Here is a 72,089-nt window from a genome sequence, read left to right as displayed (position 1 = left end):
TTGTCATAGATTTTTGTTGTATTTTGTTGCATTTTTCATCTTCTCCAATGATGGTAGTTTTAACGGTGTTGGCTACTTTACACATGCATGCCGATGTGCTAAAAATGTTGCTTACTGTCACAGCCATGCAACTGCCTTTTCCCAGTTACATGTACATCAATACAGGAGCTCAATGGATGTATCTGCACGACTGGATATACTTGGTTCCAATATTAATATTTATTGACAAAAGTAGCCTGGTGTTAAAACAAGCCTCAGGGGAATTTGCCTGGACTTAAGTCGAGGGCATGCTGCCTCAAAGTTTTTATTCAGATGATGTGCAGCAGATGCTTGTCCTTGAAGAAAAGGCATAAAAGTCTGCTGGAGTCAAAGAGTGAGTGAGTGACAAACAGAAAAGAGAGTGAGAAAGAAAGAGAGCAATGGAAGGAGGAATGAGAGTGACTAAAATGAAGCAAAGCCTGGGATCCTTCATAGGGTGAATGATGTACAAAAGTGATTCCACACAGTAGAGCAGACAATCCCCTCTTCAGGAAATGGAGATCAAAGCAGAATTAAGTAGTCAGAGATGTTCCATGCAAATTTGCACTGGCCTCCAGCAGTATATCTCACCGTGTTGATTTGGGCGTCAAGCTTAAGAGTGTCAGATGCTTGGGCAGTGGAGTTCCACAGAGTTGCTTAGCAGATGAGAAAATGGGAATATCTTTGTTTAACAGTGGTGCAAATTGTAGCTCTTTAATCCAGGAGGAGTCTATGTGTTTTTGATGTTGGAATCAGAGCTGAGGCATTTAACAATATGCTTTCCAAATTGTCCCAAGGAAAAATGAGCAGTATAATCTCCTTCAGGTTTTTTCCTTGATAATATTTTGTTTGGAATTCGGTAGTTCTCGTAGTTCCATTTCCTGTTACTTCATTAACGTGTTAGTGAATAAACAATTGTCATTCCAAACCTGATATGACTTATTTTCTTCCATGGAGTACAGAAGTAGAAATTTTGAAGTATGTTCAAAATGCTCTTTCCCCTATAATTAAAGTGATTGTTGACTGTCACTCCCTGACATTCAGCATAACACCTCTTTTTAAGTTCCACAAAAGAAAGAAGTCCAAAATAAATGTATGATCTTTAAACAATCTGGGATACTACCTGAACTTTTAAAATTCATTTTGTTTATTTAATTGCATTTTATGATTCCACAGACTTAATTAACTTATCCTGTACTGTTTTTTGTAATAAAGGTGCCAAAGTTTTTCTCACGGTCAGTTCAACAAGGCTTAGAACGGGCACACAAGCAATGCAATATGACATGCCATGCAATGTAATGTTAGATAATTAGGTATAATTTTGACAAAATCTTGCCAGCTGTCTTAAGTCCACAAAAAACTGTATGTGTGCAGATTGCAAGATGCTAAAATATGGGACAAATATCTCTTTCTAGAGTTGGGGTACTCAAGTTTGGACTTGGACTCGAGTCTGAGTCACAAGTCCAAATTTAATGGACTTGGACTTGTCATGGACTCGGATGCATTTTTACTCGGACTTGACTCGTACTCGAGCCTTTGGGACTCTGTCAAGCTGAGTCCATGTCCATGACATTTGTGATGCAATGAAAAAAATAATAAATAAATAACAAAACAGAAATTAATGAACACATCTCTGTCTGCATGCAGCTGTTTTAGCCCCTGAAGTCGTAGACGTAGCCAGAGTTGTTTAAGCAAACACACGCACACACACATAGGCACATGCACAGGCACACTCATCAGTCAACCAATATGCTTGAATGTTACTACAGAAACTACTGTATAACATTGACTACTAAGGTGGCTGGCTTGACAAAAACATAAAGATGGGTATTTATCCAATGTAACAGTAACTAAACAAGGCAGTTTCACATGACACGGGACCTGACAACTGGTAAAATTGCATGTGGCATTTGTGCAGCCGAGATGGTGCTCGCATTGCGGTTTCATTGTGGTTAAAAACTTAAAATCAAGAACTTCATTGAGTCAAGTCACCCACATCATGTCTCTCACAGTTTACTAAAAACAGCATATGGAAATAAAAATACATAAAAATAGTATTAATATTGGATATTAAGTCTTTTTAGGCATAATGTATCTACACATGTAGGCTTCTGTAGTCTCTACAGACATAGAGAATCGAGACGTGAAAGTACGCATCCTTCAGGTCTACCGCCGCGAACCAATCTTGATGCCAGAATGCATTTTTGCGTTAGCATCTTGAACGGGAGTCTGTGTAAAGCCCGGTTCAGTACTCGCAGGTCCAAGATTGGCCGCAACCCACCGCCTTTTTTCGGTATGATGAAGTAGGGGCTGTAAAACCCCTTCTTCATCTTGGCCGGAGGGACAGGTTCTATTGCACCCTTCCGTAGGAGGGTGGCGATCTCCATGCGCAAGGTAGCAGTGTTTTCGTCCTTCACCAAGGTGAAGTGGATACCGCTGAACTTGGGCGGATGCCTGGCGAACTGAATCGCGTAGCTGAGTCGGACGGTCCGGACCAGCCATCGCGACGGATTGGAAAGCGCAAGCCACGCATCCAAGTTCCTCGCGAGGGGGACCAAAGGGACAACGTCGTCGGACGTACCGGCAGGTGGGGCCTCGTGGCAGGGCGGAGCTCGAGGTGCCACACCATATTGTGGCCGTGCTGAGTCTAGGGACATTGAAGCACTTACCTGGCTCCTTGTGACCACCCCGGAACAGCCTGGGACGGGAAGGAAGAGGCCTTTTCCGTGAAACCCATGGAAACTGTCTTGTCATGTGTGCCACAGCTGGGCGCACAGGGGCGAGGAGACCGCCGCTGGAGCGGCAATCCTGCAAGGGAAAAAAAGGTGGACGGTGGTCGTGATGACGACCGTGCACACTGGGTATGTGACCCAGGCAATGAGGAAACCGCTCTTTTGCTGAACTGTTGGGCAGCCACTTGGGCATGCGGCAAAATTAAATGAAAAGACAACAAAAGATTCTCCACCTGGCCCTCCACCGGGGGATGGAGTGGTTTTACTACCAGCTCCAGTGCAGTGGGTTCCGTCGACCCTGGGTCACCCATCTCAGGGGCGCTTTGACGACCTTCGTGGTTTCTTGGCGGCTGGCCGTGAGACGGGTGGCGTCAGCTTCCTGCGGTGGGCTCCATGCCGGGGCCGGGCCGAAGGGGCGGGCTGCGGTGGAGCCAGTGCAGTCACTGCAGGGGGACGCCCTTGGCGATGAGCAGATGGGGTGCGGGATCTTGAGCCGCGCCGGGGCAGGATATGCCGGATAGCCTCCGTCTGCTGCTTCACCGTCGAGAACTGCTGGGCAAAGTCGTCGACGGTGTTGCCAAATAGGCCAGTCTGGGAGATGGGGGCAGCAAGGAACCGTGTCTTGTTGGCCTCACCCATCTTGACCAGGTTGAGCAAAAGGTGGTGCTCCTGGACCACTAATGTGGACATCGTCCGCCCAAGAGTCTGCGCTGTGACCTTTGTCGCTCGGAGAGCAAGGTCGGTCTCCGAGCACAGTTCCTGCATCAGATCTGGGGCGGAACTACCCTTGTGCATTTCTTTCAGCGCCTTGGCTTGGTGGACCTGCAGGAGAGCCATGGCGTGCAGGGCAAAGGGGGCTTGTCCAGCGGCGCTGTAGGCTTTGGCCATCAGGGATGATGTGAACCTACAGGGCTTGGACGGGAGCTTTGGGTGTCCATGCCAGGTGGCGGCGCTCTGTGGGCATAGGTGCACCGCGAGCGCCTTATCCACCAGGGGAATTGCCGTATAGCCCCTGGCCGCCCCGCCATCGAGGGTAGTGAGGGCGGGGGAACTGAGAAATCGGGACCGGGCAGTAAAAGGTGCCTCCCATGATTTTGTCAGCTCCTCGTGCACTTCCGTGAAGAAAGGCAACGGAGCGGGGCGTGGCTGCTTTGAGCGTGACTTTCTGAAGTTGCCTGTGTGGCATGCGGTCTCTGCTGCCATTTTGAGTGGCCAAGGCCCTACAACAATTATGCCAATTTATTGGCTGATGGCGCTTAGCGACGCCACCAGGGAGCTATGTCATGAGCTTCCATAAAGGTGCTCACTTCGCGCCATCGCGTCAGATTTTCTGCAGGAAGGCAGGAGCCTGTAGCTACTAGAGAGGATGGCAAGCTTACGCAGCATCTCATTCCCTCTCAGGGAACCAGGGTTATGCTTCACATAACTGAGACGTTCCCTCTCTAGGGACTCGAGCTGCATAATCGCTATGCGGAGCGATGTACATTCACGCTATGCAAACAGAAGCTGCCAACAGTCTATGCCCATGTGGCAAGCATACAGTGGTGCACAAGCAAGCTAAAGTGTCTGAATAAGACAGAGGGAATTATGAGCATACTCCTGTTCCAACAGAGAGAATCTGGGAAGTAGGAGTCAAACTCTCATCCAGATTATAAAATCTCACAAATGTATGTGGAGAGGACCACCCTGCCACCATACAAATGTCTTCCAATGATACACCTCTGGCCAAAGCCCATGAGGATGCAATGCTCCTCGTAGAATGGGCTCGAATACCTGAAGGCACTTCATAAGCACTCAAAATTGCATCAACAAGCCAATGAAACAGTCTTTGCTTGGACACTGAAACACCTCTGTTGTGGCCACCAAAGCACACAAACTGCTTCGACTTGTGCCACCAGCTAGAACGGTCAACATAAACTCGCAGTGTCCTAACTGGGCAAAGCATATGTAACCTTTTATGCTCTTCTGACTCAAATGGGGGAGGACAGAAAGCCTGAAAATTAATAGTCTGTGAGCGAAAGGATGTAGACACGACCTTGGGAAAATAGCCCAAGCAGGTCTTAAAATCCATGCATAAGGGATTGACCAACAGGGCATGCAAATCACCAGCCCTTTTAAAGGTTGCCAGTGCCACCAGCAGGGCTGTTCTGAGAGTCATAAACTTATCAGCAACTGTTGCCAGGGGCTCAAACAGGGCTCCCGAGAGCACCCTAAAAACAACAGATAAATCCCCTAAGGGAACTCGGACAGGACGAAAAGGTCTAATTCTTCATAAGCCGCGCATAAAACAAGAGACAAGAGAATGTCCACCGACAGAGATTCCATTAATAAGCACTTGTTCAGCCGCTATAGCGGCAACACAGGCTTTAAGTGTTGCCGGGGCAACCCCAGCCCTAAAACGCTCTTGCAAAATGTCCAGCACTGTACCAACAGGGCAGCGAACTGGATCTTTGTCTCGTGTTGTACACTAAGAAGCAAAAAATATGGCACTTGAACGTATAAATCTTCCTGGTTGATGGAGCTCTAGAATTCAGAATGGTATCAACTACCGCACGGGATAAACGATCATTCAAAAGAGTGCCCTGTTAAGGGGCCATACTGGCCAATACGGTGCCACTAACAGAAGCTGAACCCGATCCTCCCGAACCCTCTGCAGAACTGCATGCAGCAGACTGGTCAGTTGAAATGCGTAAAGACGCACTGTCAGCCACTGATGCACCAGTGCATCGATGCCCAGCGATGCAGGGGGCTATGGGGAAAAACCAGAGGGGACACTGTGATGTCTCGCTCTAAGCAAACAGATCCACTTCCGCTCTGACAAATCTTCTTCAAATATGTTCCACAGTCTGAGGATGTAATGTCCATTCTCCGGGCATCAAACCCCGTCAGGACAGGAGATCCGCCCCCCAAATTCAACCGACCCAGAACATATATGGCTCGTAGAGGCAGCACATTGTCCCATATCCACAGAAGAATGTGCCATGCCAGCCTCAGCAAGGCATGAGAGCTCCTCCTCCCTGGCAATTGATGTAGGACACCATTGTCCTGTTGTCCGACTGGATAAGGACATGGCTGCTCTGAATCTCCGGGAGGAAAAAATTTAACCCCAGCAGCACCGTGAACATCTCCAGATAGTTTATGTGCCAATATTGCCGCTGGCCCGTCCAAACCCCGTAGACTGGATGCCCCTTGTACACAGTGCCCCAACCTGTGGAGGAGGCGTCTGTCGTTATAACTTTGCGGCGACACACCTGTCCCAGTGGAACGCCTGACATCAGAAGGCGAGTCCGTTTCCATGGTAACAGTGTTGGATAGCAACCACACGTTACTTTGAAGGGAGGGAACGCATGCATCAGTGGTTGAAGTCCCTTCGTGGAGTTCATCCAGCACTGAAAAGGTCTCGCATGCAACATGCCCAGGGGAATGACAGCAGAAGCCGTGATCATGAACCCCAAAAGCATGTGAAATGTTCTCGCAAGGAGAACGTGTCCCACTTTGAACACCGCTAGATACCGACGAAATGATAGAACGCGAGCTGGAGATGGCCACGCATACATCTTCCGTGAATCTAGCTCCACCCCCTAGAAACAGAGTCTGTTGCCTTGGCAACAGGACACTCTTGTCTAGGTTTACACATAGCCCTAGATTGCTCAGATGGCTGAGAATGACCTCTTGATTTTGGGCAGCCAGAGTCTCCGAGTGGGCAAGTACCAACCAATCGTTGAGATAATTCAAAATGCGGATGCCCTGAAACCTCAAGGGCAACAAAACAGCATCCATGCATTTTGCAAAAGGAAGGACGCAAAATTGACATGCTTTGCCCCCGAAAGCAAATCTGAGAAAGCACCTGTGCTTTGGTGCAATCTGAATATAGAAATAAGCATCCTTAAAATCTATTGTCACAAACCAGTCTCCTGGCTGCACTTGTTACATTATTTGCTTTTGCGTTATCATTCTGAATTTACATTTCTTTAGCTTGGATTTCAAGCATCTCAAACCCAGAATAGGATGCAAGCCACCGTGCTTTGTCGTCCGAAGTCCCCGGTTCGAAATGCCCTTCAGCTGCTGCCAAGCTGACAGACGGGCAGACAGAGGGATTGATGCATAGGCTTTGTCTGCAGCATGACTTGTAACCGCTAGATGGCGTGCTTGACTTATTTTTGTCGGCTGCCCCTGAACCAGCAGCACAGAGGAGGGAATCTTCGCTCGTTAATACCGAGGCTGGTTGAGAAGAATTTGATCATGTTTTGCCTTTATTGTATTCAGGCATGTAAAATGAACGCCCTGAAATGCCTTTGCAGCAGGGACACTGATAGAATAAACCTTTCCCTGGTATATTGAATGGGGAAAAATGTATGCACATTGGGTAAATGTGCATATCAAATTCTGTTACGCATGTCTCAAAACCCTTGGTCATGGAGACAGAGGCCGAATTAGATCAGGCAATTATAAAAGCTGGCCACTCTGAATGTATATACAGCATAGGACACCAAATAAATAATCTTCCCTAGCATAGAAATGGGGAAGAAAATAATCATGTGGGGGATTCAGAAAACAAGCAGGCTTGCACAACGGCCCCAGCATTCTGTATGGGGGGACAACGTGTGGTGCTTATGCTCACTGTGTATTTTGTGTACATCAAATTCTGTTATGCATGTCTCAAAACCTTTGGTCATGGAGACAGAGGCCGAATTAAATCAGGCAATTATAAGGGCCGAGCACTCAATGTATTTACAGCAGAGGATGCCAGATAAACCATCTTCCCTAGCATAGAAATGGGGAAGAATGCAAACATGAGGGGAATTGAGAAACAAGCAGGCTCGCACAACAGCCCATGCATTTTTTGGGGGGGGGGCAACGTGTGGTGCTTATGTTCACTGTGTGCCTTTGCGTACACTTGTGCCTTGATGAACATCGAACTCTGTTACGCATATCTTGAGACCCTTGGTCATGAAGACAGAGGCTGAATTCGGGAGGCAGTTTTTTCGCTCCCCGGCAAGCTGCGGGGGAAAACTGCATATTCTGGTTGTCTGATGCTCGAAGCACGTACAATGGTGAACTCATTCCGATATTGACCGAAGGGCAGATAGGAGAGAAACGGATACATTTATACAGTCCAATTTCACTCACTGAATGGGGGCTTAACCCTTCAAGCCTGAAGGCTCATGTGTAGATCTATTTTTATCATACATTGAGTTATATTACACGTGCCCGGAGACTCTTAGTCATGGAGGCAGAGGCAAAACTCAAGATGAAAATATTCAATGCTCGCTCACCAGCATAATTTACAGGGGAAACTGAGCTAAATTAGTTTACTTAAAAAAACGGGTTAGACACTAAACCGGTCCCAGCATTTAATAGGGGAACAATATGTAGTACCCGGATAGCGCGAAACATCCTTGCGGAACAAAAGCATCACCTTGACCAACTCGTTCCCCAGTGCGAGCTGCGGGGGGTAAAAAGAGGGAAATTCCAAACAGAGCCAATATTAGTTCAAAGTATTCCTTTACACGATGTGCTTGGTTGGACTGCAAAACCATCATGTGTAGATCCAACAGCTGACGAAAAGGGTGACATCCATGCCACCACCAAAGAATTGAGCAGAGATAGGAATGTGCATCTCTTGTCTCGCCAGAACACCCTCATGGTCCACGAATGGGTGAAAGATAAAGAAAACAAGTTAAAATACCTCACATCTCCTGATAGAATCCCGAAAGGCGTATGGCACCGACGAAGCACTCCGCGTGTTGGTTGGCCATCACTCCGCTGGGGAATATTATCTTATTCCAGCCCCCTCGCTCTGTGGCTGGGTTCACCGGTCCCTGCATGATCCCCTCTACCATGAGCAGTACACTTTGAATGGGGAGGGGAGAGACAGAAAGGCAGAGGCCACTCCTCCATTGCCTTATTCATGTGCATTCTCCCAGAACGACACAGAAAAAGACAGTAAGGACAAATTTATTCCTTACCTTCCGACGACAAAGTCTCTATTCAGCATTTTATTAATAGTAATGGCTCAAGACGCGCCTGGTAACTCTTTCGCAGCTTTGATCATCAGAAAATGGTCACCGAGCTAGGCCTCAGATTATGTCCGATGAGACTCATGCTTTCGCTCAGGAGGAGTGCGATAATTATGAAGAAGAAACTGCTGTCCATTCGCACTCCAACTTCTCAGACACAGACCTGAAAAACCAAAAATGGCTCCCGCACATGGAGCCCCGAATTTGGAGGTTGTGGAACTGGAACAGGTGGGGATAACTTCTCATGGTGAGAAATTGCGAGCCTTGAAAAGCGCTGCAGTCCCCTTCAGACCCTTGTAACGTTTACTAAGAAGGTTCTACATTAATTTGTTCTGAAATTTATGCTGTATAATGACATCCTTACCGTGTTCTCCACACAAAAGGGATGACAAAGAAACCTCACTTCGAAGTGAGTCATTGGAACAAACACGGGCTTAGACAAAATCGTGCACTGAAGAACAGAAAATCTGACACGATGGTGTGAAGCGAGCGCCTTATGGAGCTCGTGATGTAGCTCCCTGGTGGCGTCGCTATGCGACCCTCATGAGGGAACCATACAAATAAAACACAAATTCTTCCTTTAAGATATTAATAATTAAGGTTATGAGACTCGATATTCACAAGTCCTCTTTGTCGAGTCAGGTCTTAAGTCATTTTAGGTAGAGTAAGCATGGATACGAGTCTGAAGTTTATTAAAATGCGACTCGAGTCTGAGTCTCGAGCTCGAGTCCCCATCTCTGGTCTAAAATTATATTTTTACTCCACTGATGGTTAGGTTAAGGGTTGAGGTTGGTGTTAGGGCATATGGTTAATAAAATATGCATTCCTGTTGACCGTATTAATTATTTACAACTAAAAATATAACTCTCTTTACAACTCGCTTTTGGCGCCACTCTGTGGACATTTCACCCGAAAATGGAGCTCACATGTGCCCATACATTCATTCATCATACATTCATTCATACATCACCCATACATTCATGCCCAAGCATTCCAGTTTCAGCCACTTGGGTAGTCTACAGTCGCCAAATTCACAGTGGGATCAGTCTAGAACTTTGCATTAAAAGGAATATTCTAGGCTCAATACAAATTAAGCTCAATTGACAGCTTTTGTGACATAATGTTGACTACCACAAAAAAATACATATATATATGAAAATATAGATATATTTCATATATTTCAACTCGTCCCTCCTTTTCTTTAAAAAAAAAGAGCAGAAATCAAGGTTATGGCTGAGGCACTTACAATGGAAGTAAATGGGGCCACATTTTGAAGAGATAACAGGTACAAATGTGTAGCTTATAACTTTATACCAGCACTTACATTAATTCTTCTGTTTAAAATTGTGTGTTATTTGAGCCGTAAAGTCATTTACATCATTTTAGGGTTTTCTGTGTTACATTGTCATGGCAACAAAGTTGTAAAATTGCATATATAACTTTACACAGAAAAGGTTATTATGTGATTGTATTTCTAAAATCATATTAACATGCATATTGCTTACATCATGTGGCTACACTTTTGAAACAGTGACCATTTTTAAATTTACAGATTGGCTCCATTCACTTCTATTGTAAGTGCCTTACTGTAACCCAGATTTTTACTTATTTTTAAAGAAAAGTAGAGATGAGTCAAAATTATTTTTTGTTATAATCAACGTTATGCCACAATTGTCATTTGAGCTTAACTTTTATTAAACCCGGAATATTCCTTTAATGCGTGAACAACAACCCAATGTTTGGCTAGAGAGAATGTGAATTTGGTAACAGCATATACTAAAGAGTGATTCAATTGCAGACAACAAAATAGATCACTTTTCCTACGTACTCTCTTCGCTCAGGCTGCTTCCTAATTCGTTTTGGCTGTACAGTGACAAACCAGGACATCAGTTAAGACGGGGGAGGAATGGAGCAGGGCAGGCTTACAGCATAGATAGCAGCAGACAGCGACAGAGACTACAGCAAACTGTGACAGCATGTAGATAGAGAGGCACAATATTGGGAGAAAGATAAAGAGATACATAGATGGATGGAGAAAGCAAGGGAGAGAGAGAGAGAGCAGGAGGCAACAAACAGAAAAGCAGTACAGAAATGCACAGGCACTGCTGAAGGAAGGGGTGAAGAGTCCACTGTAACAATAATTCATTATTTGTCTTGTTTTACAAATACTGCTCCTCGAGACATTCAATTTATTGTGGTGCATAGGAGCGTCGTCTCTGTGAGAGGAGGTGTCAGCACCATGGAGTGCTCCACCGTCTCCCTGCATGACAGCACTCCAGATGCTGAGAGGGGGCTGACAGTGAGGGGCACTCACACAGATGCAGGTGGACACACATACACACACACATATGCATACTCACACATACAGATACTGAAGGATAAGGCACCAACCTGTGTCCAACAGGGGACCCCCTTCCTTCTCAACCCCCCCCCCCCCGCCCCAGTTAAGCCAGAATAGGAATTCATTAAAATATAAATCCTCCTGAACTGCACCCATAATCCAACAGCTTAATGACAGAGCATGAAATCTGCAGTTTAGGTTGACAAAAGTTACAAGTTGGGGGAGGGCCGGCAAGGCCTGCAGTGGATTACGGCAAGCAGACCTTAATGCTGGAATAATTTGATGTAGCTGCCAATTTGCTGTGCACGCACTCACCGGCACAAATCCGACATTGCTGCACACTTCTGAAGAAGTTTTATGGGTAAAGAGAGCTCCTCAAGAATGTGGCCAGCAGACCTGATTCTTCAAACATGCGCTATACACTTCATCAAGTTGCGACACACACACCAATCTCCTCAAAGTGATCACAATATATGCGTTTGAGTATGTGTGAATATCTGTAAAATTATTTATATTCATTTAAATACAATTTTAAAAACCTCTTAGAATGGATAAATTCCAACCTGGACCATGTCTCTATACCTACAGTGTTGCAAAATGATTTTTGTGTGGCTTGTTGTATGTATTGTGACAGTTTCCTGGTAAAATGAACATTAGAAGCGCTACAACAATGACTTTTATTCCCTTTCACGCAAATCAGGCGTAAAATGGCAGATCATACATAAACATTTATTTTCGCACACAATGCTATCTAATAACATTTAAACAATTTTACTACAGTGCATAACTTGTACATTTTAATGTTTGCATTATTTAACCAACTGCATTTACAGTATAATTAATTCGTGATTTATTTGCGCAGTCGCTCAACTGATAAAAGCGTTGCTCTTGAAACGCGAGTCCTGAAGAGCATGGGAGTCATGACGTGTGCCAAAGTCACTTTTAACCCCACACAGTGGATGTTTTACCTTAGAACTGACAAGATACATATAATGATAATTTTCCTGAGATCAGGCTGATAATTTAATTTATATGGTGTCATCAAATTAGAGTAGTAAGGGCCTGTCTTAACATCGACCACCATTCACCTCCACACAAACAGCATTCTGTCAAAAGGCTGAAGATGGGAAGGGGGTCCAGCAACAAAGGGGTTTTGCTCTTTAGCTACAATTGTAGGACATTTCCAAATTATCACTCAAAATGGCAGAGGGAATCAGTGCAGGTGACCCCAGAAACAATCAACCTCATTCAAGCCCTACACATAGCCCACCATCTCCCGCCTCCACCCACAATTAATCCCAGCAAACATGTTTTATTGAATCTTTTCAAGAAAATCCTTTGCTTGGGCTTTTGTTAGTTCATTTCTTGTCAACATTCATTAAAATATGCTTTTAATTATTGCACTGCCATCTCAGAAGATATGAAAAAAAAAAAAGAAAAAAAAAAAGGGGGAAACAAAAAGGAGGGGTGGAAAAAAGTTGCGGCAAGCGATCCCACCATCTTCTATTTTAATCAACTGTACGCTGCACCCCCCATCCCCCCCAACACACACACACACACACACACACACACCTCCCAGACTCCATAATAATATGCTGTTTGGGATTCAATAGGCAGGCTCCACATCAATCATTTGCCGGACCTTTTTTTCCCCCGCTGTAATAAATATGCAAATGAGGAGAAGCCAGTCACTGGTAATTTCAAGCTCAGCTCACTAATGTTAAAAAAGGACACAAATTTATTAATTGCCATCGGCCAAAGGAATCTTATTTCTGTGGGCATTGATTAGAAAAAGGCATGAGTGATTATTGGGAATGCTGTGGGCGCCATGCCGTGCCACAAGGGGGGACGCTTCAGAGAAATAAAGAACAGATTATCACATCCACCACCACAATAGAAACCCTGACATTACGCTCCTCGGCATGAGACGGAAGGCCTGCATGAATGCTACAGTTGCGGTCGAGATTTAATTGTAAACTAGTCTTGTGATAAATGACATAAAGATGTGGAAATACATGTGCTGTGCCCATTGCTGTGCCAATTTTAAAAAAGCACTGGGCTCACTGAATCCGCAACTGGTTCAACAAATGTTAGATTATGCCTTCTGGAAGCCAAATATTCTCCTATGGATGCCAGCCATTGCAAAATATTGCTTGTTATTTCTAAATGTGATGAGAACATGTGAAGTTTACATGGCTAGATCTGAATCATAGTCACAGAGAGGAGCTGAAATATTAATTAGGACACACAAAGTTAATGTACATTATGAATTATAATATTTTTTTTATATAGTTTTATTTATTTATCACACATTTGCACATATACAGTGAAATTATTTTTTTCACATATCCCAGCTAAGCTGGGGTCACAGTGCAGGGTCAGCCATGATACAGCACCCCTGGAGCAGACAGGGTCAAGGGCCCAACAATGGCATCTTGGCAGTGCTGGGGCTTGAACCAACCTTCTGATCAGTAACCCAGAGCCTTAACCGCTGAGCTACCACTGTCCCATAATGGAGTACTTGCTCATAATGGAGTAGTTGCAGTAGTTAATATAAAAATATAAATTTTTGTCTAAGAAACCCCTATGACTTTGTGTCTTATGTGGAACACAAGAGGAGATATTTTAATGAATATTGCAGTCTGTCTTTTCAGTAAAACGGCAGTGGATATTGCCAAACTTTAAAGCTTCAATAAGGACCCAACATTATCATAAAAGTAGTCCATGTGCCTGCTGTGTCATATTCCAGTTATTTTTAAGGCAAACGATAGGTTTTGTTGAGAAAACAAGAAGAAAGAAATTGAAGTAATTTTTCAGCTAAATTTGACATCCGTTGCACATTTGTGAGTGCTGTGATAAATTAATTCACAGTGGTTTTTGTGTTCACGCAAGAACTTGCATTGTTTTGAGATTAAAACAACGCTAGTTTTATAACGTGAACATGCACCATTGTGAAAGAGTTTTTCATATGTACTCATAAACGTGCAACCAACATCAATATTTTCACTGAAAAGGACTTACATTACATGTTGTTTCTCACCAAAGCCTGTCATATGGAATATGATGCACATATCGCATGGATTACTTTTATGAAACCTCTGATATGACATAGGAAACAAAATAGTGTAGGATAATGTTAAATTTAAAACTCTCCTGTCTGAAATTTTCTTACATGTTCAATGTGAGGCCATCTGAAAAGACTGCTTCCAGCATGTTTATCAGGATACTGCATTACACAGTGCCTGTCCTACCCCATTTGGCACACTAGGCAAGACCCTCCAGTATTTTTATAATTGTGGCGAGTAGGGCTGAAACGTTTAGTCGACGTTATCCACAACATCGACAATAAAAAATTGTCGACAAACATTTTCGTTGTCGAATAGTTGTTTGATCTAATTTAACGATACATGAGATCAGATATGAAACTAATAATGGCGCGCGAGAGGAACACTGCATCTCGTGCATGATTGAGGAGACAAAACACAGCTTACAGTCCAGACAGACTTTCCAAACAGCTTCAGGTGATGTAGATAGCAAAGTATGAGGAAATTATACAAAAATAACAAAATACAGAAGCACTCTCATTGTGGAATAAGCCGAGCCAGAGCTGCCATTCTGCTTAAGCAAATCTTGCATTTTAGAGTGTCTTTAAAGGAAACACCCTGCCGTTATATCTTTAATGCATCCTTTATTAAAGGTGCAGTATGTAAGATTCAGAAACCCTTGTTATTAATGACACCTGTGGCCATTAAGTGAACTGCATCCAGCTACCTGTTGCTCGTGCTCGTGCTCACAGTCTATAGGGACGCGAGCGAGCGAGCATCGGCCAAAACAATGACGTAACCTACAAAGAGACCGAACATGATCCACTGTCATCATGACACTTTGTTTTACTACAAACTTTGAGACTAAACTAAAACTACTTATCAGCTAACATAGCATACTGATACCCACATACAGCTACATACTACCGAATCATACCAGACAGTTTACATTGCACTGCACTGTTATGTTGCACTATTGTATGTTTTGTATGTCATATGTTGTACTACGATCAAGAAACCAGTGTATTTGCTAACTTTTATCCTGTATACCTGACTTTTAGTATAAAGAGAAGATTGTTGAAATTATTTTAAAGTTACGAAGCAAGGTAGCTTGCAATTCGTCAACGTTAGCAGGCAAAATCAAGTTAGCTAAAATTACACAGATCAATCCTTATGGCACTATATTTCACATGCTTTGCAGTTATGTAAGCTTACCTGTCCAATAAGAAGAATGCCAATTCAGGGTCGGTTTTGATCCCCAAAACCGAATGAAGGTTCCTTTGCATGAAAATCAGACTACAGGCTTTAATAAGCAACCAAGGAAGTCCGGGAAGGGCTCATTTTTTAAGTTGCGTTACAAGCCGTTCACATATTGGCAAAAAAAAGACGAATATTACATGAAAATTGTTACATATTGCACCTTTAAAGTTCATATAATAGGGAAGCAGGTCATGTAAATAAGTACAAACTCTGAAACTGCCATGTCTCTGTGCGGTCAGCGCCACTACTTTGAGTCACGTGAACTGACCCAATCTTAGGGGGAGAGATTAAAACTGCACCTGGCTGATGTACACTCTGGTGCGGGCATGCTCATCCCTCGCGGGGTCCCACGCTTGCTCCAGTTAGATTATAATGTAATGGCTCACCATGAAGTGAATCATAATACATGTGTTGCGGTGTGTATCTTATCGTGAAGAAAATCAGCGATATGCGGCTCTATTAAGAAGAGAGAGGTTTTTTTTCGATTAACAATTTTTATTGATTCACATATACACTATATTGCCAAAAGTATTCGCTCACCCATCCAAATAATTGAATTCAGGTGTTCCAATCACTTCCATGGCCACAGGTGTATAAAATGAAGCACCTAGGCATGCAGACTGCTTCTACAAACATTTGTGAAAGAATGGGCCGCTCTCAGGAGCTCAGTGAATTCCAGCGTGGTACTGTGATAGGATGCCACCTGTGCAACAAGTCCAGTCGTGAAATTTCCTTGCTACTAAATATTCCACAGTCAACTGTCAGTGGTATTATAACAAAGTGGAAGCGATTGGGAATGACAGCAACTCAGCCACGAAGTGGTAGGCCACGTAAAATGACAGAGCGGGGTCAGCGGATGCTGAGGCGCATAGTGCGCAGAGGTCGCCAACTTTCTGCAGAGTCAATCGCTCCAGACCTCCAAAGTTCATGTGGCCTTCAGATTAGCTCAAGAACAGTGCGTAGAGAGCTTCATGGAATGGGTTTCCATGGCCGAGCAGCTGCATCCAAGCCATACATCACCAAGTGCAATGCAAAGCGTCGGATGCAGTGGTGTAAAGCACGCTGCCACTGGACTCTAGAGCAGTGGAGACGTGTTCTCTGGAGTGACGAATCACGCTTCTCCATCTGGCAATCTGATGGACGAGTCTGGGTTTGGCGATTGCCAGGAGAACGGTACTTCTCTGACTGCATTGTGCCAACTGTGAAGTTTGGTGGACGGTGGATTATGGTGTGGGGTTGTTTTTCAGGAGCTGGGCTTGGCCCCTTAGTTCCAGTGAAAGGAACTCTGAATGCTTCAGCATACCAAGAGATTTTGGACAATTCCATGCTCCCAACTTTGTGGGAACAGTTTGGGGATGGCCCCTTCCTGTTCCAACATGACTGCGCACCAGTGCACAAAGCAAGGTCCATAAAGACATGGATGAGTGAGTTTGGTGTGGAAGAACTTGACTGGCCTGCACAGAGTCCTGACCTCAACCCGATAGAGCACCTTTGGGATGAATTAGAGCGAAGACTGCGAGCCAGGCCTTCTCGTCCAACATCAGTGTCTGACCTCACAAATGCGCTTCTGGAAGAATGGTCAAAAATTCCCATAAACACACTCCTAAACCTTGTGGAAAGCCTTCCCAGATGAGTTGAAGCTGTTATAGCTGCAAAGGGTGGGCCGACGTCATATTAAACTCTATGGATTAAGAATGGGATGTCACTTAAGTTCATATGCGTCTAAAGGCAGATGAGCGAATACTTTTGGCAATATAGTGTATGTACCTCATAAGACAAAACATATATACATAGAATCAAACTCAACCCCAACTATTACCCCTCCCAATCCCACCCTAACCCCAACAACATAACAGTGGTCCCAAATGACATAGACACACACATGCACAAAAAATAAATAAACAAATAAAAAAACACAACAACAATAATCACGCATCCACAAATGACAAATACCCGCCCCATTTCTCCACGAACACTTTATACCTACCCGTTCCTCTGAATGTAACTTCCTCAAAGGCCGCCACCCTTCCCATCTCCGAGCACCACTCCTGAAAAGAGGGTGCTCCAGCCAACCTCCAGCCCCTTAAAATGATCTGCCTGGCAATCATGACACTGGTTTAGACCCAACTCTTTATGTGTCTACTTTCAATGTCAATGACCGCCCCATCACCCAAGATACAGAGTCTGGGGCAGAATGATAACTGAATGCCTAATACATCGCACACCAGACTCTACACCTTTAACCAAAACTTTTGTATTTCAACACACCACCAAAAGACATGGGTTATAACTCTGTCCTCTGACTGGCATCGCCAGCAGGTGGGTGTGTCTTTAAGACCAAGCCTATACAATTTAGAGGGGGTCCAATAGAACCGATGTAAAATCTTGAATTGTATAGGGTGCACCCTTGCATCTCTAGATGTAGTTTTTATGTTTTTTAAAAATCCTAGCCCATTCTCCCTCCTCCAATTCCAAGTTTAAATCTTTCTCCCATAATCTCGAGAGTGGTTGAGACTCCGTCCCCCAGACACTGACTTAATAAGGAGTAATACACTGATGCCTCATGACTTTTTCCAAAAGCAGAAATCACCTCTCCTAGAGTATCTGCTGCCTTAGGGGGGTGTATGCTATTCCCAAAAATAGTACAGAGCAAGTTGCGTAGCTGAAGATACCTAAAAAACTGAGATCTGGGGATCCCAAAATATTGAACCAAATTTTCAAAGGATCTCATCACACCACTCTCATAAAGATCACCAAGTGTATTAACCCCCCTCGCAATCCACTCTGACCAACAAAAAGGGGACTTATTAATGCATAATTTGGGGTTTAGCCATAGGCTTGAGGCAACATTTAGATAAATATCTGAACTAAACACTCTGGACACTTTTGTCCATACTGAGTGCAAATGTGAAATAACTGGGTGTGATTTAACTTCTCTGGTTAGACTGACAGAAAGGCTTTGCAATGGCAAAATAGGGGCAAGAACTTCTTGTTCAATGCAGAACCAGGGAGGGGCTCTTTCAGGCGGAAGCGACCAATGAGCCAAATGTCTGAGACCGAATGCATAATAATAAAACAAAATCTTGGGTACGCCTAGCCCACCTTTGTCAATCAGCCTATACAGCTTACTAAAATGAAATCTGGGGTGTTTACCACTCCAAATAAAAGACTTTGCTATGCTCTCAAATTGCTTGAAATAAGAGAGGGGGCCATCTACCGGGAGAGACTGTAGCAGGTAGTTAAATTTTGGAATACAGTTCATTTTAATAACATTAACCTTCCCAATCATCTATAAATGTAATGAAGCCCACCTGCACACATCGCTCGAAAACCTTTTTATTAAAGGATCAAAATTAACTAAAAATTAACTAAATCAGACCAATTTGTTAGGAATAAAATACCCAAATACTTAATGCTCTGTTTGGGCCACTGGAAGGCACCTGGCTGGAAGGCCGTTACTAGACAGTACGCTGTCAGAGCCAAAGATTCGGATTTAGACCAGTTGACTTTGTATCCTGAGAATTTAAAAAGGAATTAATAATTCTGTGGAGGCAAGGCATAGATTTAGTAGGGTCAGAGACGAATAATAAAATATCATCTGCATAAAGCAGACTCTTATGCGCCACGCCTCCCTCCACCACCCCTGGAAAATGATCCTCCTTTCTTATTGCAGCTGCTAATGGTTCCAGGGCAAGACAGAACAATAATGGGGAAAGAGGGCAACCTTGCCGGGTGCCCCTATTCAGAGTAAAATAATCTGAAATTAACCCATTTGTTTGTACCGCTGCTACAGGGTGTCTATAAAGTAACTTGATCCAACCAATAAATGTACTCCCGAAACCATACATTTCCAAAATCTTAAAAAGATAATCCAATTCTGCCATATCAAATGCCTTTTCGCCGTCAAGTGAGATGGCAGCGACCGGAGTCTGATCATTTGCCACTGACCACATGATATTGATGAAACATCTAATGTTATCAGAAGAGCTACGACCCCGAATAAACCTTACCTGATCAATATGTATAAGAGATGTCATAACATTACTTAATCGGTTAGCCAAAATTTTAGCCAACATTTTTACATCTAGCTGGATTAGGGAAATTGGATGGTAACTCTTACACTCGCTTGAATCTTTGTCTTTTTTAAGAATCAGACTGATCCGGGCTTGCGTCATGGTTGGCGGAAGCTTTCCATTCTTTAATGATTCCTTATAAACTTCTAACAAAAGTGGAGCCAGTTCTGTAGCATAAGACCTAAAAAATTCAGCGGCAAAACCATCTGGCCCTGGAGCCTTGCCTGTAGTAAGGTAAGGCATTAATTACCTCATCAAGTTTCTCCAAGGTTATCTCAGAATCAAGAGAGTTTTTTTGTTCAGTCATCAATTTAGGGAGTTCTAATGGTTCCACAAAATTTCTAATATCTTCATTAGTAGACAAAGACGTGGAACTATAGAGATCAAGATAGAATTCTTTAAAGGCATTATTAATATCAATGGCCGAGGTAAAAATTTCACCACCAGCAGATTTCACTGAGGGAATGGTAGAAAAAGACTCTCTCTGCTTTATATATTTGCCAAAAGCTTCCCTGCTTTGCCCCCTGACTCAAAATATGACTGTCTTGCCCTGAATAACCAAAACTCCACTTTCCACGACAAAATAGTATTATATCTGTATTTCAAATGTGTCAATTCTCTGAGGCCATTAGACGACATTCGACGCTTCAGCTCTGCCTCGGCACTTTTAATATTCCCTTCCAACTCCACTAGTTCTCGTGCTTTGGATTTTTTGGTGAATGAGGCATACTGTATGATCCGACCCCTAAGAACAGCCTTAAGTGCTTCCCAAGCCATGCCCACAGAGGATACTGAGGACCAGTTGGTTTCCATGTAGACACTGATTTCAGTCTTTAGCATTTGTTGGAAATCAGGATTTTGCAAAAGGGATACATTAAAGCATCAGCTGTATGATTTCTTTTTCTCCATATGTGGCAACATCTCCAAGCTCACCAGGGCGTGAACTGAGACTAAAATGTTTCCAACTGAGCAATCGACAACAGATGAAATGAGGGACTTAGATATAAAAAAATAAATAAAATCTATTCTAGAATAAATCTTATGGACTGATGAAAAAATTTATAGTTTCTACCAGATGGGTTCAAAAGTCGCCAAACATCTGCAAGACCAAGATTTTTACACATCCTGTGAAACGTCAATGTTGCTCTAGGGGGCTTACACACTTTTGCTTCACTATGATCAAGGACTGAGTCCATCAAAAGATTCAGATCTCCTCCCAATATTATGTAATGAGGGGTGCCAGCGGCTTGCAACATCCCTTCAAGATCTATAAAAAAGCTCTGATCATCAGCATTAGGTGCGTAAAGATTAGCCAAAATCAACCTTTGCCCCTGAATTTCTGCTAGAACAACAATGACTCTTCCTAACTTATCTTTAATCTGTTTGAGACATTTGAATTGTAGATGTTTATTTATCAATATAATGACCCCCCTGCTCTTACTTGAGCCAGCACTAAAAAAAACATGCCCACCCCATATCTTCCCAAATTTTTCAGCTTCCTGTGGGGAAAGATGTGTTTCTTGAAGAAACACTATATCATATTTCTTAAGCTTAAGAAAAGAAATAACCTTCCTTCTTTATGGGGTGCCCCAACCCATTCACATTCCACGTGGAGAAAGATAACCCACTCATATTAAACTTTGACAATTGATATAATAGAAAAAATAAATTGTGCATCAAAAACAAGATTACAAAGACCACATTTCAACATCAATGCAACAGTCAAACCCCGAACTTTCCCCAGAACAAAATGAACAGAAAAAAGAAAAAAGTGCACATTAACCCCACGCAAGACAGCGCCAACCAGCGTCAACACCTCTAAACTGAAAGAGTCCATGTATGCCTACGAGAGCCCCTGCAACAACTTTGCCAACGGATTGCTCAAGTCAAGTCAGGAGAGTTTGTTTTTTGAGAGTTAAAGATGGATTCAAAGTTGTTGTTCCCTATCTGTCACTCACTCGATGTTGTGTCGATGTAGTGATACAAGGGGTCACTCTTGGGAGCCCGAGACACCTCTGGTCTTTGATAAAAGGCCAATGAAAATTGACAAGTGGTATTTGCTTGCCACTCCCCCAGACATAAGGGTATAAAGGGAGCTGGCGTGCAACCACTCATTCAGATTTTCTCTTCGGAGCCGAACGGTTATGCTCACTGAGCTGAATACTACTGTTCATTCACCTCTGCTGGATCTGACGGCGCATTTCAGCGGCTTCAACCCCCTCTGCACTGGTGCACTGCAGAGAACGCCCCTGGGTGCTTCGGCAGAAAAAAGAGAGTATATTTTCCTTAAAGAGTATATTTCTCTAAAAGAGCGGCACACACGGAACGTCTTTTTAAAGACGCATCTTTTTTTTGTGTGTTATTCATGGTTGTGGTCGTTAACTCTCAACTTCAGATGGTCACGATCGATGTCTTTCGTGTCTGGGCACGACCCACACGGAGACAGCGTTCATGGATGGTTCATGTACTCACTGCGAGAACATGACCATGGCAACGTTGCGGTCACGGCATTTCGTAAGAAAGCAAGACATTGGAGAGCAGACTAGTCCAGTCAGACGCAGAAGCCTCAGCTGGGCTCCCCCCTTCGTGGACGATTGCCCAGTCACATGCTGATGCGGAAATGCACCGCTCAAAGCAGCCAAGCCCCGCTCCAGTGCCTTTCTTCACGGAAGTGCATGAGGAGCTGACAAAATCATGGGAGGCACCTTTTACTGCCCGGTCCTGATTTCTCAGTTCCCTCGCCCTCACTACCCTCGATGGCGGGGCGGCAAGGGGCTATACGGTGATTCCCCCGGTGGATAAGGCGCTCGCGGTGCACCTATGCCCGCAGCGCACCACCACCTGGCACGGACACCCAAAGCTCCCGTCCAAGCCCTGTAGGTTCATGACATTCCTGATGGCCAAAGCCTACAGTGCTGCTGGACAAGCCGCCTCTGCCCTGCATGCCATGGCTCTCCTACAGGTCCACCAAGCCAAGGCGCTAAAAGAACTGCACGAGGGTAGTTCCACCCCAGATCTGATGCAGGATCTGTGCTCGGCGACGAAGGTCATGGCGCAGTCTCTCGGGCGGGCGATATCTACATTAGTGGTCCAGGAGCACCACCTTTGGCTCAGCCTGGTCGAGATGGGTGAGGCCGACAAGACATGGTTCCATGCTACCCCTATCTCCCAGGCTGGCCTATTCGGCGACACCGACGAGGACTTTGCCTAGCAGTTCTCAACGAAGCAGCAGAAGGAGGCTATCCAGCATATCCTGCCCCGGCATGGCTCAAGATCCCGCACCCCACCTGCTCGTCGCCAAGGGCGTCCCCCTGCGGTGACTGCACCGGCTCCGCTGCAGCCCACCCCTTCGGCCCGGCCCCAGCGTGGAGCCCACCGCAGGAAGCAGATGCCACCCGTCTCAGGGCCGGCAGCCAAGAACCCACGAAAGGCTTCAAAGCGCTCCTGAGACGGGCGACCCAGGGTGGTATTTGTATGAACCTGGGGGTGGTCACAAGGAGCCAGGTAAGTGCTTTGATGTCCCTAGACTTACAGCCCCTACTTCATCGTACCGAAAAAAGGTGGTGGGTTGCGGCCAATCTTGGACCTGCGAGTACTGAACTGGGCTTTACACAGACTCTCGTTCAAGATGCTGATACAAAAACGCATTCTGGCGAGTGTCCGGCATCAAGATTGGTTTGTGGTGGTAGACCTGAAGGATGCGGACTTACACGTCTCGATTCTACCTCGACACAAACCCTTCCTGCATTCGAGGGTCAGGCGTATCAGTACAAGGTCCTCCCTTTTGGTCTGTCCTTGTCCCCTCACATCTTCACGAAGGTTGCAGAGGCAGCTCTTGCCCCGTTAAGGGAGGTGGGCATTCGCATTCTCAACTATCTCGACGATTGGCTAATCCTAGCTCACTCTCAGGATATGTTGTGTGCACACTCGCACCACAGCCCAAAGCCGATTAGGGCTTCGGGTCAACTGGGAAAAGAGCAAGCTCCTCCCGGTTCAGAGCATCTCTTTTCTCGGTTTGGAGTTGGACTCAGTCTCATTGACAGAGAAGAAGACTGCCCTCCTGACTGCGCTCACTTCCATCAAGAGGGTAGGAGACCTGCAAGCGTTCTCTGTCAGCGAAACGTGCCTGGAGTTCGGTCCGGGCTACTCTCACGTGATCCTGAGACCCCGACCGGGCTATGTGCCCAAGGTTCCCACGACCCCTTTTAGGGACCAGGTGGTGAACCTGCAAGCACTGCCCCAGGAGGAGGTAGACCCAGCCCTGTCATTGCTGTGTCCGGTGCGTGCTTTACGCATCTATTTGGATCGCACACAGAGCTTTAGGATCTCTGAGCAGCTCTTTGTCTGCTCTGGTGCACAGCGGTAAGGAAGTGCTGTCTCCAAGCAGAGGATCGCCCACTGGCTCATTGACGCCATAACTATGGCATATCATGCCCAGGACATGCTGCCCCTGGTAGGGCTACGAGCCCAGACTACCAGGGGTGTAGCGGCCTCCTGGGCCTTGGCCAGGGGTGCCTCTCTAACAGACATTTGCAGAGCAGCAGGCTGGGCAACACCCAACACCTTTGCAAGGTTCTACAACCTCCGGGTGGAACCGGTTTCGTTCCAGGTAGTGGCATGCAATATAAGCGGATAAGCCCGGGATAGCCGGCCGGGTGTATCGCTTGCACATAGCACCTTCCACCTCCTTTTGAGCTGAAGACGTGCACCATTAATTCCCAGTAGTGTTCACAAGTTTTGTTCCCTGGTTGACTTCCTCCGAGCCCTGTGGCAGTCGAGTTTTCAGAGAGACTCGCTGCTGGCCCAGTACACATGCTAACTAAGAGCCCTGTTCTGGGGTAGGTGCTCCACATGTGGCGGTTCCCTGTAAGGCTAACCCCATGCGATATATATCTTCCGCTAATACGTTTCCCTGTTGGCAAACTGTGTCTTCCTTGGGCAGATCCCCTCTGCCCCAGTCTCCATGTTCATAGTAACTCTTCCCCCATTGGGTAGGATCTACCTTGAATACTCTCCACATGGTCGGAAAGACCATGTGACGTATTCTTCCACTTAAATATCCCCCCCTCTCTTTGGGGGAGGTGTGGTCTCCGCGGTGTCTTCCCCTTGGAAGGGACACCCCCGACTAGACCTGGCGGCCCAGTCGGATAATCCCCCTTCTTTTTTAGGTAGTGGAAAAAGAGAAGGGGAAAAGAGGCCACGACTGGGTTAAGCCTGTCTCTATCTTTTGGGTAGTCAACTTGTCCCCAAAGGGCCGTTTGACACTCATAACTATGTTCGGGGAGGTTATGTGTTGACCTGGTGTGCTGGCTATGAGGCACACAGTAGTCTGCCCACCACACACCGCCAGTTCACGTAACACAGTTCAGCCAATTGTGGCGTTTCGTGTAGGGACCACTAGTGTCACTACATCAACACAACATCAAGTGAGTGACAGATAGGGAATGTCATGGTTACTTGTGTAACCTCCATTCCCTGATGGAGGGAACTAGACATTGTGTCCCTCCTGCCACAACGCTGAAATACCCGCTGAAATGGCCGGACCTTATATCAGCTCCTCAGCATAAAACCTGAATGAGTGGTTGCATACCAGCTCCTTTTATACCCGTATGTCCGGGGGAGTGGCATGCAAATACCACTTGCCAATTTTCATTGGCCTTTTATCAAAGACCAGAGGTGTCTTGGGCTTCCAAGAGTGACCCCTAGTGTCACTACATCGACACAACATCTCGTTCCCTCCATCAGGGAACGGAGGTTACACAAGTAACCATGACGTTATCTCGCATTTTCATGCGGTATGGACAAAAGTGTCCAGAGTGTTTAATTCGGACATTTATTTAAAAATTGTTTCGAGCATATGGCTGAACACAAAGTTATGTATTAATAAGTTCCCTTTTATTGGAAAGAGATTGTGAGGGAGGTTAATACATTTGGTGACCTATATGAGAGTGGAATGTTGAGATCCTTTGAAATATTTGGGATTCCCAGGTCTCAATTCTTTAGGTATTTACAGCTGTGCCACCTGCTTTGTACTATTTTTGGCAGTAGCATACATTTACATTTATGCATTTGGCAGACACTTTTTATCCAAAGCAACTTACAATGCCCTTATTACAGGGACAATCCCCCTGGAGCAACGCACCTTGTTCAAGGACACAGTGGTGGTGGTTGTGGGGATTGAACCAACAACCTTTTGCTTACCAGTTCAGTGCTTTAGTCCACTATGCCACCACCACTCTGCTAAGCATACACCCACCCCCACCCCCCCAAAGCAGCAGATACTCTGGGAGTGGTGATTACTGGTTTTGGAAAAGGTCATGAGGCATCAGTGTGTAACTCCCTGCTAATTCAGAGACTGGGGGACTGAGCTTCAACTTCTCTCAAGAGATTATGGGAGAAAGATTTAAACTTGGTATTGGAGGAGGGAGTTTGGGCTAGGCTTCTAAAAAATATCAAGTCTACATCTAGAGATTTAAGGGTGCACCTTATGCAATTTAAGATTTTACATAGATTCTATTGGACCCCCTCTAGATTGTATAGGCTTGATCTTAAAGACACACCCACCTGCTGGCAATGCCAATCAGAAGATGGGGACACAACCCATGTTTTTTGGTGGTGTGTTAAGATCCAATAATTTTGGTTGAGGGTTCAGAGTTTTATGTGTGACGTATTGGGCACTCAAATGTCATTTTGCCCCAGACTCTGTATTTTAGGTGATGGGGTGTCATTAATATAGGGGGTAAGTACATCAAAAATAGCCAGTGTTCCTAGCCAGTGTTATGATTGGCAGACAGGTCATCCTTAGGGGATGGAAGTCGGCTGGAGCACCCCCATTTCAGGAGTGGTGCACAGAGATGGGCAGGATGGCGGCATTTGAGGAGGTGTCGTATAGAATGCTAGGCAACCGGGAGTTGTTCGATAAAAAGTGGGGCAGCTATCTGGCCTTTTTGGAGGGCTTTCGGGGAGGGGCAGTGGAGAGGGACTTAAAGTTTTAAATGTGTGTGTTTATTATTATTATTTTTTCTATTATTTTTATTTTTTATATTTTGGTCTGCATGTGTACTTAGGCTTTGGCCACAGGGATGTTTGTTGGGGGTCGGTGTGTGTGTGTGTGTGTGTGAGTGAGTGAGTGTGAGTGAGTGAGTTAGTTTAAACGTGACTGCTGAAAAGCATTGTGTTTTGTATGTGACGCTGAAAAGCGAAGAAGTCTTGTTGTACACTGAAACGTGTCAATAAAAGTGTATTATGTGATTTGTTAACCTGGTACCCACTTCCTCCTTTACACATTAAAAACCTGATTTGCCACAATAACATATCATGGTATTTATATGTTAGGCCGCTCCAAGGAACATGTTCAATAAACATGGTATTGGCTTGAAAATTTTTGGTACTTTTTTTATTTTATCCCCTTTTCTCCCCAATTTGGAATGCCCAATTCCCAATGCGCTCTAAGTCTTTATGGTGGCGTAGCGACTCACCTCAATCTGGGTGGCAGAGGATGAATCTCAGCTGCCTCCGCGTCTGAGACCGTCAGTCTGCGCATCTTATCATGTGGCTTGTTGAGTGCGTTACCACAGAGATGTAGTGCATGTGGTGGCCCACGCTATTCTCCGCAGCATCCACACACAACTCACAATGCACCCCACCGAGAGCGAGAACCACACATTATAGCAATCACAAGGAGGTTTCCCCATGTGACTCTACCCTCCCTATCAACCAGGCCAATTTTGTTGTTCAAGAGACCTGGCTGCAGTCACTCAGCATGCCCTGGATTCGAACTCACGACTCCAGTGGTGGTAGTCAGCGTCAATACTCTCTGAGCTACCCAGGACCCAATTTTTGGTACTTTTAAGTGCTTTCATGTAATGTTAGTGCTTTGATTCACATTTAGTTTGAAAATGTCTTTACCTGCAGTAGACAGTCGTTCACAGACTGCACTCGCACATGACCTTCTTCATCACTGGCAAATGATTGAATGTAGCTGCAGGTTTGTTTCAGTGAATTGTAAGTAAATATCCATTTCATTTAGTGTTGTTTTTGTCTTCTGTCTTCTAAAGCATCCCGTTACTGTTTTACTCTATGAAAAAGCGCTTAACCGATTCAGCCCACACTTAGAAAAATTCATTAAGAAGAACCGACTCAAAACAGACTCAATTCACGAGCCCTGCACTCCTGAGTCTATGGCCGTGTTCACAATGGCATACTATTTATACTTCTCTAACTGTTTTTGCCAAACACAGATACAGTAAGAGTAGTATGGTAGTAGGGCATTTAGTACACGGTCTATATGTTCTGTGGAGGGCGCCACAACACGTTATTGGAACGCACAGGGCACATTCTGTTCTACACAGATTGGACACATGCTAAAATTGGCTCGGTAGATCTGTGCCCCTGAAGCGATGCCGCCCTAGGTGCTCGCCTATGATGCCTAATGGGTTGACCGGCCCTGGCATTACATCTACGTATACGATAGTATTTCAAGTCACTGTGCAACAGTAATCACTGAGTCACTTTTATGGACACACCAGCATGAACCTGTCATGGAAAACCTACAGCTGACAAAATCTGAATTGATGTCTGCAGACAAAAGTTTAAAAACAACCACAACACGGGAAAAATAGAGGGCCAGAGAGAGGCTTCTGTCCAAGACATTTCATCTCCCATAAATAATGGCCGTAAACTTTTCCAGCAGCACAAGCTAATTAATTCCTGTTCTATACACAAAAGGAAATGCTGGGTGACAAATGGGAGCAAGGCTTGAAAGCTGCCAGGTCTGCAAAACAGTTTCTTCTTCAATTTACAAGCAATATTGGTGTAAATCATGAACCAGAACTGGCTGCTTTAGGACTCAGCCTCTGCTGCTATAACATACTAAACAGTATTTTAGTAATGCAAGAAAGAGAGAGAGAGAGAGAGAGAGAGAGAGAGAGAGAGAGAGAGAGAGAGAGAGAGAGAGAGAGAGAGACAGAGAGAGCGAGAGAGAGACTTGTGTATTGTACAACCAGTATAATACACTTAATTTACAAATGTTTTCAACATTTTTTTACTTTGAATCCTCCAAATTCATCAGGTTCACATAAAACTCATCAACTCCCCAAAGATAATAAAAAAAAAATCACATTATTTGTAAGGCTATAATAAACATATTCCAAAGTTAGTCTTTTCTTTACAAGACATTTAACCATTAAGACAGGGTCTATTCCCTCTCCCCTTCCTTTCACTCTGTTTTCTCTAGTACACCAAATTGCTAATTTAGTCATACGATAAAGAACATTTTAAATAACCACTTTCTGTTTTTTATCAACTGAGTACTTTTGAATATAAATAAACAAATTGAGACTAAAATGACCCATTAGCTTGAAACTCCAAAATTTTACCAACTGTTGAGAGAGAGAGAGAGAGAGAGAGAGAGAGAGAGAGAGAGAGAGAGAGAGAGAGACTGTGGTAAAATATGGCAGAATGGAGTTGCTAATCAATCATGATTTATCTCATGGAACCAGAGGTGAAAGGGAGCATGTGCTGTTCATGCTGTAAAAGATACACACTCCTTTTTAAGGGAGTTAAAAAAACAAAACAAAAAATTCACTTCTACACATTTAAATAATACAATTGACTAAAAAAATTACATATACATAAACAATAAAAACAGTACACACATTTTTCAAAGTACATTATAAAATTGTTTGTTGTGAAGTGTACTCAACATTGTTGGAGAGTATACCCTAGTTAACTAAAAATAGCAGCACTACTACCTTAAAGGGATAGTTCACCCAAAAATGAAAATTCTCTCATCATTTGCTCACCCTCATGCCATCGCAGATGTGTATGACTTTTTTCTTCTGCAGAACACAAACAAAGATTTTTAGAAGAATATCTTAGCTCTGTTGGTCCTCACAATGTAAGTGAATGGGCACCAAAATTTTGAAGCACCAAAATCACATAAAGCCTGCATAAAATTAACTCATATGACTCCAGTGGTTAAATCTATATCTTCAGAAGCAATATGATAAGTGTAGGTGAGAAACAGATCAATATTGAAGTCCTATTTTACTATCAATCTCCACTTTCACTTATACATTCTTCTTCTTTTGTTTTGGTAATTCTCATTCTTCATTCATATTGCCACCTACTGGGCAGGGAGGATAATTTATAGTAAAACAGTAAAACAAAGTTTCACTGTTTCACCTGAGCCCCACACTTTGGCATATTTTTGAAGAAACATATTTAGTTAATTACTGCGGTTTATCACTATATTTTAATTCACTTATATAAAATAGGCTGTTTTCTATTTTTATTAGTGTGTACAAGTTGTCCTATAGTAATGTTGTAGTGACCATGACCGTAACCCTGGTTTATTTTGTGGTTACTACAGTTTTACTACAAATACCATGGTTAAACTGTGATTAAAACCATGATATATTTTCATAAGGGAATGTCACCCTAATTAAATACAGATCTTGTCAGGATCCTGTCACTTTGTCAGTCTGGGTTTTTGAGGTGAAAGGATCCTGACACTCTTGTTCTGTGTCTGTGTTGTGCTTCGTTTTTTGTCTCTGTGTGAGTGCAAGGCTTCGGGTTGTGGTTTCCCTGTCATACGCTCTTCGGTTGGTTCTGTGTTTCATGTTCAGGGCGTGGTGTCTGGATCCTGACTCTCCTGACTGGTTTGGTTTCAGTTCTGTTGTCGGGATCAGGACACTCAGGCTCCATGTCTTGGCTTTTATTGGCGTGAGTGCATTGCTCTTATGACACCTTGCGGCATGCACTCATGTCAATCGGTGGCAGATTTAGGCATGGGTGACATGGGCAGATGCCCATTCTACGTTCTCACGTAAGTTGGGACATGAAGTTCACACTAAAGGCTTAGTAACTACTAGTTAGTTTGTAACTAAGTCAGTGCTTAATTTGGTTGCACCACCTGTTAAGGCAGGACTTAACTAGTAGGTCGTAAGCTCTCCGTAAAGTAGTCTAATGCATAGTCGCATAATATGACGTTTACCCATATTTATCCAATAAGCAGCCTTCAAATTTGTACACAGAAGTGTTAAAAAGCCATGAATTTCAATTTATCTCACTACAGTTGATGTTCAAACCTTGTATGCTCACATAACTGTCAGTTGTAATAAATGATATCCCCATTAAAATATGATACGTAATAAAAGTAGATTTAATAAATGCTATATTTGCCCTGTGTAAATAACAATATATAGGAACTGTATCTAAAATAAGGGGTGATAAATAAATACTAAAACAACAGGCTGGAAAAATAGACATTTATTCATTTTAAAATCCTATATATATTTTGAATGTGTTGAAACTTGATACTGGGCTACGCACCCTGAAAACTGCACCGTTAGATCGGTTTCATGCTGAAGAGCCGCTTAAAAGTATGTTTGTTTGTTTTTCTCTCTCTCGTAAATGTAAACCAGTGTAAATGCCAACATCATAATATATGTTGAAAGGACTGAAGCCTATCACACAAAACATGAGCTCACTGATGTCATTAAATATCATTCTGCTTTTTTATTCAACCGTTACTCCTGGTTGGAGGCTGACGTAAATATTTAGTTTATACGTAGGGTTACGTACTACCTAAGTTTAATGGTGCAACGCTCAAATATTTAATAGTGCATAAATTGTGACTGAGGCTATGTTCAGACTGCAGGCAAATCAGATTTTTTCTCAAATTAGATCTTTTCAGGCAGACTGTCCACACTATTGATTGCAAGTGATCAAATCATATTTGCGCGTTCAGACACAACCAACCTATCTGCATGGGTTGCTTTGGTAATGACGTAGGCGTACCCACGTGATGATGCTTTCAAAACAGATGCTGGAAAAATGGAGGTGCATCATCTTGTTCTCCAAATAAGCACCCTGTCCAGTCACGGTGCAGAACTCCTCTGTCGCACAAGAAAAACTCAGCAATGGAGGAGACTGGTAAATATTGTGTCCCGTGCTGCAGTCAGTTGACATCATCATTGTGTGTCGCGTTAAGAGTGATGCAAAAGACCATTTTAAATCCGATTGAGCAGCCAGAGCGCCCGGAATGAGACGCATCTGAAAAAATCAGATTTCAATCGCATTTGAAACCACCTCCAGATGTGGTTTGAATCAGATTCGGAAAAATCAGATTTCATGTGGTTTTTTGCTGTCCAGATTATCAAAAACTCATCTGGATACAATCTGGATATGCAAAAAATCAGATTTTTGGTGGCAGTCTGAACAAGGCCTTAGTGCCCATTTACGCCACAACTAGGCTAAGTTCTAACATACGTATAGCTGGTGCAACCGGCCTCTGCTCCATTTTGTTCCAGCCTGTCTGTGTTCTTGCCACCCTGGTCTTTCCCCTATGGGGTAGTTTGTGTTGGTTTTGTTTATGTTTGTATTAATAAATCCTTTTGTTTCACTCTGCTTTTGGGTCCCGCCTCTACAAATCGTGACAGATCTAGGTGATGCTCTTGAATTCTGCAATCAGAACTTCTAATCAGGAAATTAGGTAGACTCAAATTATAAAAAATAAAAAATAAAAACATTGGCAGCTGCACTTTGATTAATGCTTTCGCTTGAGACACAAAGGTGGAAAAAGCAATAAAAATGAAAGGCTTCCTGAAATTATCCTTTTAAAACACAGCAATTTCCTCTCTTTGAGTTCAGTTCCTCAAACAAACAATCAAGACATTTTGTTTTTCCCTACATACCAATACAGCCATTCAAGTGCTTCTCATAGAGCTCTCCTTGGCCGCTTGGCAGTAATCAGAGCACAAATAACGGCACATGAAGGCATTTGATCACAGGCTGGAGTGGCCCATCTCTCGCCTAAAGTCTGTAATTGAAATAAACAAACACTGTATTCAAAGCAACACATTGAAGATCAGGCTCATCACATTTGACAGTAAATTAAGGGTAATGATTATGACACATACAGTGCTTTACAGTAAAAAGAGAGAATGAATAACAGTCTCCCTCTTAATCGCTCTCTCCTAGATTAAATCGCTAAGATTTGAAAAGGTCTGTTGTGTTTATGAGCTGTGGCTTTACTCTGTTATTTACCCTGAGCAGAAATGTGGACAGTGCCATGGTGTGGTGACCTTGGGTAGCACAAGCAAATAGAATAGCTTTAGGCATGGAGAGCCAGATATGGTTGCCAAATCATTTTCTGTCACATCTCCCATTGCTTTTGGAGTTTTCCCTTTTAGTAGCTCCGCAGAAACTGGGGGACCGTTGGAGTAAAACTTATACCATTCATCTCTCTGGCTTCTGCAGGCTCTGTGTTCATAAATTACATTTCACAGATCTCTCTTATCCAGTCTTCCTCATAATAAGGTCTATAAAGAAGAGGGGATTCCAAGCTGATTAATTGTTTCCAGCTTTTGTTTTTAATTAATTGCATGGCTACTCCTCTTCCAGAAAATGAGTCAGAGCTGAGGTGAATTGTGTGGATGATTTCTTTCTCTGCATTTCTACCAGTATAGAAAGAATGTGTGTATGTTTGTGTGTGTGTGTGTGTGTGTGTGTGTGTGTGTTTGTCAGAAATGTGTGTTTACATTTATATTACTGTATAGATATATAGATTTACAGATTTATATTACTGTATAGACTGTGATTACTGTATAGATTACCTCTGAGATTTGACCGTTTGTTTGTTCATTCATTCATTCATTACTTACTTAATTGTAAAATGTCAAGACCTTTTTTCCCAGTCAGGAACTGTTTTTGTCAATGAAACAAATGTCAATAAACTTGTTCTAACCTTCACATATAATATCATTAATGACTGTAGGGTACCCTTTATTCTGGATCAGGTACAAGTGGCCACAATATGGATCTGGGTCAATACAACCAACACACGTGCAAATGCATGCATGCTACCACACACAGGTAAAACACAATGACAAAGACACACACATCCACCCACATACTCCACTCATTTCCTCTGTAATCTGTCATCTCACCTGTAGTTTTAATTCCTGTTAACTGCATGGTTGCATGCCACTGCTTCGTACATTTTAATGGAATTGAATAACAGCACCGCATGGCTGCACTCACACAAGGCTGCTTTAATTGGAATGAATGTTTAAAAATGTGAAAAATATTCATGCTGGTGGTTTTTCCAAGAAAAGACCACATTTGTTTTGGGTGACTTCAGCCGGTTGGACCCCTTCAACAACTCTTCCAATAAATCTGACTATGGTGCTGCAAACTCTGCCTGAAGAAATTTAGATGTGTGTATCCCTACAAATATCCCTACAATTTGGAATGTTGCAATGACCAGCTATCAAGCAAGTCAATTAAAAAGTCAATAATAAAAAAAGTCAATTAATTTACATTTCATGATGTAAACATTATAGACCTCTGTGAATACCGAGAATAATTTCCATAAATATGTATTTATTTATTTAACTTTTTAAGTTTTAGTTATAGGTAGAAATTTATAAGAACGTAAATTTTAGGTGTTGTAACCACTTTTAATTAATTCATTTATTTATTTACCATTTGTAAGCACCTTTTTTGACTTCACTACTTCATTTTTAATGGTTCTGTGGTGTGTGTGTGTGGGCAGGTTTAAGTGGTTTACGAGGACTTTTTTTTAGGTTACAAACTGGTAATTACAAGTGTATTATGTTATATATGTGGTTTATGAGAACATTTCTAGTGTCCCCATAATTTAAATCACTTAAGAAACATACTAAACGATGTTTTTTTTTTTTTTTTTTTTTGAAAATGTAAAAATGCAGAAAGTTTTTTGTGAGGGTTAGATGTAGGGGTAGGGTTAGGATTAGGGGATAGAATCTATAGTTTGTACAGTATAAAAATAATTATGTCTATGGAGAGTTCTCATAATGATAGCTGCACCAACAGTCTACTTTAGCAATTGCAATTGACTATTTTTGTATGAGACAATCCATTAACAAGATCAATGTGAATCTTTGAACATAATAGTGAAATGAAGTGCTTTTGTGATTAAGAGGTCAAGACAAACATGCGTCAACATCATCTTTTCCAAATGGCATAAAAACACCTAAAAATTTTAAATTGAACCAAAATGCATATGCTTAGAAATCAAACACTGACTGTTAAACTCAGAGTTGAAAAAGTGTTGAGTTTTTAACCGATTTGGCCAATGCAATATCACAGCTACCTCAATGAAATGATGAACAAAACTAGATTTATTTAGGTCTTTATTGTAAGGCCCCACCAGTTATACTATATAAGTGACAGTATATATAAGTGACAGTCCCATGTTTGTTTAGCTTTTTATTTTTAATGTACAAACTTTCTCCATTAAAATAGGGGGAACATTTTTTATAGGGTACTGTAAATAGAAAACAACAATTTATTACCTACAATGAACTTAACAGGCCAATCATAGCTAAGCAAATATCATTTGTCACACTACAGGAAATGTATTGTTTTTCAGGTAAAATCATTGTAATCTGATTATTATCTATTACTGTATAATCTAAGACACATTTTGCAAGGTTTACTAATTTTTGTTACTATTTATAGTTGATTCGTAAAGTGACATCTACATGATTTCTAAATTCTTTCTTTGTTTTCTTCTAGTATATTAATCCATTTTTGCATTACATCATTGCTTAAATTGAACAGATTTAGAAGTCTATATTAGGGCCGAGTTAAAAAGAATTTTAGAGTTATTATATTTCTCAACTGATCTGTCCTCTCTCTCTCTCTCTCTCTCTCTCTCACTCTCACTCTGATGCAAAGCAGAATGATTCAAGATCACCTCAGAGTGGGTAACCATAATGAATCTTTTGCAAACATTAAATATTTGTTTATATGCCTTTACTATTAATGTTGTTCATAGAATGACAAACGTGTAAGATAATCAAAATCATTAATGGAATCATAAAAATATCAAGGTAATCAGAACTTCATCATATTGGAAATGTATTGACTCCATGATTTGACTGTACTGAGAGTGCAGTTGAGATCTTAACTACGAATGGAAGTTCACTTTGTATATGATATACTTCATATAAAATGTATTATGTTTCTGTTGTTTCTTCAGACTTCTTTGCTATAATGATTATGAACAAAGATGTTCATTGTACACCTATGTTTATAATAAAAACAACAATGGCAGGTGTATTATAGTCATTGACAGTAAATATGCAATAAATGAGTGCAATAGATTGTTCTTCTTTTAAACGTTCCTAGTATTTAAATCAGCATTATACACGACAGTATTTATTAAGGTATATGTTGAAAAGGTTCGGAATCAATAAAAACATTGGGGAGAAATCCCTCTGTTTATAAACTATGCACACAATACACATCTTTTGTGTGTAAAGTTACATACTACCCATCACCTTCAGCTGACCACCAGCAAAAAAAGCCTTGACATTGGAAGGATGCAGGTCTGTTTTCAAATCCTGCTCTCAAGATTTAAAAATGAAATTTAAAAACACTCAAAACATTTATATTTAATGTGTCGACAAGGTCAGGCTGAACGAACCAATAGTCAATGTTCAATCAATATGAGATTTGAATTTAAAGAGCTTTGGCCTCCCGGGTGACAGAGCATGAAGTCAGCGGTGTGGTTAAGCCCGTGGCTCAGAAGAGTCCACAGGCCTGTTTAACTCTCAGGACCATGATTAATTCATAGTGGATTATGTGCTGGATGCATCAGGGGCACCACTGGGCTCCTTCACTCTAAAACCACACACTGCAATGAGATAACGGCTTTTCCTCCCGATAGCAGGCTCGATTTGATGCCCGTCTTCCTTGCCTCTGTACCTATAAAGGATTCCCCTCTCCCTTGCCCCCCACAGAGAGTTAAATCTCTGAATCTCATCTGACTGATTTGTTTGTTCCCGCCTCTATGAATTGAGATATGAGATGAGTTCAGTGATAAGTTTGTCTCTTTCTGAACTCATTTCCCCATATATTGTCTCAGATGCTGGGGTGTTGCTCTGCATGTCTGATGCTGCATGCCTTTTAAGATTTTTTTATTTATTTATTTATTTATTTTTATTTGTCATGCACACAACATCCTTTGCTGCATCCTTCTGATGTGCTGTGAAAGGACTTCCCATTAAAAGTTAATGTTTTCTGTTATCGGGCTCTCAGTAGATATTGAATATGTTCAAAAAATCAACCCTTTCTGAATTTGGAATACATATACTAAATCAGATACCATACATGCATTGTAGGTGTGTAATAAAAAACAAAACAAATCAGGTCTGACGCATCAAATCAAATTTAAGTTTAAATTATTGTGGCTATAAACAGAATATTACTGTTCTAAAATTGATGCACCATCTAGAAATTCTCAAGGGCAACAAATTATTAGGCCCAAGCAACACAGTTTTCACTGAAATTATGAAAATGCTATTTTTGTTTTGTTTTGAAGGCTTTTCTTAGATTAAAGTTGAAAAAAAACAAACAAACAAACAAAAAAAAAAACAGAAAAGAAAATGGAAAAGAATATCAACCATTTCAATGGCAGTAAATGTTCTCATCTTTAGCTAGCTTGTGATAATGTGCCCTTAGACCTTGTTTGCACTGAAGGCAAATTTTACTCTCATCAGCAGGGAGATGTCAAACACATATGCCATTCACAGCATATCTTGAAGTGGAAAAAGTGAAAGGTAACAATAATCAAAGAACATGACTCTCCACAGAGGAGCATTTTAAATTTTTTTTTAACTGAGTAAACAATACTTTGTGAATATTGTCATATGCTTTATCCATCTTCACAAGAGTATTTTATGCATGGTAGACAGCCTTGTGAACATTGTCTGCAGTTCTCCACCATGTCAAGTTCATCCTGAGACATTCTACAAGAAATATTTTTCAAAAGCTATATTTCTCTGAACTCAACCTACTGATCCTAAAAAGAGCATCTCAAGAAAAGGGAAATCCCCTGTTGTGCTTATAGTTAAAGTAGATGCTTAAAGTCAAAGGGGGAAGAATCTCAGCTAGTCCAAGGAAAAGCATCTATCATCCAAATGTTATATTTTCTAATTTTATTAAAAACTCACAAATTTGTTCAACATGTTGTATTTATACAGTGAATGGTCTAATATGCACTGGAGGTCACGTAAGCTTAGGTTTATTAGAACAATAAAAGACATATCATGAGAATTTGATATTTAAAGAAAGTAGCAGCTGCTTGCTGCACAATTGACCATCAATTTCAATAGTTTGGATTTTCCTTCAAAGACACAAAAATAAAACTTGTAGGTCTAAGTATATTACAATTTATGAATGTATTTCAGCAGACTAAAAAAAAAAAAAAATAAGAAGTAAATACTTCTTATTGTTTTTTTTTTTTTTTTTTTTTTTTAAACACTTACACTTTGTTTCAACACATTCTGCAGTTAATGGTGCAAAGCACTTTTACAGTATTTGTGCTATGTTTTTATTTGGCAACTGTCTACTTGTATTTTTTTTTTTTTCCCCTTTTTTTTTTTTTTGTAAACAACATTTTGTACAAACTAGCACAGTGAACCACAACCCCGGCAAACTTGTTTTTTCATCATACAATATAAATAAAATCAATACAAAAGTTTGGTTGGTTGCTTGGAACATTTTTTTCTGGATCAAGAGGTTCTAAATCATGGTTGATACTTTTAACTCCTGAATTAAATATATTACGTAAACAGTTGACTGTTCTCTATGTCCCTTTCAGACCCTTGTTAAAATAATTTTAGAAGGTAGGCTTCATTTATTAACATTTCAAGTTCTCTTCCATTAAATAAAGGGTTCACCATCTGTACAAATGTTAAAATTTGCCTTTTGAAGGCTAACTTCTTCAAATTTGGTGAAATTCTTAGGGACAAAAGGATATATCCAGAATGAGAAAAAAAACTTTTTCTCCCTGGCCTTCAGAAACATATTTAATGTCAAAAAGGTTGTTTAAGTGTCATTATGGCAGAGCCTTGAAAGGCAAGGAGGTCTGAGGAGTTTTCAAATAAATAAATTAGTCTGACGGTGTAGCTTTTTCCTGGAGTCAACATTGCAGGTTAGTGTTAGATCAGCCACCTTGGGTGTTTCTCTGTAAAGCTGGCAAGTCTTTGACAGTAGCTAACAATGTTAATGTGTCGCTATTTCTGTTTTTAGAGTGACGATTTAACCAGTGGCACGCACTGAGCTTCTGCAGGGACGCTGCTGTGCTAAGCCTCATAGCAGTGTTCATTCAGAGACTGGGTCAACAGTAACAGTATCAGTTCTTTTTCTTCTTGAGTCCTGACTTTATTTCAAAGGGATAAATTAAGTATGAAGGAAACTGAACATCAACACAAGTTCAAGAAGGTAAATGTCAATGCCCATGCTGCCCTCTGCTGCTCTCTCTGTGAGCTGTCCAACCACATTTATGACACAGAAAAAAAGGAAGAAAAAATGAAGACACAAATGATAACCAGAATGTGTGTGGCCATTGTCCCTGTTACCACCCTGTCTCCTCTGTTTATCATAATTTCTCTGTACTGAAATGTCTGTTCACAGAAGCTACCAGACCGTGGCCTCATTCATTTCTGATGGAGGGTGGGAGAGGTGGTTGCTGTATCCACTGCCATTGAGGGATAGGGATGTAAATGAAGGACTGGGTCCAAAGACATCTGAGGACATACTGTGCAGGGGTCCAGGTATCCCTGGCTCTGGACTAGGTGAGTCCCCTGGGTGGTGTGACATGATGTCTGAAAAGCGTTGTACTTCACTGGATGGATGGTGGCCAGGGATAGGATGGTCCATGCCCCCTAGTGGGGTTCCAGTGGGTCCTGACGATGGGACAAAAGGGAGGTCTACAGGAGTCTGGGCCTGTGAAGATGGCGGGCCTTGGGGAAAGAAGTCGTAATTCCCTCCTGGACCATAATACTCACTCTGATAATCTACAGATTAAAAAATAAAAAAAATAAAAAGTAGTTTGGGTTAGGTTTAAAAACAAAGGGCGGAAAAATCCTGGTTTTAAAAATTCATAGAATATGTAGCCCGTGGTTCTTTAGAAAAAATCTCAATATGCCACATTAGTCACAGTACATGTTACACTTAAATCACAAATGTAGCTGGGTGGGAAGAACAAAGCTTGCAAGAAACTAATTACAGTGAGGAACGGTGTGCCTTCTACAGTATCTGAACTGCTGAATACTTATTAAACAAGCAGTTATTTATACGAGTACATATATAGCAAAAACTGCCTTGTTTTATGCACATTGTACCCTCAAAAAATGGATTTTTGCAGGTTCTTTAGTTTACTTAATTAAAATGAAATAAAGTAACACAATTCTAGAACATTTTGTCTCAACTTGATTTCATTGGATTACATCCGATTACATTTGTAAAAATGTAAGTGTACTTAATCTATTTGAGTTGGGACTACATGAATACTTTTTGTAGCATTAATGACATTGGGAAAGGGATTTCCATTTCCCAGCATGTGAGTAATAAAACAAATTAAGTTTACATAAGACAATTTTGTTTGACGAACCTTACAAAGTTGAGTTAAAACTACTAAAGTACATTGAACTCACCTAATTTAACTAAATTATGTTGGCTCAATGAAACTGACTTAATTTGAATTAACTAAATTAAATTGTGTGTAAAAACTATATATATGTATAGAGTGACATTGCGATCTTTAGCCTACGTCAGAACTACAACAAAATACAACAATATTAAACTAAACTAAATAATAATAATAATAATTATAATAATTATAATAATAATAATAAAAAAACAATACAAATGCGGATTAAAATATCAAGTAAATAGATGACACGGCCTAGCAACTGTACAAAGTTCTTCCAACAGTTTCACAACACATCAAACGAAATCAAAATAGAAAATATGCTATCAATACATTTAGCATCAAAAACATGAAAATAAATTATTTAAAAAATACATTTATTCACAACCAAAATGACCAGTAGCCTGTTTCATTTGTCATTTCCAGAAATGCCCAGTCTAAACACAAAACCAGCATTTAAATTGGTTGACTACTCAAAACCGAGACAGTCTAATAGTCCAATAAAAACCGGTTAGTCTATAGGCTATATTTGTCGTACAATCACATTTTTAATTCTGTGTATAACAAACAACCATCAAAGGTGTCCCAGGGAGGCAAATGCAACCAGCGCTTCACAAACACGTGAAAAAAGAAAAATAAATAAATAAATTGGAAACAGATAAATCCACAGCAAGCCAATAAATCTTACCTCCATAGTATGAGAACGTGCCGTTTGGAATTAATTCTCCAGGTTCGAGTCTGTCCACTAGCGTTCGCATTCTTCTTGGACTCCGAAAGAACGCGTGTCTCCTCGCGCCGAGTGCGCTCAGCTGCTTCATGCGCCTCTCTTTGGACCGCCGGTTCTGAAACCATACCTAATGCACGTGGACAAATAGCAATGGAAATGTATAAACTTAAATTGTGATAACTAAAAATGGTTAACACTTTGAATTACAGTATCCATGTTACATAGTCTGTTAGGCCTACACGTTGCTGTAATTAATTGCAATAGTAATAATGGCATCTGTATGGGCAAACAAATCAAGGAGCTTCCAGAGTACTCAGTACTTATAAAAACGCAGTAACATGGACACTGTAGCCTGCCAATCTAAACAGTGACCAAAGTAAAACAAACCAAATTGCATAGAATGTTGTCTATTATAAACTGTCAAAATAAAAATGTTTAATAATCAAAGTAATGATTTGCGTAATTTCGATGCAATTTGTGTCATTGATAGCCTACAGTACAGTACATCATCTACCTGCATTTCAAACTTAGGGTGATGTGTTTAAATAAATATATGATACAAGGTTAGACGTGAAACCCGTATTGCTATGGTCATTGTAACAGTTTGCCACTCTGGCCTTCTGTTTACAAGTCAAGTTTACAATTTTTAAGCAGTGTCTCCACAGTTTACTGAGGTGGGCCTGTAAGGTGACTGAATGCATTGGTATTGCACTGACAATATTACTCCTAATTATCGTCACTGTTAGAGAGTGGATCTAACCTCACTTTAATGATCTTTTAACCCTCCATTTACTCCGACTGAGGGGGCAGCAGCGGGGACTTCAAATCTCTAATTAATACTTAATAAGAGGGTTGTTACCGATATATTAACCAGCTCTGTGCAGTTATTATTTCGTAATCTATATATCCATCCTTGAATTCATTTAGCTAATTACAGTTTAATCTGACGGTCTTAAATATCTAACCTCGCCACTCTATTAATCTCACGACCCCTTCTCTCCACTTGATCTCAGGTTCAGTCTCATTTTCAGGCATTATCCCACCGCACCAATCTATTATGGGGCTTTCAATGATAATAATGCTTTATCTGTGTTTTTATCGGATCTCTCGCGTCGAAAAATAAATAAATAATAATAATACCAAGATGTAGGCCTTTAAAATGATGCTGACAAATCCCATATAGTTGTGTGGGTAAATGAGGCACATATTTGCCAGTGCACTGACTGCGCGTCTCGGCTGTACTCTCATTATTCCGGCGATCACTCGACCAAAAAACAAAACAAAAAAAAAAAAAAAAAAAAAAAAAACAAGGATGGATCGATTCTAAATTTCTCACAGAAGACCACCTAGTATGAGGTACTTTGACAGACACAGGGACAGATTTCTGCGTTTCCCCTTGACCGAGAACCGTCACAGCATGTCTAAATGTGGTCGTAAAACGTGATGGCGATGCATTGCCAAGACTCCCATCGTTCTCACCAGTCTGATGCCAGCTGGCATGCCTTTCCATCTCTCGAGTCAAGTATGAAAAGCTAACCATATAAATGCTACTTTCAAATAATTTACAGGTGCCAGCAAAAGTGTCCTCATTTCAATTCAAATGGTCTTGCATAAAGGATTGGAAAGGAAAGACACAATGAAACCGCGCTTGCGTTTTTCTCCATGACATTTTGGACAACACCTCCATGAGAAACTTGTCATAGAAAACTTTTCACAGAATAACTCACTATATTAGGTTCCACAGACACATTGCCAGCTTGTATGTTCATGGCATCAATATTTGCAGACCCCAATTGTTATGAAAATTGTTTCCGGGACAAAAAAAAAAAAAAAAAAAAAAAAAAAAAAAAAAGAAAGAAAAGAAAAGAAAAGAAAAAAGAAATCAAATTAAAAATGTCAGTTTACCTGAATAACTCGCATGTTAAGCCCCGTCTCCTGCGCCAACTGCTCCCTGATGTGTCTCGTTGGTTTGGGGGTCGCCGCGAATGCCGCTTTCAAAGTCTCCAATTGCTTTGCTTTGATAGTGGTACGCGGTCCTCTTCGTTTCCCTCCGAGATTCTGGTCATCGTTTTCATTGTTACCCGTTTCTTTGTCTGATAAGTTTGCGATTTCCCCGTCCTTGACATCGTCCTGTAGCTGGTCTTGAGAATCTGGCGATAAACTAGGATCACTGCACGCTGTAACTGAATGGGGAAAGAAGGGCCGTCGGAGACCAGGAGTCGAAATAAAAACCTCAGAATTAGACATGGGGACCGGAGAAGTCTTAGACACTAAACAGTGGAATGTAAAATAAAGAAAGACAACAATAAAAAAATAAATAAATAAATAATAAAAAAAATTAAATAGAAAAATAGAAAAAAGAAAAACAAAGAAATGCTGGTATTTAGAGCGGATACTAGGCAGTAGGCTAGTCTACAGTAAAGAAAACGGTTATTATAAAGATCTTTGGCCAGGAGTTGTTCTACAAAAGGCCACAAAAACATGCAGCAAATCTTTACTTCATAAAACATGGAAATTTAACGAACAAAATTAAATAATTTTTAAAGATATGATGGTGACACGGTCTGATTGTTATTATTGTTATTATTATTATCATTATTATTATTATTGTTATTGTTATTTGACATAAAATATAAAAAATACTATGACAATAAAAAAAAAAAAATAATCAACATTTTTGAGACTTGGGACCTCAAGCCAGGTATTCCATGTATATGTCAAATCATTATCCGTTTTTTTTTTTTTTTTTTTTTTCAAAAGGTGTCTTATGAACCCCAAAGTCTGGTATTAGTCTATTAATATTGGCATAATAGGGGATTAAAAACTAACATTTTCCAGTTCCTATTATTTGATTAATTTTACTCACCTGAAAGGAGACTGGTGTCTTTTCCGTTCGTGCTGCTTAAATAATCGTCTTTACAGACAAATTTATTTTCGTCCATGATGTACAATTCCTCCCCTGTCGATAGTTGCTTGTTACACATCATGCATGTAAAGCAGTTCAGATGAAACACTTTGCTTCGTGCCCTCCGGACCAAGTCATTCGGCGAGATCCCCTGAGCACAACCCGCGCATTTTGTTCCAAAGCGCCTGCAAATGGACAGACCAAAAAATAAATAAATAAATAAATAAATAAATATATATATATATAAAAATAATAATAATAATAATAAAAAAGAGTTAGGCTACTATACCATGATAAGTAAATAATATATTACTTTAAGCTCATAGTTGAAGGTAAGGGAAAAACAATGAGTACATTTTCAAGTGTGCAAAAATATTATATATATATATATATATATATATATATATATATATATATATATATATATATATATATATATTTACTATTATTTGGGGAATATTTATCACAATAATTAGGCTATTTGTTCAGTTGTTATTGTCGACCTAGTGTTAACTCAAATAAAATCCTATTATCCTATTGTTTATTTTTCCTGTTGTATACAAATTAAAATACTACTTTTGTATTTAGATCTATTATGCATTAATTCGTGCAAATGAATAAAGTTATGCACAGAGGGGGTGCTTTAACTTGCATTGAAACATCATTAATAATCACCCATAACAAAAGAATATGTACATTCTTCCAATATAAACACCACTGCAGTAAATACTCACCACTTAATTGCGACCAACAATGTGTATTCTGATTCTCTGTACAGATTGTTGATTCAGGGTCTGTGATTACATTGTCTGAGGGTTTCCATCTCAGAGTCGTTTATTATTCAAATCCACTTATCACATCTTAACTCGAACCTCTGCAAACACACGCGACTGTGCAGAGAGGCTGCCACTGGGCCGCGTTTACACTTTCAACTACTGGCAAAGCATTGATCCCTGCGGCTTTCCCGGCTGCCTTTCGTTGTAAACAAAGTGTGATTTCCTTAAAACCCTTGCTGCAGACGAGTACACAGACTATTAGTGTATCTGCTCGTCATTTTGCATAACAATTCAAATTAACAAGCATTTAATTAATGGGCGTCCTAATAAAAGAATCAAACAAGTCAGTCTTTACAGAGATCACACTTTATGTTGGTGTGAACGTAAGCTCCAAATTCAAATGAAATTATTCAAAAATTGCAATATTTTTAGGTAATGTGTAAACCGCTTTTTCATTTTAAGTTCAATAGAGAGGAAGTTCCACTGTAAATAATGTCTATTAAAATGTAGTATCACAGTTTGAAAGAGTGATTTTGAATTAATAATATATAGCATATTAGAAATATAGTAAAGGTTTCACATATTGGAGAATATATTCTCCAATATGTGAAACCTTTACTTAACCTTGACATTTTGGGGGGAAAAGGGTGTTTTTTTTGGGGAGTGTATTTGGATCTATATAAGCGGTACATCATATTTTTTCCTACAATCTATCTAATCATAGCTACAAAACCAATGATTTTATCTGTATAATGGTGTTCAAAATACTGACAAATTATTGTATTATTCTTTTAGACAATTATACCAATGTCCTTAAGCACAGAAGATTAAATTAACTATAATATTTCCATTTATCAGGGCAACAGATCCACAGGGGAAGAAAAAAATGTTGATGAGTCGAACTCACGCAAAGAACTTACCTAAAGAAGTCGTTTTTGCAATATAGTTTTCCTTCTCGAGAGAAGCATTTTTCTGTTAGGTTACATTTGCACTCGCAACACTGTACGCACTTGATGTGCCATGCTCTGTCCAGAACATTAAGGAGAAACCTGTCCAATATAGGCCTCTCGCAGCCCGCACAGTGGACCATCGTCTTTGGATGTGCTCCCACAATTACTGCCGTGGTGTCCACAACCTGAGACTTATAGTCTGTTTCAGTTTTCCCTCTTTCAGAAAAGAGAGAGGGGAAATGGTCGTTATACTGAAGGGTGCTTCAAGTCCTTTAAGAGTCTTTGCCAAAAGGTACGACAGGAAAATATCAAGAAGTTAGATGTTTGAAATATATTCACCACTTTTGTGTATGTGAACGATCAGCGTAGAAACCTGTAGCGGTCCAAAATCAAGATGAACAAAGAGGATCTTCTCATGAGGTAGTAGTGCGTCAGTTGTCAGTCACTATTTCTCATCCTCTTCTGCTCAAACAAAGGTTAAGATGATGAAGCCAGCATAGTGATTATTTTTTTTCTTTTCAAAACACCAACTGTTCCTTGGCTACAAAGAGGACATCACTGCGCAGAAGCACGTAGCCGTTGTCAACATGGTGAAGCATTGGTGATGATGATGTGCATGAAAGTCTTTCAAAAGCAAACATCTAATGTAACCGGTCTTGGACAGAACTAGCACGAGACATGCGAGTCCAGAGACATTAGAGTGCACTTTACCATGTCCATGTATCCACTGTTTAGGTTCCTCTGAAAGATGAAAGACCACCAAACGCTTGAAAAGTGCGTCTCCCTCCGTACAGCGTGGTGTTTCCTTGGTAAGATAAGAGAGGCAAAATATTCTAGTGTGAACAGAATTTGTGTGACATCTCGTTGCAGGACTGATGACGCTCCACGAACAGCCTCCGGTGTTCTGCATGTTCCTGAAAGCACACGAGCCAGCCTTATTCACAGCCTCCTGACGTCACGCCATGCCGAGACCAATCAGCGGCTCTCAGTTCAAGTAACCGTTAGCTATCCCCTCACCGCTTTACCGGCACACTCTGCGCTATTTATAGGGAACAGAAGACACCAATTGTCAAAAATCCCAGAAACTGTCATATCTAAGTTAATGTGGAGAGTCAGAAAACAGACCTTCGTGTTCTGAAAGTCTTTTTTTTCCGTTTCATTTTTCAATAATCATCAATTCTGGTGGAGCCGAGGAACGAGAGAACCATATTAAAAGGTACATATGATAATTAACGCATTGTTTATGAATACGTAGATGTGTCAATATTTCGAGATAAGAGAAAAGGTTGGTCCTCTGTATCATGCTGTAAAAACTGCAGTGTAACTAGTTGCGTTATACATTTCTTAAAACATATGTATCGCAAGGATGCTGATGAAAGTGGTAAGCTATTGTGGAATTCGCGTTGCAATTTTTTTTTTCTATGTATTTACATAAAAAACTTGTGCAAGCATGTCATGGTTTATATCAGTAAAAAAAAAAAAAAAAAAAAAATAAAAATAATTATAATATTTTTTTCGAAACTGACAAGATAACAGAATGATTCCTGAGACCTAAAATAAGGATATCATAAAATAATGACTTACCACTTTTGCTTTATAATACCATATGCTTAGCGATGGGGTGCACTTCATATGAGTCCAAAAGAAAGATAGCCTAAACGTATCACTGTTTCATTGCCTATTCACTAACTCTAGATGTAATGAATAAACCTAACTATTTCGCAAGACAGCAAGCTACAATGCTATTATTATTATTATTATTATTATTATTATTATTATTATTATTTTATTACTTTTCATTTTTGACTAACTTGGGCGCGTGTCCTCTATTAATTTTACGCAGACAAATTGTAATATCAACAATCAACAAACTTAATTGAATCAACGAAAAGTCACTTAAGAACATCTTCCACCTTTGGTGGAAGACAGGAGGGCTCTAAACTTTGCAGGATATTAGATCATCTCAGCAGCTCTAATGGCCCAAACACCATGGTGTTTATTTCGATCTGTTAAGTTCGTTCCTCTGACTTTATTATTATTATTATTATTATTATTATTATTATTATATTATTATTATTATTAATTTAGCAATATACATCGTGTTCTACAGGAGAATGTAGCCAATAGTTACTTTTTATTTATTTATAAGGGCAAATTAGTGCATAGGGATAATCATATTTAGAACAATTTCAAATGGGATAGGGATGAATATATTCATGATATATTCTTGTACAGACGGATAATATTTTCTATTACCTGTGATTTTTATTGTTTAATAATTATGAAATTATGCACAACATGTAACGTGTAATTAAGGTGGTTTGTTTTTTGCCTGTCGCAATATTTTACAATATTTACAAACGTGAATGTATAGCCTAGTTTTTGTTGTATGCATCCTAACCTTAACTCTGAAATTGCTATTTCCATCAACGTTTGCATCACTGTAATACACTATAATAATTCTTCTACCAATATATCTCTACTGTATACCACAATCCCTGGTGTCTTTGCCTTCATATGTGACAGTGACACCATTCACCACTCGCATAAAAACACTGTCTTTCTAGCTCCCGCGCGCACTCGCGCCCTTCAACCTCAAAATCTCAGCTATTTATATTCTGTCAGGGTAAATTGTGCAAATGTTCCAGACTGGAATCTGGAATCAATACCAAGCAACTTTGTGCATATGGGCCACTTCTCACGCCGATGAGTGTCTAGGGAGTGCTCCTCTTTGACTGTGGGACCCTTGGATGACATGTGTTATTTCACGAAGAATAACAGATAAAAGATGAACATACTCGATCGTTTGCTGTAGCCTATGTGGCCACCACTCCCACCCCCTTCTCTTGGAACTGGTCTTTTCTCCCCGTTTGAATGGCATACAAAAATCTCTATTTCTACTAACATTATTGTCTGCAATAATAGGGGAGGAATATAGTGTGAGAAAAAGAATAAACGATCAGTCTAAAGTTTTCTTAAAGTTTTTAATTAAATGTAAAAAAAAAAAATAAAAAAATTAAACAGATTTATTTAAGATTATTACTGTCATATTTCAGTACATAATCTACATTATTACATAATTTCAGGCTATAGGCAATTTATAATAATAGTAATTATTATTATTATTATTACAACTGTAACAACTATACTATTGTTATTATTATTATTATTATTATTATTATTAATATTATTATTATTATTATTATTATTATTATCATCATCATCATTCGTTTATCAAGATTGGAACAATCACATATAATTTAATGAACAACATCTACCTTTAACTTTCGATCTATAGGCTAGTTATTTTAATTCCAGATACTCTCTACCACCCTATTTCATGTCTATTCTAGGAGGAAAGTTTAACCAATAGTTTAATAAGGGAAAGCAACATAATTGCAAATTTATAGATTCTGTTAGCTGATTGATAACCAAGAGAGCTGACTCATGCATGATGCAAATGACGTTTTCAACGAGAGGCATGGTCAGGTGGATCACAGTCCGACTGGAAAATCCCGACGAGTTTGGAGATGGGGCAGTGCTAGAGGGAGCTATCGATCGAAAAATTCTCACCAGCAGAGAGCATGGCTGTCAAATTACATTCGTTGCATTACGCATGCTCTCAGTGAACGGTCAGTTGCGGAGCTTTGAATAAGCTAAACCTAAAAAGAAAGACAGCGCAAGTTAATCAGACTGTTCCAACCTTAATAGTTTTTAGAAATTCTGTAACGTTCGTTTTCATATGAACACATTTTGTAAGAAGAGATAGAGATCCCTGATTTTGCCACTCATAAAAAAGTGAATAGCATATGATGTTATGGACACAGCAAGTTCACAAGGATCACCATCATCGCTTGCAAATAAATTAATAAATAATAATAATAATAATATTAATAAAACCTAAGAATTACAGATAATGAATAGTTTGACAAGCAGTAACATTCCTCGCATGCAAAAATGCATTTTGTATTATTCGATTGTTTGTTTATTGAAACACACAAAGTGTGCGTGTGTGTGTGTGTGTGTGTGTGTGTGTGTGAGAGAGAGAGAGAGAGAGAGAGAGAGAGAGAGAGAGAGAGAGAGAGAGAGAGAGAATTCAAGATTTTAGTCTATTTATTGTTATTGTTTCCCCCTTAAGACGAACTATATAGTCATATACTGTAGATACGACACATTAACCCGGCCTAGGCAGTGTGGGCAATGCAGTGTGTGATCGCTGGCCGTATAGACACGCTGTGACTCCGGTTATAAAGTGAGAAATATTACCCCTTACTCGGGCTTTGATCAGCTGGCGCACCGGGACCGCCAGGAGCTCGAAAAAATGGGGGGTCTGTGCCTTGGGCCCCTCTACATATCGCTCTGCACCGCTGCCAGTTCGTTTACTCGTTTTATTCATGAAATCTGGAACAGCTGCTAGTAACATGCTCTGTAGTACAGTATGGGTAAGGACAAAAGCAAAAGAGAACACGTGCAAACATTTCAATTACGAATGTATAAATAAGAAAATATTAGAAATATTATAGCCCATATATGATAAACTAGTTGCCGATTTTACATTTCTATTTTCTTTGATTGTGCATTCCTTTTTGTATTAAGTGTCAATTCAACCACAAATGCCAGTTGAATTAATATATCACTCATAAGTAAACGGGGTGAAGGAGAGGCACCTTGACATAAGAGGAAACAAAAAAATTCAAAGCCACAGCGAAGGGAATTAGGGAGCGCCATTATGTCATAGACAATCCGTTGTGATAAAATAAAGAAGAAAAAAGAAGAAGAAAAAAAAAACATGGTTTAAAGCTTTTCATGTTTAAAGTCTTTTGCACTTATAACTGCTCAATTTAAATTAAGTAAAAAAATAAAATAAATAAATAAAATAAAAATAAAAATAAGACCAGTCATGGCACCATGCCCTACTGAGCACTCAATACCATTCTCATGCCCCTACCATGCCATGTGTGTGTATTTGAGTGTGTGTGGTGAGGACAGGGCAATTTAAATATAACTGCAATGAAGCATGTGTCTTGCTTTGCTTTTATGAGAATGTCTTTATTTTCGCAGTGTGGACAATAGGCATGTGGGCGCTCCAGGACCGCGTTGTGTCAATCTTTTTCAACTCTGTGGCGCAGTGAGGTGATGTGCAGCGACCAAACCCGGCCGGAACCAGTTCAAACCGATTAAGGGGTCAGGGACGACTGAAGCAAGACCTCTGCAATTATATTCCTTCCAGCAGAACTTTAACGCCAGTTGGCAGTCTCCAACCAAAATTATTTCAAGAGTGCATAAACTAACGAATCTAAAATCGCTGACTTGACGGGGAAATCAGGTGTTCAGTAATTATCAGTCCATCAGTGCAACCGTCCACGTCAAATGAACCCCACTGAGTTATTCCTCCAAGTCAAAAATGCATAGAAAAATGGCTTGAGTATTGGCTAACAACTCAACATAAACATTTTCCTGACTTTCCAAATCTGCCATAGACTGGCCAGAGAAATTCGATTAAGGTTATAGATCTTCTCTCGTAGTCCCATCACAGCTGTTATTTCTCCCCTAAACCCGATAATCAACCCCAGACACGACAGCCGCTTCTGCCTTGCATTCCAGACTGAGGATTAAAAATATATTCCAAATTTGACTTTACCAGACAACTAAAGCTACACTATGATCACAGTAATTCTGCAAACAATTATACAATTGTTTAAATGTAATGTAGGCCATTAAAATGTTGGCCATAAATTTAATTTGTATTCAATATATATTGCATTAATATGTAATGGCCTATACATTCCACAGTATATATATATATATATATATATATATATATATATATATATATATATATATATATATATATATACACACACACACACACACACACACACACACACACTGTATATATGTTTGCGATTGGGGATGACAGATTATTGAGCTAAGGAAGCAATGGAGAAAAAGCAAGAAATCGCCACGATGATGACTCGCAACGATATAATTTATTTCCGATGGAAAGCAATAGGCCTATATTAAACCTCGACATTAAATAAACTTCAATACGTTTTTATTATCTTATATAACATAATAACCGTTCTAGATATAGCTAAACAACTATAAAACGACAACAAAATCGACGTCATTATCTCATTAGATACAGCCAACCAAAGAGCAGTGACGAGAAATTATTATATTATTCCCCGCTGGGCAAGAATGGAAACGAGCAGTCTTTGAGACTGGTCGCTCTAGTTTAGATTAATGGTTCCCAGCGCTTATTCTGCAGTGCGGGTGAAAGGGCCAGGATCACTAATGATTATAATATAATGTGTGGTGATAACCACTCCCTTTGAGATATTATCGCGCAGTGGGCAATGCTCGGGGGACAGGCTGCGGGGCTGAAAATCAGCAGATAGCTTCTGCTGCTGATACCAACAACCCCGGTCTGAATGAAAAAAAAGAAAAAAAAGAAAATCAACGATAGATGAACAATATTTTATTTATTTTTTAAACAATATATATATATATATATATATATATATATATATATATATATATATATATATATATATATATATATATATATATATAGTATTGTATTGTAAGGGAAATGTAGGTTTCAGACTAACAAAGACTGCAGATAGCCTAAGTATACTTCAATATAGTCTACCATCTGAAAAAAATGATTAACTTCTAAACAAGATTTAAATAGCACGATCAGGGACGATGGAGTCCCAAGAAGAGAATGACATGGTAAAGAATATCATGCAAAACAAGACCTTAATCTATTTCCCCCCTTGTGATTATTATTTAAAATGCTTTAGTTTCCATCATGTTGTTTTAAAACTTGCAAATAGCCCACATTTTAAATAAACTGATAATGCCACAAAACGCTGATCGATGTAATCCAAGTTTAGAAACAGAAAATATGAACAGACCGGACACATCGGACACATCACTTCTCATGGCGATCGACTGCCTCGGATCAATAATAAAGCTCCCTGACTAACTTCTCCGAGAGTCTGTAGTGAACACAAGAAAACGGGGGTGATGCTAAAGGACCACTGGAGACAAGGCCCCGGCAATCCCTCCTCATTCATCTTCATTGCCTTTTGTGTGCACAAAAAAGCAATCCCTGCATAAGGTAAAGCCACCATCAAAGCCGTGGCTTTATTTTATATCCTATAGATCAGGAGGGAGACAAAGCTTTATTTTCGCCAAGAGAGAGATATTTTACCTCCGCCGTACGGTTTTATGTTGGAGAAGTGTCAGACAGACGAAATAAATGGCTAATGCATAGGCAAAACGCGCTCAGCCCAGCATGCCTCACGTCAGCACGCGCTACTGGGATTTAGGGCCGATGAGAGCCGAGCGCGCGACTGAGCGCGAGCATATAAATACATGATGTTGTCTACTAGTCCAGATACATGCGCATACAGTGCCGTTTTTAAACTAATACGGGCTTGCTTCCCTCTCACTGTCCAGTGTTAAAGTAATAGTTAAAGAGATTTATAATGGCGACTCAAACAGAGTTTATAAATAATGAGTGAATTTTTTTCATTTCAGGATGCTTGGTCTTATAAAGTTGTGAATAAATTATAATTCACTACAAATAATCTTACTGCACCAGCCTCTTATCCAGCTTGGGATCCCGTCCAAATTATGCAGCATTTTCTATGCGTTATATGGGCAACATTTTATTTTAATGGGACAGTTTATTTCAGGGAGTGGATTATCTGCAGTGGCTGCTAGTATCAGGCATGAACATTGAGCTTGCAGCGTAATGCATGCACAGTCATCTCTGTGTCCATACACTCATGCTATGAGTCCAACACTTCAACAGTAACAATAATGTCTTTGGCCATGAATCCAAGACAAATGTTTTAAACATTTTAGCATGTGCTCACAGAATTTTAATAAGGAGCTGCCAAATCCAGCCTCCTGGATTGGCAGTCATGCTTAGCTCATCTGGGCTCTGATACGGCATAATGCAAAGTGCCTATTGTGGCTGCTCTGCTCCTGATCAAGAGTGCTGAGAGTCATTGTTAGACAATGACACCGAGGTCCCAGTCAAGACTCTCAAACCCAATCTCTCTGACTGTACAGTGTAAAGAGAGAGAGAGAGAGAGAAAAGCAGGAATAGTCTTCTCTCTACGTTCCATTTTGAAATGGGCGAAAGTTGAAGTGAATGGAAGACAACTCTAGCTGAGAAAATGGTGCACATTGCACTGAACAGAAAATTTTCAGCAGACAAAAAAGACAAGACACTGGTTAGAATGCCAGACAAACCCATTTTGCTGCTGGCCTCCTGTTGTTCCAGGACCATTAGTTGAATGAGGTGCTGCTCCACTGTACTCCAGCAGTTCCTCTCTGCACATCATACAGTGTGTTGAGATATCTGGGCTGCTTTACTCACAGACTACAGACTTTCATATTCCTCCCTGCTGTGTCCCAAGAGCTGAAACAGAGGGTGGGCATGCAAATAGTTTTCCCTGTACGGTGAGTTCAGATGAGACAGCTACCTTGTTTGGAGCTGTTTTTCCCTTGTGTGTTTGTGCCTGAGTGGGCCATCAGGTAGGCATGGCGGGAGGCAGGGAAACGGGATGGGGGAGGTGTATCGGTGGTGGTAATGGGTTGAAAAGTTGAAGAGGTCATGACCTCTGGGTGTTTTATGAGGGTTTGAAGCTGATTTGTCTTCAGTGGAGCATGCTGTTGGCATCTTCACACCCTTGAGTTGCTGGCTGGCAAAGCAGGTTAGGATCACAGGGTTGCTGGTTGTAAATTAGCACACTGGCATAGTGACAGGCAGTCAAGGCCATGGGAATGCCACCCACCTTAACCTGTTTGTGGGTCTGCTGGGTCCAGATGGCAGGGACCGCTGGAACAGACCTTAGTTTGGAAATATCAACTAAAAAAAGCATAAACACCCAGGCATCCTAATGGCAGTGTGTCGGAACAGACTGCAATATAAGACCAGGAGAGGCAAGTATCCCCGGTGACAAAGCTGTATTTAAATTTCATCTATAACAATGTAATTACAGGATAACTACACATAAAATAACTGTCTTTGGAAAACAAATCTCCCTGTTTGACCATACAGATAATTTAACAAAAATTAAATGTTGGCAGCCCATTTTGTGTACTCTGAAGACATAAAAAATACCTGTAACAGTCTGTAGTCTCATTAGATACATTCTTTCCCTCTTCACCAAAAGTTGCCATTATAGACAGTGCTGGGTTACTCAAAAAAGTAATCTGTTACAAATGACTACTTACTTCTCAAAAATGGTAATTAGATTACTGGTCACTTCGTTTAAAACTAATCAAATTACTAATTACATTACTTGTAAGTTCCTTTCTAAAACATTTTTCACAGAAAAGCTTAAATTCTGCTCAACAAATTCAAAATAATGTTTTAATTTCCTCTTTGTTCATTGTCATATTTCTTCCTTACAATGACTTAGTATGGGGCGTACACCCTTCAGCTGTAACAGAAATGCAAACAGACATACATGAGAACATAATTCATGTTTTAAATATATTCGACATAAATTATATTATTTTAGAAATGTGTAACCCATGTATTTAAAAGTAATTATCTTAACTGAAAGTCAGTAACTTTAATTTGATTACACAAATAAAAAATGTAATGTGTTGCATTACCTTTTGACAAAAAGTAATAAGCTTACAGTAACTAATTACTTTGTAATCAGATTACACTGATTATAGATGAAATTTCCATTAGCAAATATATATATATATGAATTTACAGCTAAATTATATGGGTAAAACTTAACAATAAGGCTGTATTTATTAAAATTAATTACTGCATTATATCATGAACTAACAATGAACATTTTTGTACAGAATTTATAAATACTTATGGAAATTGTGCATTGTTAGTTCATGTTAGTCCATAATGCATTAACTAATGTTAAAATATACAACTTAGAAATTCAAATTAGGCAAGATTAATATGTGCTGTAATTGTTTTTCATTGTTAAGTTCATGTCAGCTGCTGGAAGTTATGCCCCACTTACAAATCAAGTAATTCCTGTTACTGGAAGACAAAAATTCCCTAGATCTAATCAGGCCTGCAGGAATCCCCTATCAGAGCATCACAGGTTCACAGTCTCTCCTGCTTTGCGAATGGCGATTAGGCCAACCAGTGTATACATAGGCCTGAACATAAATCTAACTTACACACACCATTTCTAGATAACTATATATCTGTTAAAGATAGATGGACAGACGGTTGCAGTGTTTCCAAGGGTGTTGGAAAAAGGGAGAGGCTCAATGAATCAAGCTCTATCCTGTACATTGGGGCACTATCATCTCAGCTGTATTGCTGTGGTTACTTTGAAACAGATGCATTATGCATAAATTTTGAACCTGTGTTGAATTAATCTGTGTCTGCTGGAATGTGGTTTCTAGTTGAAGGGAGCTTGTCTAATCAACAGCAGGCTCAACATGTTGTTTTAATTTTTTTATACAGTTATACTCAAAAGTTTGCATACCCTGGCAGAAATTGTGAAATTTTGGCACTGATTTTGAAAATATGACTGATCATGCTATCAACTATCTTTTATTTAAGGATAGTGATCATATGAAGCCATTTATTATCACACAGTTGTTTGGCTCCTTTTTAAATCATAATGATAACAGAAATCACCCAAATGGCCCTGATCAAAAGTTTACATACCCTTGAATGTTTGGCCTTGTTACAGACACACAAGGTGACACACACATGTTTAAATGGCAATTAAAGGTTAATTTCCCACACCTGTGGATTTTTAAATTGCAGTTCGTGTCTGTGTATAAATAGTCAATGAGTTTGTTAGCTCTCATGTGGATGCACTGAGCAGGCTAGATTCTGAGCCATGGGGAGCAGAAAAGAACTGTCAAAAGACCTGCATAACAAGGTAATGGAATTTTATAAAGATGGAAAAGGATATAAAAAGATATCCAAAGCCTTGAAAATGCCAGTCAGTACTGTTCAATTACTTATTAAGAAGTGGAAAATTTGGGGATCTCTTGATACCAAGCCAAGGTCAGGTAGACCAAGAAAGATTTCAGCCACAACTGTCAGAAGAATTGTTCGGGATACAAAGAAAAACCTACAGGTAACCTCAGGAGAAATACAGGCTGCTCTGGAAAAAGACAGTGTGGTTGTTTCAAGGAGCACAATACGACGATACTTGAACAAAAATGAGCTGCATGGTCGAGTTGCCAGAAAGAAGCCTTTAATGCGCCAGTACCACAAAAAAGCCCGGTTACAATACAGGTGCATCTCAATAAATTAGAATGTCGTGGAAAAGTTCATTTATTTCAGTAATTCAACTCAAATTGTGAAACTCGTGTATTAAATAAATTCAATGCACACAGACTGAAGTAGTTTAAGTCTTTGGTTCTTTTAATTGTGATGATTTTGGCTCACATTTAACAAAAACCCACCAATTCACTATCTCAAAAAATTAGAATATAGTGACATGCCAATCAGCTAATCAACTCAAAACACCTGCAAAGGTTTCCTGAGCCTTCAAAATGGTCTCTCAGTTTGGTTCACTAGGCTACACAATCATGGGGAAGACTGCTGATCTGACAGTTGTCCAGAAGACAATCATTGACACCCTTCACAAGGAGGGTAAGCCACAAACATTCATTGCCAAAGAAGCTGGCTGTTCACAGAGTGCTGTATCCAAGCATGTTAACAGAAAGTTGAGTGGAAGGAAAAAGTGTGGAAGAAAAAGATGCACAACCAACCGAGAGAACCGCAGCCTTATGATTGTCAAGCAAAATCGACTCAAGAATTTGGGTGAACTTCACAAGGAATGGACTGAGGCTGGGGTCAAGGCATCAAGAGCCACCACACACAGACATGTCAAGGAATTTGGCTACAGTTGTCGTATTCCTCTTGTAAAGCCACTCCTGAACCACAGACAACGTCAGAGGCATCTTACCTGGGCTAAGGAGAAGAAGAACTGGACTGTTGCCCAGTGGTCCAAAGTCCTCTTTTCAGATGAGAGCAAGTTTTGTATTTCATTTGGAAACCAAGGTCCTAGAGTCTGGAGGAAGGGTGGAGAAGCTCATAACCCAAGTTGCTTGAAGTCCAGTGTTACGTTTCCACAGTCTGTGATGATTTGGGGTGCAATGTCATCTGCTGGTGTTGGTCCATTGTGTTTTTTGAAAACCAAAGTCACTGCACCCGTTTACCAAGAACGTTTGGAGCACTTCATGCTTCCTTCTGCTGACCAGCTTTTTAAAGATGCTGATTTCATTTTCCAGCAGGATTTGGCACCTGCCCACACTACAAAGCACCAAAAGTTGGTTAAATGACCATGGTGTTGGTGTGCTTGACTGGCCAGCAAACTCACCAGACCTGAACCCCATAGAGAATCTATGGGGTATTGTCAAGAGGAAAATGAGAAACAAGAGACCAAAAAATGCAGATGAGCTGAAGGCCACTGTCAAAGAAACCTGGGCTTCCATACCACCTCAGCAGTGCCACAAACTGATCACCGCCATGCCATGCCGAACTGAGGCAGTAATTAAAGCAAAAGGAGCCCCTACCAAGTATTGAGTACATATACAGTAAATGAACATACTTTCCAGAAGGCCAACAATTCACTAAAAATGTTTTTTTTATTGGTCTTATGATGTATTCTAATTTTTTGAGATAGTGAATTGGTGGGTTTTTGTTAAATGTGAGCCAAAATCATCACAATTAAAAGAACCAAAGACTTAAACTACTTCAGTCTGTGTGCATTGGATTTATTTAATACACGAGTTTCACAATTTGAGTTGAATTACTGAAATAAATTAACTTTTCCATGACATTCTAATTTATTGAGATGCACCTGTATGCCCGACAACACCTTGACACGCCTCACAGCTTCTGGCATACTGTAATTTGGAGTGATGAGACCAAAATAGAGCTTAATGGTCACAACCATAAGCACTATGTTTGGAGAAGGGTCAACAAGGCCTAAAGTGAAAAGAATACCATCCCCACTGTGAAGTATGGTGGTGGCTCACTGATGTTTTGGGGGTGTGTGAGCTCTAAAGTCACGGGGAATCTTGTGAAAATTGATGGCAAGATGAATGCAGCATGTTATCAGAAAATACTGGCAGACAATTCTTCTGCACAAAAGCTGCGCATGGGACACTCTTGGACTTTCCAGCATGACAATGACCCTAAGCACAAGGCCAAGTTGACCCTCCAGTGGTTACAGGTAAAGGTTCTGGAGTGGCCATCACAGTCTCCTGACCTTAATATCATCGAGCCACTCTGGGGAGATCTCAAACATGTGGTTCATGCAAGACGACCAAAGACTTTGCATGACCTGGAGGCATTTTGCCAAGACGAATGGGCAGCTATACCACCTGCAAGAATTTGGGGCCTCATAGACAACTATTGCAAAAGACTGCACGCTGTCACTGATGCTAAAGGGGGCAATATACAGTATTAAGAACTAAGGGTATGCAGACTTTTGAACAGGGATCATTTCATTTTTTTTCTTTGTTGCCATGTTTTGTTTTATTATTGTGCCATTCTGTTATGACCTACAGTTGAATATGTATCCCATAAGAAATACAAGAAATGTGTTTTGCCTGCTCACTCATGTTTGGTACACAATGGTAAATATTTTACCAATTCTCCAGGGGTATGCAAACTTTTGAGCACAACTGTATATATATATATATATATATATATATATATATATATATATATATATATATATATATATATATATATTTGGAATATCTTTTATAGCATAATTTAATCTAATATACAAACACTGCATTTAAACTTAAATTATCTAAATTATCTTTTAATATATTAGATTGTTGCCCTCATGATAGCGTTTCTCTTGTAGTTCATAAAGTATTGTGTCCTAGACCAACAGGTATGTACGTATATATATATATATATATATATATATATATATATATATATATATATATATATATATACTGTATATACACACACAGTATTGGTCAAAAGTTTTAGGCAATTGTGAAAAATGTTGTATAGTGAGTAATTTTTAGTTATCAATTTTACTCATGTTGAGTATATAATTTACTTACGTTGTTCCAAAACTAGTACTTCTAAAGGAGATGTTAGACAGTATGTCAGACTCAGTCACCATTCACTTTCATTGTATTGAAAAAGGATTCAATGATAGTGAATGATGACTGAGGCTAGCATTCTGCCTAACAGTTCTTTTTGTGTTCAAGGGAAGAAAAAAAGTAATTTGGGCTTGGAACAACATCAGTGTGAGTAAATGATGACAGAATTTTTATTTTGGGGCAAACTTTCCCTTTAAGTGGTTGAAAATTAACAGATAGGAAAGATGACTCACGATGATGTTCAGTTGACTGATGAATGTTTTTGTTACTAATCATTAAATGCCTTCAATTTTCAACCTAGAGATTAAACTGACCTCAAGAACTTGTAGCTGTCCTATGTCAGGTAGAAGTTCGATGTTCCAGTCCCGTCCATGCACAAGAAGAGATGTGGTATTCTCCACTGTCAGAGTTTCCAGACCTGAAAAAGAACATCAAGATAGATACTGAAAAATTGACTGATTGATTGCCAACAGAATTCCTTGAAACTAGCTTTTGCACAAGATAATGTAATTGAGCTAGCTCCACTGCGATGAAAGAGCTAGACAAATACCTCTCTCCTGTAGCATTGCTTGATAGGATATTTCTTTTCATTGGTCATGTTCACAATAGAATGAAGTGGTCTCCCTGAGTCCCACAGGTGTGCTGTATGGTCCTGTCTGTTTGTCAGCCTAGAGAGAAGTCCCATGCTATTCACCTGAGCCCAATCCTCTGTGTAAAAGCTGATTGTGGCAGTGTTATCGACTTGCTCGTGTAATTCTCTGCTGAAAAAAGGGAGAGTAGAAAGTTTTATCTCTGTGCAGCAGCAGTAGGGAGGGGTGAGAGTTCACTCTCTGTAAGCTTGAGACACTGAGAATATTAACGCTGGGATGGCTTTGCACACACAGAAAAGCCCCAGTAGACCTTCACTGCTCTGAGAAAGAGATGGAGAGCTGAATTAACGTAGCACAAAAACATGTGAGCACACCGATCTGATAGTGTACCATATTTCCAAGATTTCCCGCTTTTAAACAGCTTAAATACTTTTCATTGGATCTTCCATAGATCAGTGACAGAAATGGATTTGACTGTAAATAAACAGTGTGAGCAAACTGACTTGCATGGTTTTAATGATTACCAGAGAGGTACTGAAATATTATGGTAGAATTAAACAATGTAAGAAGAGAAATGTATATGTTGATTTATGGTGCTGTGTGCACAGAGAACTATACGGTTGCAAAGCAAAAAGGAATATATTAAAATGGTGAGTATACAGGCATTTGGTTACCAATTCTTCACATATTGCATACATTTTGATTTATTTGATTTTGCAGAATTTCAATAAACAAAACACTTGCCTCAAAAATTTAGTTTAAAGGTGTCTTTTTGTCTATGGTGTGTCTTGAAATCTCACTCACTGCTTCTTACAATTACATTTATAAGGTCATTTCACAAATAAATTACAATTGGATTACACTACAATGGATTATTTAAGAAATATTCTGGATTCAATACAAGTTATGCTCAATAGACAGAATTGGTGGCATACTGTTGATTACCACAAAAATTTATTTAAAATCCTTTTTTCAAATTAAAAACATGATTTTATAAGAGCATTTACATTAATTCTTCTGTTAAAAATTGTGTATTATTTGAGCTGTAAAGTTGTATTTATGGGATGACAGGGTTCACGGTGTTATGTCGCCATGGCTTAATTTATAACTTAACTTATAAATAGAAAAGATTAGTAAACCATGTGCTTTTAAAGAGGAGAGACATGTCGAAATGCATTTTTTGTGTTAATGCTGTCGATTGAGCTTAAAGGGATAGTTCACCCAAAAATGAAAATTCTCTCATCATTTACTCACCTTCATGTCAACCCAGATGTGTATGACTTTCTTTCTTCTGCAGAACACAAATTATGATTTTTAGAAAAATATTTCAGCTCTTTAGGTCCATACAATGCAAGTGAATGGGTGCTGAAGTTTTGACGCTCCAAAAAGCACATAAAGACATCATAAAAGTAATCCATACAACTCCAGTGTTTTAATCCATATCTTCAGAAGTGATGTGATAGGTGTGGGTGAGAAACAGATCAATATTTAAGTCCTTTTTTGCTTGCAATTCTTCTCACTGCCCAGTAGGGGGCAGTATTCATGAAGAATGTGAATCACTAAAGACACAAGAAGAAGAATGTGAAAGTGATTTGTTTCTCCCACACACCTGTCATATCGCTTCTGAAGATATTGATTTAACCACTGGATTCTTATGGATTAATTTTATGATGACTTATATTATTTTTGAAGCTTCAAAAGTTGTGTAAAGTGACCTTATTCACGCTAGTGCCATCTTTGATTTTTAATAGGAATGACAATGAGGCTGTGAGGGATAGATGTACAGTCTCTTCAGTGGACTGTGCTGAAGTTTAAAGTGTTTTTGGATTGTTCTGTGGACAAAACATTGATGAAATATCATTGATAAAACATTCATTATACAAAGAACTCCAGACAACATGAGTTGTGGACAATCAGATGTGATCTAGCAGCTTTATACAGCTTTATACCATTCGTGCCACTGAAGAGATGATAAGTCGCTCACAGCCTCGTTGACATTCCCATTAAAAATCAAAGATGACGCTAGCCTGAATAAGGTCTAAAAATCTTCATTTGAGTTCAGCAGATGAAAGAAAGTCATACACATCTGGTATGGCATAAGGGTGAGTAAATGATGAGAAATATTTCATTTTTGGGTGAACTATTCCTTTAACTTGTATTTAACCCAGAATCAAAATAAATAAAAGAATAATAAAAAAAAGCTTTGGTCTGTTATGTAATAAATTTCATGCATAAATGATCAATATACTGATCACACAGATATGACCTTGGCCAATACATTACTATTGCCATCATAAAAGAAAAAAGAAAAAAAAATCTTGGCAAAAATGATTCCTGGCTTCTTGGGGAAAAGGTCAAGAGGAAAGTGTTAAGAAGTGGTAAAGATCCATAAGCTTTTTTATTTGGATGTAATAAGAGTAGAACTCTTTTTCTCTTTATGCCTTTCTTGTCCTTTGATTCTTGCTTTTCCCCTTTAGTTTTCTGCCTGTGTTTCAACAAGACACACCTCTTTAACCCCCCCCCCCCCCTCCACCCACCCATGAAGCCCTTCCACCCTTTGTGCTCCTCTACAAATACAGCACATACTAAAAATAAGAAACAGCAAATTTGCTGCATCTTAGCTGCAGACGTGTTTACCATCCCATAATACTGCTCCCAGATTTGTTCAGCCCTTTGGATTGCCTTTTTTGCTCATATATTCCCCTCTGCTCTTATCACCGAACAAAGCGGCTTCTTCCCCCATCGCAAAGCTCAGAAACCCCTGATTTCTACAATGGTAAGTATCAGAGGCATTCTCCATTTCCACTGTAAAACCTGGAGACTAATACAACACAACCAAACCATGCTGGGGAAGATTGCTGTCAACACTCGCCTAAAATGGCAAACTCAGATTAGAGCCTGCTCTCAATGTTGATTTCAAAAAGCTCTCTCGCTTATTCAACCTCAATGTGAAATAATCTGCATCTATTCAAAAATAGAGAGGGTGTATGGAAGTTATTGATGTCAACTTTGCATGCTTATTGGTACCTTGCTTCTGCTGCTGGTATAATTGAACTAAAAAGAGGCATGAGAAATGCAGTCTTAATACCCAGGTAAAGAATTCAGTGCTTGGTTTTTGAAAATATGTAATTTTCTTCAGTAAATGGTATAAGTGGTTGAAAGAGCCCATGAATACCCCTGGCACTTTTTTTTCCACCAAGAAAGAAGTTTTCAATGGAGTAGAGGTGGGAAGTTTTCACAATACATAGATACACAACCTGCTGCTCTGTATTGTGTTCATTTGGCTCTCATTGCCTGTTTACACCACATTAAAATCTACCTAATGTATTTCACGCCATGTATTTTCCCTTTATGAGTCAATTGCTGTCTAAAAAGGACCTCTCTTTTATACAGTAATTTCTTACATGAACAAAAGCCTCAGATGTTTAATGAATTATCTGCCTGGTATACACACACAAACACACACACACACACATACACGCACACACACACAAACTTGTTTTTATATCATTGTGGGGAATCTCCATAGACTTCCATGCATTTTATGGATTTTATACAGATCTAACAATAATATCTATCCCCTAACCCTAACCATACCCCTAAACCTAACCCTCACAGAATCATTTTTGCATTTTTGCATTTCCAAAAAAACATCATTTAGTATGTTTACTAAGCCATTTCCCTCGTGGGGACCGCTGGCTGGGTCCCACAAGGTAGATGATCTCAGGTTTTACTATCCTTGTGGGAACATTTGGTCCCCACAATGTAGTATTGATATATACTGTGTATATATATATATATATATATATATATATATATATATAACTTTGTGGTACTACATTAAGTAAAAGCATATTTAGGTATTTTACTAATGCATGCTAACAGTATTATATATAAGACAATTTACATGGCCTCTCAACTAACATGCAAATAAGCACAGTCTGCTGAGAAGTGTTAGATGGCTAAGCTTCAAATCCTTGCCCTAGACCCACCAAATTGCCCAACAGAGCTTGTATATGTGTGTGTATGAGTGTGTGTTGAACATGATATGTGTGTGATGCGAGGCTCACGCCACTCTACTGCTGCACACATACAGCCCAGGTGAAACTGCATGGGAATTACGCAGGCTACACACTGTTTGTTTTGGACTCAATAGCATCTCATTTGCACGTGTTAATTGCAGCTAATTGGTTCTAATTGGATGAACAGAAAACCCTTTGGGACCATTCATACCTTTAATTTGAGGTAAATATCATTAATTAACATATGTTAATTGGAGCCAATTAACATTGATTAAGAGATGCCAGCAATGAGAAAAAGTACAACTATCAAAATTCGATCAAGTCAGTAGAAGGCAAACTGAACCAGAGCCATGCTTTCAGGATGAGGCAGACCGTATGAAGTGGCATCTGGACTGGTGCTGTTTGAGTGACAAATGGGGAGTACCACAGCACAACGCTTAGCCTGGCAAGACTGCATTTTGTCTAGTGCCGCCCTTGCCCCATTGCACACCTGCACAGGAAGTGCTCCCATGGACAGAGGGCATCTGTAGGCCCATGAGGACCCAGCATGTGCAGCACCGGCGGAGCGCAAGAGATTAAAGGAGCGACTGCTGAGTCCAGCAGATAGGGAGGGGAAGATGGAAAGGGGGAGTGGAAGGGACAGAGACAGAAAGAGTGAGAGAGACATGCACTGAGGATGTTTAGAGTGAGCAAGTGAGAAAGATCTAACAAGAGACAGAGCTACAGTTTTGTATTCTACTTTCCAGATGATCCTTTGTGATAACAAAACTACTTTAGTAACATTTAGAACAAAGGATGGATGGTGAATAACCATTAAGACACAAGATGTCAAATCCAATATAACAGAAAAGAAAAAATAAAAGCAAATTAAGCATCAGACATTTAAAGGGTTAGTTCACCCAAAAATTAAAACTCTTGGGCCTTCATGTAGTTCCAAACCTGTTTGACCTTCTTTCCTCTGTGAAACACAAAAGGAAATATTTAGCAGAATATTCTAAATGATAATTCATGCATAAATCATATGGGTTTGGAACAACATGAGAATTTTACTTTTTGGTTGAACTGTGCCTTTGACATGGTTGGGGGATTCTCACAAAACCTGTCAAGTAAATGTCTCGGTCCAGTTTAACTCCAAAATCAGAAGAAACTATTATTTTTGTAATACAGTAAAAAATAATAATAATAATAATAATAAATAAATATATATATATATATATATATATATATATATATATATATATATATATATATATATATATGACTGTGTTGCAGTAATGAGAATCATCATTGAAAATAGTACTGGGAATAGTAAGAGTTACATGTTCAGATGTGTTACGGTTTGAGAATTGGGTGGTAAAATGCTTTTAAGAGTCCTGAAAAAGTCACAATGCAAAAAAATAAAATAAATAAATAAATAAATAAAATTATCTCATCTTAGACATTGATGGTAAACCAATATGGATTTTTAAATGGTCAATTTGAAACTGGTCCCCCACAGTCCTGAATATGTGGTCACAGCCATCTCTGATACATTATGAACATTTGCAAACTTGCAAATAACTAAATGATGCCTGAAGCGGCTTTTTCAGGTGCTATCATACTGAATGGTATAGAGTTAATTTGGGCATATGGGCAGGCAGACTGTTGAAGGGTTTTAAAACGTCAGTGATCTGGCTGGCAAGGGCAGGTGATTCCCAGTCGGGCGAGAGATCGAGTGAGAAGAGGCGCTTGTCCTGCTGGGCCTATAACCTGTGTCAGGGACCTGGAGTCCTGAGCTGACATTGACACAAACACAGGAAAACAGGGGCCTGGCAGGTGTCTGGGCACACACTGGCATCAGCAACACTCTCCATTGCTTTCTCCTTTAATGTGTAAAGCGTAGGGCACATGACAGCTTGGATATTATCAAGCACGGTTGATGCACAGTGTCATCTTATGCATAACTCTGCCTTTTGACAAGCACACGTGAATGCATTTGCTCAAGACAAAGAGAGATGCACAGACACACAGAAACATGGCATACGCACTACATGCTAGGAGTCTCACACAGTGGCGTGTTTGCTAGTAGCCTCAAGCGCTGAGGCATGGTGGCAGAGGCTGACGGTGCTCAGTAGGGAAAGGTGTGAATGTGTGTCAGATGGTACAGCAGGCAAGCTGGCATCAAACACGATAGTAAGGCTGGCACAGCTATGCCGATCCACTCAGGCAAGGAGTGCTGGGGCTTAGCTCGGCCCTCATGCTGTGCCACCCAGGTAACAGCAAGACAGCCAGCCAGCCAGCCACCCACGTGCCCCCTCAGCCTCCCTGCATGCCCTGGGGCAGCATCTTACATACCAGCTTGCCTGAATCACTGAGCCTGCTAATCATCTTAGCCTCAGACACAAACATAGCCTTCTGTGTGGAACTAGTCGTGCCGTAATGGACTAACAAGCTAATATCTCCTTGACCCATATTATTAAAAAAAAATTATATATGTACTAGTTTCAACATGGTTTACATACAAATTAACTATTTTACACACTTATATGTTTACTGTGGACTAACAGGCTAATACCTATATATGACTATATAGTGGAGACTGGGGCTGGTTGTCACACTTTTTTTCTCCAGTCAGTATTTCTCATGGCAGGTTTAATTTCTTCATAGCCACATACCTTAAAGTTTCATAAAAAAAAAAAAAAAAAAAAAGAATTTTCGTTGTTGACCAAAAAATACTGTAATTAATACATTTTATACATTTATGACATTCAATGGCGTGTGAGGCCATAGTCTGATGGGGAGAGTGTTAGTTCATGTTAACTACTGTTAACAAATGGTACCTTATTTAATTGCCTCAAAATAAAAACTTAAATATTTGACTAGTAGCGTATACAGTATATAAATACTTTTAACATGGTTTGCATCCAAATCAGATTTTATTTCTTCTTATCAAATAAACAATTTTACTGTCAGGGGAACATAATCATACCACAGAATCTTCACACATGATTAATTATACTGTACACCTGTGGCATAACATGCAGTTTTTGGAGGTGTTAAGGTTAAAAGTGTAAGTGTATGTGGCAAGGAAAAGGGCCCGCCCTCCTCCTTGCCACAGTGTAAAAGTGTAAAAATTAATGTGTGTGCATGTGTGTGTGTGCAGGGCCATATTAACACACAGGCTTACGCCCTGGGGCCCACGGAAGTGGAGGGGCCCCGATCTCCCATGGCGGCATCCTCCACCGTATTCTCCCCCCTCGACGTTCTCAGGAAGGCACGCATGTAAACGGGAGACGCTGATGTAAACCCAGAGAAGGTGCCCAATGGTTAAATCCGTCCGTGTAGCGCATGGTAATTGAGTGCGAAGGCCAGAGACAGAGGCCCAGCAAAACGTTAAGCCCCGGGGCCCCGGAGCACCTTAATACGGCCCTGTGTGTGTCTGTGTGTGTCTGTATTTTGGTTTTGATGGTTTAAGAGGACATTTTTAGGTTATACACTAGTAGTTATGAGGGTATTATGCTAAAGGAGGTTTATAAAAAACATACCAAACAATGTTTTTTTGAAAATGTAAAAATGCGTGTGTGTGTGGGGGGTGGGGGTGGGGGGGTTTGGGTGGTTTTCGAGGAAATCTTTTTTAGGTTACAAACTGGTAATTACAAGGGTGTCATGCTATAAATGTGGTTTATGAGGACATTACTAGTGTCCCCATAATTCAAATTGCTTAAAAAACACTCTAAACAATGTTTTTTTGAAAATGTAACAATGCAGAATTTTTTTTGTGAGGGTTAGGTTTAAGGGTGGGGTTAGGGTTAGGGGATAGAATCTATAGTTCGTACAATCGAAAAATCATTATGTCTATAGAGAGTCCTCATAAGGATAGCCACACCAACATGTGTGTGTGTGTGTGTGTGTGTGTATGTGTGTAAACAGGGCAAGTCTGAGCTGTGTTCATCACGCAGAGTTCAACCTGTGCTCTGTTCTCCTTTCACTGCTGACTTTAAAGACAACTGGTGAGGTCTAATAAATCCATCAAAAGCTGGCCGCCTGTCATCTCAACCCTGCTTTTACTTTAAAGACAAGACAGGAGGACAGAAGACCCAAAACAGGCTCAGGGAGACAGAGAGGGTGGGAGGGATATGAGGGGGGTGCAGACCCTCACATCATGAATATTTAACAGAACTTGTTGGAGTGAGCAGAAAATGCTGGGGTGGGTGAGCTTAGGGATTGTGTGTGCATGTGCATGTGTGTTTGGTGTCGGGGTAGGTTTAGCACACCCTTGTTCGGAGTGTGCAGTGGGGTTTGTTTGCGAGATTGGGGTTGGGTATGCAGCATCTAAGGATCATCAAGGGACAACAATTCCCATGGCAACAGTTCCTCAGGTAGGGGGCTAGGGGTTCAGCTGCTCCTGCAGGTCCCCTGAGATGGAGAGAGAGAGAGAGAGAGAGAGAGAGAGAGAGAGAGAGAGAGAGAGAGAGAGAGAGCGATTGAGAGACAAACTGAGATGGAGAGAGAGAAGACCGGGAAGCATTTTGTCTCGGCACACTTGACAAAACAAAGACAACTCACTCCCCTGGTTTCATGCCACATTTTTTATTCATAAACAAGCTGCTGGCTGTACAGACATGATAAAGCGGCACAGGGCCTCTGCTGAGATGGCCACCCATTTGAATGCAAAGCCTCAGCTGAACAAAATCCTCCTGAGCCCCATTATTCTCTGGATTTCGTCGCTATTTTCATCATCCGCTAAGCTGGCCATGGATCGAGACTGGAGATATGTCATCAAAATGGTCTCACTCAGCCACTGATGGCCATTAACATAAAAATTAAAGAATTATAAAACAAGTTTGAATGAATGAGGCATGAAAAAAAAAAAAAAAAAAAAATTCTTCACCCGCCTTGACTCCAATCATTTTTGCCTCCTTTCTCTTCCCACAAAGTGAGGGATTGCCGCATTCTTCCATTATTGGATTAATTGCCTTTATTTGCTGTAAACATGTGTTTACTGCTTATGTGCAGACAGTAGAAGAGGGGCAAAGGAAGGTGTGTGGCACTATATATACTGTATATTACTTAATGTCTGAATCAAACTGGGCTACACCAACAAAAATTGGCAAAAAAACTCCTCAAGCTAACAACTGAACATTTGGACTTTTTAGACAGAAGAAAAAAGAAAAAGAAAAAATAAATTAGATACAACAGTAATTATTCCAGTATGGGAATTTTGTTTACCTTAATTTTACTTTATTGCACCTGTTTACTCTGTTTACACCCAAACCACTCCCTTGTTTCCCGACTTTCCCCATACCAATATACATGTGTTAACATTACCACACATATACTGATACACCAAAATTAGGGACTATTGAACGTCATAAAAACCATATATAGCATGCTACTTGTCCATCTTTTGACTTCTGGGTTTCTGTTTTATTCTAGTCCTTCTCCTCCTCCTGTTTTCTACTTCTGTCTCAGCATCACACTTATGGTTTATTTAGTCAGTTATGTGTGTCAGACTGTTGTTCTTCTTTTGCCTCTATTTGAAAGGTGTTTAATTTATCAATGACTCAAGTGTTTGCCCAGCTGGCGCAGGCGTGCCAAGGTTGTGCCAGCACAGTGCCTGGGGTATGGGCTCTAGGGTTTGGGTGGGTGGGGGTTGAGGGGATGTGGAGGGGCTGCTGAAGGGTGGAGGCAGGGGGTGTGAGGGTGACGTGGCAGCGCGCCGAATCCCCTGCATCCCCCTTGCTCCCCTGTCCCTGCCGAGCAGCTCTGCCTGGCAGAGTGTAGTTTTGCAGACCTGTGGGAGCATATCAATGCCAGTCCAAACGCCGGCAAAGAAGAGAGGCTTAGCTGTAATCCGTATTGACTACCTTGCACTTTGTCTGCCAATTTATATCATGGATTTGTCCCACTCAATGATGTGCTTCTGTCAATTTCTCCCACATTAATCCATAACATTATTCATTTTCAGTACAGCCCTAATTATTCCAGCTCTGACCTAAATGGTAACAGAATGAATGAAACAAATTCAAGCAAACAAACTAACGTTTATACACAAATAAGCTTGGCAACAATAAGGGTTAATTCTATAGACGTCATTGTCGAATCATTGGTTTTGTCTTAAAACGCATGTGAAATGAATCATCAGACACACAGCATTGTAGTATGCAGGATGGAGGGGGTCCTATTCAACTACGGACTTCACTGGCAGAAAAAACATGTGGAACCCTGCTGCTAAATCTGTAGATTACAGTGAACTTCCCCCTGGCATTGCAAGGGAGACTACCTGAGCCAGAACCTGAGGGGAGACAAGCAGAGACTAATTTGAGGATGTGGTGTAGCTCCAGGAGGATTTTATCAGCCCAGAGTGTCAGACAGGACAGGGGGGCAGTTAGCCTTAGGCCCAGCCCAGCGTGGGTGCCCTTGCTCAGAATGGTAATACCTTTCGCTTTTAGTGTCCAGAGACACCCTGTCATGACTTTAGCCATAACAGCAAGCCCCTGCAAGGAAATTCTGTGGTGCTACTTACAACAAACGTCTGATCATTGTGCTCCAAGTAACCCCTTTGACCCATGTAGCTTAACCTAAAAATGGACTTAAATTCTGTGTTATATTATTTGTTTACTATATTTCTGTGCAATACACTGTCAGCTGTATGAACCACTTTTGAAAATGTGTGCTCCAAACAGCAGGTTAACTGCAACATCGTCCATCTGGATCCATGTTATCACCCAAGCCATTACAATCAAGTCTGTTAGGTGAGATTACAATGAGCAATGCAGCATCATTATCAAATCAGTCCTGAGATACTATGACCTCTTGATATTATCATTATCATGTGTACACTTTATTTATTTTGTAATCAAATAGAGAATGTTAGACACGGTTACAATGAGCGTTCTATGTAATTGTAAAAGAAAATTCAGCACATTTTACACATTTACATGTCCTACATCAAAATCCTTCAATATGAGTGATATATTTACAGAGATGTATAAACTGTATAAACATTCCTGAGATTGCATACTAGTTGCAACCAAACAATGCAATGTATTAATAGATGCAACTTCAGTGAGCTACACAGTAATGTAAATTGTATTCAACAGGAATATTTATAAAGGGTCTTCTGATAAATTTCATACCTGTGATTAAGTGTCTCACCTGCACCAAAATCATGATGCAGCTCAACGCAATAGTCAAGCATGCATACTCTCTCTCTCTCTCACTCTCTCTCTCTCTCTCTCTCTCTCCCCATCCACATCAATTTGTTGTGCTGTATGTTGTCCCCCCCACCCCCACCCCCATCCCCGCGTCCCCTCTCCTGGGCCAACACTCACATCAACGGCAAGTTGATAACGCCACTGGAGGAACCTTGTTTGGAATTTAGATTAATGTGTGACTAGCAGCCAGATGGAACGATAAGAATAAAGGAAAATAAGCTAGGAGAGCACTCGAATGGAAACAAAACAACAGAAAAAAATATGGAAAAACAAAACAACCCTAGATACTCTCGCTCTTTCTCTGAACGCTCAACACACAGACTGAGTGACACGGGTTTGAGGTCATAAGTGAGGACCTGTATGTGGGACTGGCAAGGTGGAGGTGTGTATTTATGTGTGTTTGTGTGTTAGGTGATCACAGCCCTCACGGCTTATCAGATAACAGCACACCTTTAATTGGGCCAGTGTGTAAGAGAGGGAAGGCAAACAACCACTTTTGTCTTATCTGCCATTGTTAGCGAGGAAAGCTAACAGACAACTCAGTGGTTCTAGTCATACCGCGGCCCAGTTCAGCTCCACTTCAAAACCGGGTCCACCTGATCCATAATAACCTCTTACACCCGAGAACTGCCCAAATCCCATTTCAGCATCACCGGAGGCAGATAGTTGCCTCTGGTTCTCCCATTGTCATTATCACAGAGCAGCACACCTCCCAGGTGAATGGCAGCAAAGGGATGAGTGAGGATAAGATGAAACAGGAAGCAGGAGAGACAGAAATAGAGAAGAAAAGCTAACTGAATGGAAACTAATCGGCCAACATGAAAGAAACATA

General features: G+C 40.4%; 1 protein-coding gene across 3 annotated transcripts; it reads right to left on the bottom strand.

The window, feature by feature from the left end:
- Positions 1–34,676: 34,676 nt before the first annotated feature.
- LOC127430277 (LIM/homeobox protein Lhx1-like) lies at positions 34,677–60,781 on the bottom strand. 3 transcript variants are annotated; one of them, XM_051679981.1, is made up of 6 exons: positions 60,000–60,781; positions 59,764–59,867; positions 43,570–43,793; positions 42,609–42,973; positions 40,665–40,830; positions 34,677–39,341 (listed from the first exon to the last, which is right to left on the bottom strand). In XM_051679981.1, exons 3-6 carry the CDS (start codon positions 43,688–43,690, stop codon positions 38,962–38,964), a joined length of 1,032 nt encoding a protein of 343 aa, XP_051535941.1. In that variant the 5' UTR covers positions 43,691–43,793; positions 59,764–59,867; positions 60,000–60,781; the 3' UTR covers positions 34,677–38,961. The 3 variants fall into 3 exon arrangements, with proteins under 3 accessions (XP_051535941.1, XP_051535939.1, XP_051535940.1); XM_051679979.1 differs by lacking the exons at positions 59,764–59,867; positions 60,000–60,781 and adding an exon at positions 45,305–46,300; XM_051679980.1 differs by lacking the exons at positions 59,764–59,867; positions 60,000–60,781 and adding an exon at positions 45,305–46,294 and having other exon boundaries at positions 34,678–39,341; positions 42,609–42,886.
- Between the last annotated feature and the right edge of the window lie 11,308 nt (positions 60,782–72,089).

The sequence above is a fragment of the Myxocyprinus asiaticus genome, chromosome 39 (assembly GCF_019703515.2).
Source record: "Myxocyprinus asiaticus isolate MX2 ecotype Aquarium Trade chromosome 39, UBuf_Myxa_2, whole genome shotgun sequence".
NCBI lineage: Eukaryota > Metazoa > Chordata > Actinopteri > Cypriniformes > Catostomidae > Myxocyprinus > Myxocyprinus asiaticus.
This window is presented reverse-complemented; position numbering and strand designations above follow the sequence as displayed.

Coding starts and splice junctions, on each gene's coding strand:
- LOC127430277 (XM_051679979.1), bottom strand. CDS start 45,474: ATGGTCCACTGTGCGGGCTGCGAGAGGCCTATATTGGACAGGTTTCTC. Junction 43,794..45,304: donor TGCAAAAACGACTTCTTTAG/GTAAGTTCTTTG, acceptor GTCCATTTGCAG/GCGCTTTGGAACAAAATGCG. Junction 40,831..42,608: donor TTAACATGCGAGTTATTCAG/GTAAACTGACAT, acceptor CACGTGCATTAG/GTATGGTTTCAGAACCGGCG.